Here is a 71,145-nt window from a genome sequence, read left to right on the forward strand (position 1 = left end):
GAAAGGCCAGGAAGAGCCCTCTGAACCCTGGGCATTTGGGAGCTGCGGGAATGTGCACTTGAGGGGAAGCATCAGGGTCCCCCGTGAATAGAAAAGGCGGCCAGGCAGGTAGGGGGGTGGGCCCAGGGTTACTGGAGAATGTCACGTCCGAGGCAGAGACTGGACTGCTCCAGATTATGGCTGTCATGCGGAGAGAGCTGGGGTCACCCAGAGCAGCTGGTTTCTCTAGAGGAGCTGACACATAAGCTGGGTTTTTCCATGAAAGTGTATGTTAAATGTTGGCACCCCAAACTTTAAATTGAAAAGGATCTTAGGGCAAAACCAGGTGATGCAAGTGGTAAAGAATCTGCCTGCCAATGCAGGAGACTCAGGAGACTCGGGTTCGATCCCTGGGTCAGGAAGATCCCCTGGAGGAGGAAATGGCACCACACTTCAGTGTTCATACCTGGAGAGCCCCATGGACAGAGGAGCCTGCTGGGCTATAGTCCGTGGAATCACAAAGAGTCAGACAAAACTGAAGGACTGAGCGCAACCACGGGGCAAAACAAAGCCCTGTGTGGACTGGCTTCTCCTTCCCCACCAGTTTGCAATCCCTGCTGAAAACCGCCAGCAGCTGGTGGGGTGGTGGGAGAGGAGGGGTGGGGGCACTGGGCTCCTGTCTTCCTGCTTTCAGTTCCGAAAGCCATGTTTTTTCCAGGGCCTGTTGCCTTTCAAGGTAATTTGATTTTTCTTTTCTCTAGGTGCCTTTGATCCTCTAAGGTTGCAAGGCATAGCTACTATTTTATTTGCAGGCTCTGATGATGGGAGAAGGATTGTAAAAGCTGCTGCCTGAAGACACAAGCTCCCTCTGGGTTGTTGTCAAGTGAGTTTCCAAGGTCTCCAAGGGAGTGGAGAAAAGTGCATGGGGAGGAAGAGGCTCCCAAATGTTCTTGGGCCTCCTCGAGCTGGGATGACCTACTCCCATTTGCTGACACTGGGCTGCCAAAGCTAGAAACTAACTCTCTCTGGTGGGTGCAGTCACATACCCATCTATCCATCTTCTAGCCATCCTTCATCCATCCATCCACCCATCCATCCTCTGTTCATCCATGCATGTATATGCGGATGTCACAAATATTTACCAAGCTTTGCTCATGTGTCAGGATGGTGCTGGGTGTTGGGGTGAGAATGATGGCTGGATCATGGCCCCTGTCTTCACAGAAATTGCATTCTTGCTCCCGCAGTTATAATGCACACATCCAGCAAGTGGGGAGGACATGGAGGCCTAGAAATGCCATCCACCTCCCTGGATGGTGGGAAGCAAAGAAGACTTTACTGCACAGATGACATATATACTGGGTTTTGAAGTTTTTTCAGTTTTTGAGCAGACAAAAGGAGAGAAAAGTATTAATTTATGGAGGATGGAATAGCAAGAGAGAAAGGCGGTGGCCGCGTTCCGAGCCCAGTGCAGACTCTGGGCAAAGAAATCAGTAGAAAAGCAAGGGGCATCCTTCCCAGACCCTGGACAGACCCTGAGAGTGCCTAGCATGTTTGGTCTTTGGTGTAGAACATGGCCCTGCAGGCTGTGAACTGCGTGGCAATGGAAGGTCAGGGATGTCAGCAATACACATGGCAGGATTTTGAGCTCCTTCAAAGCAGGTTATAAAAAAAAGAAAGCCTTTATATCATGGTTATTGTTGGTAGAGGTACCCCTTTCAAGCTTTTCATTCCTTCCAGCCAAATGCCCAAGGCAATTTCCGATGCTCACAACACTTTGAGGTAAACACACACTACAGATGAGTAAACCAATGCTCAGAGAAGTTTAGTAACTAGTCCCAAACCACACAGGTCTCTAGGTTCCCAAGGTCATGCTGTTTGTTCACCTGCTGGGGCGAACCCTCAGCACATCCCATCCCCTCTCAGGGTCTGTCCAGGAATCAGAGCATAGCACCAGTGGGTTTGGGAAACCCACAACGCTTTCTGAAACCATGCACGGCAAAGCTCTTACCTGGTTTTCATTTTTGCTGATGGGTTCCCTTTGCATGTAATTATTTTGCCAAGGTGATGTTAATGACATGTCCACTCCACTTACGCTCATCATCTGTATTGCCGGGCAGACGCGGGTTCCTTCTGGTTTTCGCTGTTTTTCTTCTCCGAAGGGCTCTCCATCATCAGCAAATCCCTGTTCTGCTCATTATTTATGTGCCTGAGTCCCTGCTCACCTGTGCTTTCTGAGAGGCCCTGGCAGATCCAATTTCAAGCCCAGGAAGCTGTGTCTGTTTCCATGTAAAACAGAAGAAGGGAGAGCGGGGAGCCGTCAGGCTGATTATTCATAAGTTGTCCTGCCTCGTCTCTTACACGCTTCTCTGTGCCTTCCTCAAACCCATGGAAGATGGCACCCCATCTCATCTAGGCTCCCCCGAGATGAAACAATGGAGTTGAAAACTTATGGCTGTTTCTGGAAAAAGGTGGAAACCAGGTCTCCCAGTTGGCAGTTTCCTGGGGATGAGCTGTGGGGGTGGGGGTGGGGCCCTTGGAAATCCCTAGACACAGAGATTCTTTGTGTGCCCGTGAAGCCAGTGACATCTGCCTGTAGGGATGCTCCCCGAAGTGCTCAAGGGTGGAACCAGAGGGGATTTTAATTTTCTTCTTCGTGTTTTTCTAAAAGATCTAAATTGTCTGCTACTCTCTGTGTTGGTTGCTTCATCAGAGAAGAAAAGGACAATGAGTATCTTAGAACAAACAGAACCCACAGCGCAGCCCCCTCTGTGGCCGGACAGGTGGGGGCAGGTGTGGTGGGCAGAGTGAGTGCCCCTGACTTTCGCCGAGGCTCACGGACCCCCCTGCCCTGGCTCCAGAGGCATCTGGGGTGAAGACTGCGGAGTGGAGCGCTGGCTCCTCACCCACACGCTACTGACCTGTTTTAAAGGGAAATGGGGGCTGGTTGAGGATACATTTCCCATGTCTGAAGGTCTGGGTCACAGAAGAGAGCCACGAGCTCCTTCCGTGAAGCGTCTCTGGACAAATCACACGATATAAATGTCCATCCAAGAATTGTGTCCCTAATGCATGAGTGGCCACTGGGGGGAATCAGGGCTGCCTAGGGACAGAGCACGAAACTTCTAAGGAAAATGTCACGCTTTTCCACAAAGAATCCCAGGTGCGATAGAAAGACCCACAATGCAATGTTTAGGGTGTTTTCGACTCCCTCCCCAGGCTCCAGGGAGTGTATCTGTTGTGGCCTCCACTTTTGTCCCTGCCCCCTGCTTGGGGCCCTCATCCCTCATTTCCAAAGGCTTCTCCTGCTTTTCAGCTGCATAGACAGCCCCCCCAAACCTGCCCTGACCCCTCCCAGATGCCACTCTGCCCAGCAGAGCCAGCATCCTTCATTTCATGGTGTTGTCAAATCACCACCTCCTCTGACATTCTGGAGTGTGCCCTCTTCCTGGCCCGCTTTTACCTTGAGTCATGGGTTTTCTGACCTTGATTCATATGGGAACCTCTGTAACTGGGGTGTTAGGATCAGTTGTTTGAGTAGGGCACCATTAGGATGTCGAGGGGGTGTCTGGCCGAGGAAGGGGAGCAGTGACAGGACCACACAAAATAATAAAGCATGGAAGATTATACCTGGGAGGGGCTTAAGGGACTGTCTCCCTCAACCCCCTCTCTTCTTTCTTATATGGAAGTGAAAATCACGTAACAGAAAATTAACCATTTTTTACAGCATCCAGAAATTACTTTATTTGCTTTTGGTCACGCCTCATGACTTCGGGGATCTTAGTTCCACAACCAGGGATGGAACCCAAGCCCCTTGCATTGGGAGAGTGGAGTCTTAACCACTGAACTACCAGGGAAGTCCCGAAAATGAACCATTTCAAGGTACACAATTCAGGGTCATTTAGCTCATTCATGGTGTTGTATATCCATTCTCTTCAAACAGTTCTGAAGCATTTCCATCCCCCTAGAGAGAGACCCTGTACCCATTAGCAGTCGCTCCCTATCCCCTCTGCGGGCCCCGACTCCCAGCCTTTGCACACTTGTGTCTGCTTTCTTTCTCTACTGAGGTGCCTGTTCGAGCGCTTCATATAAATGGAGCTGTACACGGTGTGACCTTTAGTATCTGGCTCCTTTCACTCTGCATAATACAGCCTGTTCGTCTTACAGATGGGAAGGCTGAGCCCAGCCAGGCGGAGGGCCCTGTCCCAGCCCACACGGCATATTGCAGGGAAGAAGCAGACCTTCCCAGGATGAGAAGACATGGAGGCGGGATCGGCAGCCACGAGGTGGAAACGAAGCAGAGTGGGTGGCATGTCATCTAGAGCAGGACGCTTGCTGACAAAGCCCATGCAGCAGCTGGATATGAAATATCTCGTTCAAGGAGCATTGATTGGGCGTCTTCTGGATGCTCAGCCCCTTTCTCAGAGCTTACAGCCTGGCTGGTCCCAAGCACAGTCTTTGGTGGAAGACAGGTATGAGTCCAGAAGCCCGTTTCCTGCTTGTCAGCCCTGGATCCTGGACCCCTCACTGACAAGTGGCTGAGCCCCCAGGGCCTGCATTAGGGGTGGGGGCTGGGGTTAAATGCAGGAATGCAGCAAAGTTGATAAATGTCAGCCATCAGTACTGTTTTCTCTTCACATTGTCATTACACAAGAAGGAAGCTGCTTCCTTTGGGTGTCTCCATCTCAGCGGTGACCACAGCCACCCAGGAGAGCCAGGTACCTGCTCGAAGAGGTGAGGTGCCCCCCCACCCCACCCAGGTTTGGAGAAAGTGGAGGTGGAGGGGCTTCCAGTCTTGGAGGCTGGGGTGGAGGGTGTGGTGGGGAAGGTGTGCTTTTCACCAGGTCCAAGAAGGGACAGAGGAAGGCCAGGCTGGGCTCATTTGTGTCCCTGACACCCTGGTCTCCCTGGGCAGTCCCTGTATGTCACCCCGGAATACCTGCTTTCGTCACCTCTGCTCCTGGCAGAAGAGACCGGAGCACCCATTTTTCTCTGGAGAGATGGTCCTCTGATACTCAAGGACCCCATCTCCATGACAATTACAGGTTAAAAATGTCTCTCTCTGCTCCAGGCCTGCGTGCATGTAAATCATACCAGCAACTGTGCAGCCAGCGCCCGCCGCCTCCCAGAGCTCCTGGTGTGCTGGCTGCTTTATCTCAGCGGTGCAGAGAGAGGGGAGCCCTGTCTTTCTGTTTGGAGGAGCTAGGATCGCCTAATTTTATTTATTTTTAATCAACCATTGCAGCATGTTCTCTCTAGTCAGAGGCAGAGCTGGAGAGCAGTGCAGGCACATTATTGATATTCGGCTTTTATTTACCCAGGGAGTTCTGGGGAGACGTAGCATCTCGTTGGCAGAGACACCGGTGGCCCTGATCCATCACCCAGAGCCCTGAATGAACTCCAGGCAGACAATACAAGGGCAGGGCAGGGCAGGAAGGCCCCTCGGCCGGCAGGGCCAGCTGCCTCCTCCAGCACCATGGTGGGAAAAATACCAGCCAGGCTAACTGCCTTCAGGCTGCTAGGAGATGACGGGAGCCCTTGAAGGCAGGCGGGCCGACCACCCTGATACATCAATCTCTGCACAGCTTCTCCTGGACGCCCAGCTTGTGTCTCTGTCCCCATCAAACATGCATGGACGTCGCTTCCCTCCCCAAGGCCTGGCATTGCGCTGCTGTTCCTGACTGCAGGATGCTTGGCAGGGAGACTGGCTGTCCCTTCTTAGGGTGGGCTACGGGTATCCAGGGCCCACTCCCATCACCAGGCCCAGCTTCCAGCAGGTTCTGGGGGCTCCACCTGTCCCCCTGCCCACCTCTGTCCACTCCTTCTGTCTGGAGAACCTTTGTCTTTCTAATTTTCTAGGGAGGCCTAGGCTGATGATTTCAGGACCCGGTCAGTGAAGATGGTTTGTGATTTTTCACACTGCAGACCCAAGCAGCCTGAAGGCCCTGCAGCCATCATTCCCTGCAGCGGGGAGGAGGAGTCAGAAGAATTTGAATTCACTGTGGTCCTGCTGGAGTGGAGGGAGAAGTGGCTGGTTTGAGCCCAAATGGAGATAAGCCTGTCTTTTCCATCCTTCTGCTTAGGAGAGAGGCCTGAGTGCCCAGCAAATGACAAGATCCAATATTCATTAGTGACTCCTGAAAGCTATAGAGAGAGGACTCATGGCTGGTGGGGGGGCGGGTAGGGGGGTGCCACCTCCACCCCCCCAGCCATTATTTACATAATAACCTGACCCTCAGGTTACCTTTCATTAACAAACACATGCGAAAACAGAGAAGCAGCTGGCGACATCTCATAAATATATATTGTTAACCCCGGTGTAGGCTTACTTTCACTTACTCAGAAAAAGAGGGAGCCCCCTGCTTTGCATAGCCATTAGGGGAGGGGGGCCGGTGGAGGCGGCAGCCACCTCCAGACTGCACTCACCCGAGAGGATGATCTCTGCCTTTGAGGGCCGAGTTCAACCTTCAATTAGCTCACTTGCCTGTGTTCTGGGCTTTCTGCTCCTCACTCTCGCTGGGCTGGGCGTCTGAAGGTCTGGGAGCCAGGGATGGGGCATTTCAGGCCAATTTGTTAAGTGCTTGCTGGCAAGATCACCCTCCCTCCCCGGGCCCTGGACTCAGAGCGAGAACTAAGGATGCTCACACACGGTTCTGAAATGACACACTACAGCTCTCCAGGAATGAGGGCGAAGGGCCATACGGGTCCCATCTGTCTTCTTACCTCTCACATTTTGTCTTCTTCTCTCTGGGGCCCTTGCTCAGTGGGGCAAGGAGAGGTCCTGGGGAATTCTGCCCGTCCTGAGCCGCAGAGGTCCCTGAGTGATGTAGGGCAGGGCACGTGGTCTCTGATTGCCCATCTGCCCGGACTTGGCGATGTCCTACATAGTGGGGTGGGGGGCACATGGATGATGAGGCCTGAGACTGGTCTGGGGCAAGTGAAATTCTGGGAGGACAGGGCTAAGGAACAGCTGGTGAGCACTGGGCCTCTCTTTCCCCTTCCAGCCTCAGAGCTCCTCTCCTTGCAAAGTGTGAATTCACTCACATGCTCCTGGGTAGACTCCTACGGGCTCAGGGCTGAAGTGTGGACACAGGGAGACTTTGAGGTCCTGATGGAAAGGCCCTCTCGGGCTGGAGGGAGCCCCCTAAGGAGGGCTGGTCCTGGACACCCAGATCCCCCACTTGCCAGCACCCACTCATTTCTTGGCTGGCCACACTTGGAGTGGCTGTACTGACCATACTCACAGATTGACATCCAAGGCCCGAGGACCAATTTCTTCATCGATAATAAGGAGGAGGGTTGGGTAGACTGTTCTGCTGGAGCTAGCCGACCTGGGTTCTTTCCCTGTAGGCCAACTGTGTGACCAGTTGGCTAGAATGAATGGCTAACATGAATTAAGCACCACCATAGGCCATGCGTATTAGTTATCTACTGCTGTGTAACAGATTATCTCAAACCTTAGTGGCTCTAAATAAAAAATATTTATCATCTCACACAGTTTCTGGGGGGTCAGGAATCTGAGAGCAGATTAGCTGAGTGGTCCTGGTCCAGGATTTTTCAGGAGGACGTGGTCCAGCTGTCAGCCAAGGCTACATCAGTGAAAGCTTTAATGGGGGCAGAAGGAGCTGCTCCTAAGAGCAGGCTGTTGGTTGGAGACCTTGTTTCCCACTATGTGGACCTCTCTAGAGGGCTGCTTGAGAGTCCTAACAACATGGCAGCCAGCTCCCCCAGTGGGAGTGATTTAAGATGAGGACAAAGAGGAAGCCACAATCCTTTTATGATAAGATTTTGCAAGTGACCCACTGTTACCTCTTCCATACCGTATTCACTGGAAGGGAGACACTAGGGAATTCCCTGGTGGTCCAGTGCTTAGGACTTGGCGTTCTCCCTGCCAGGGACCCAGATTAGATCCCTGGTTGGGGAACTAAGATCCCACAAGCCATGCAGGCAGTCAGAAAAAAAAAAACACAACAACAAAAACCAAAACCAAAGTAAGTCACTAAGTTCAAGCCACAATCAAGAAGAGAGAAATTAAACCCTACTTCTTGATGCGAGGGGTATCAAAGAATCTGAGGACATATTTTTAAACCACCATGGCAGGCATAATGTTAGGTGTTCAGTACGTGTTTTCTCATTTAGTCCTCATAATCATGATTGTTAATCCCATTTTACAGGGGAGAAAACTGTAGCTTAGAGAGGATTCAAGATGAGTCAAACTCACACAGCTGGTTACCTACAGAACAGGAATTTGGAATCAGATATTGTGAACCAGTGCTGCCAATAGAACTTTCTGCAGTGATGGAATTGTTCTATATCTGTGCTGTATGGTAGCCACTAGCCACATGTGATTATTGAACACTTGAAATGCAGCTAAGCTCCATGTCTTCCAGCCAAAGACTACCAGCATACACTTGCAGCTGAATAAGTTGGATTTATTACTCGCTGCAGAGAGAGACCACACACCCTGAGGGATCATGGGGTGACTCATGGACTCATGGGGTGACTCAGCATGGGACGTCAGGAAAAATCTATTATAGAATCCGTCTTTGCATGGGTGATTTGGGAGGTCTAAGGAATCATGATGATGACTGCAACCTTGAAATTAAAAGATACTTGCTCCCTGGAAGAAAAGCTATGAGCAACCTAGACAGCATATTAAAAAGCAGAGACATACTTTGCCAACAAAGGTCCACTTAGTCAAAGCTATGGTTTTTCCAGTAGTCAAGGTATGGATGTGAGAATTGCACTATTTTTTTAAATATAAATTTATTTATTTTAATTGGAGGCTAATTACTTTACAATATTGTGAGAGTTGCACTATAAAGAAAGCTGAGCGCCGAAGAATTGATGCTTTTGATCTGGTGTTGGAGGAGACTCTTGAGAGTCCCTTGGACAGCAGGGAGATCCAACTGGCCAATCCTAAAGGAAATCAGTTCTGAATATTCATTGGAAGGACTGATGCTGAAGCTGAAACTCTAATACTTTGGCTACTTGATGCAAAGAACTGACCTTGGAAAAGACCCTGATGCTGGGAAAGACAGGAGAAGGAGACGACAGAGGATGAGATGGTTGGATGACATCACTGACTTGATGGACATGAGTTTGAGTAAACTCTGGGGGTTGGTGATAGACAGGGAGGCCTGGTGTGCTGCAGTCCACGGGGTTGCAAAAAGTTGGACACGACTGAGCGGCTGAACTGAAGTGACCTGAAGGAATCATCTGATTCTCATGACTCACTGGAAGTCCTCTCATTTCACAAACCAAGGCTCCAAATGGTGACTTGATTTGCCTCTGACCTGAATGAGCGCTCTTCTCTGGCATGCATGGACCCTGGTCTAGGGGGAGAAAGGACCTTGCCCTTGAGTTGCTTACAGCCACTCAATTCAGGGAATACTCTTTGGGCCAAGGCAACTCCTGTCCAGTGCCACTCAGAAGCAGGTGGAGGTGTGGCCTGCCCTGGCGCTGGGTGAGTCTCAGACTCTGGCGCTGTTCCAAGCCCTCCCAGGAAAGGAGAGGGTGCAGCTGCAAGATGCCCGCGGCATCCGTTGGCTCCGTGGGCTACTCTGGGGTTGGAAGCTGCGTGTCCGAATCTGAATCCTAATGATGTTTCTGTGCCGGGGGCTGACATGAACAGTGCCTGCCACCACCTGTGCCCACACGGCACTCCCCGTGCCATCAAGGGGACTCGGTATTTGACACTAATCCCCCCAAAGCCTTTTGAGCTATTCACTCAGTATTTCCAAACCAATTATGGGGCTCAGAGTTTGCAAAGAGGGTTGACATTTGGGCTTTCCGGCAGGGATACCCTCAGTACCCATCTGGGAATGTGGTAATTTAGCAAAGAGAGAAAGCTTGTAGGGAGGCTGGAGGCAATTGGAAATATCCCTTGAGCAGAGTCAGAGTCTCTGTTTCAAAACAGGTAGTGTGCTCCCCACCATCGAACTTCAGGGTCCCTTTGATTTGAAGCGGGACAGGTGGAGGAGGTTGGAACCTTCACCAGTGTGGGGAGGCTGTTCCCTCCTGGGAGCCAGCCCAAAGCCTCCCTTTAACTGGGATGGACTGGGGGCAGGTCTCCCATTTGGGCCACTGTGTCCCAGGAGCCACAAGTGATTCACAGCTCTGGGGTGATCTGCAGGTCAGCATGACTGGAGGGGATAGAGACCTGTTCCTTTTGGGGGCCTGATGCCCAGATGACTTTCCGTTCTGGTCTGCTTACTGGGCGTGCCCCGATCTCCTCTGCTGGGACCTCTCTCAGCTTCCCAAGATGGGCAAGACCAAACTGGGACTAACAGGTCCTGAATTCTTTATCTATGTTCCCAGGTGGAAACTCTCGGACCTGGTGTCCCAACACAGCCCCTACTTCACTGCTCTAAAACCCTCCTCCTGGGGAAGGAAGACAGTCCAAAATCTGTGGTCAAAGAGGGGAGACCCCTCTCTCTGTGGCCTCACCTCTCTTCTCTGTCTCTCCCCCTGGGGGCCTCTGCATGGCACTGGGGGTGAGGTTGTAATGTAGCCTTACTCTGGAGACCCTGTTCACATCAGTTCGGGTGAACAGAGAAGCCTGTTTACCAGTTAGGAGCGTTTAAGTCCCAGCTCTGTTACCTAGAGAAGCAGATGCACCCACAGGCCTTTCCTGGCTCCAGCTCCAGCTCATCTCCTGTCGTTTCTACCCTGTTGCTTCCATGCAGATGTGCCTGGCAGGTGGGTTATGCCCCAGGGTGGGGAGAAGCGACGTACAGGAGTGAGGCTGCATGCTGGTCAATGCCCAACAACTGGCTCTCTGGAAACACACAAGCCTCGGGGGTGGGGATGTCTGCCAATTTCTGTGATGTAATTACTCCCACCTCAGCCCGTTGCAAACTGTCATCATGATGTCATTAAACGTGGAATTGGAGAGGGACATGCGGAATTGGCGCTTCCAAGTCTGTGTGAGTGGCTCCAGCACATTGATGGGTAGAAGGATATATGGTCCTGAAACCCTGTTCTAGAACTACCCACCCACCCACACCTTCTCCAGGAGCCCCCGGCCTGGCGCACAGAAGGTCTTTTTTCCACCTCCTGGTGTCTTCTGGGCAAAGCCGCGCTGGGTCCATCAGTCAGGGGGGCCTGAGCAGGGGCTGGGGGCAAAGGTGAGCCCAGGATGGGAACAGAGTCGATGTGGCCAGGCCATCCTGAGGCATCGCCAACCCCCTGCACAGATCCTCTGTTGGAAGGAAGCGTGAGATTTCTAGAAGTGTCCCTAAAATAAAAGGGTAGGGGAGCTGGGAATTGTCCTACCCGAGGATCAATAAGGCTTAATGAGAAAGCAGATTTCAAAGCAGGAAAGGACGCGCAGCAAATCCTGGCCGAGGCAATTAGCCAGAAAGCCACTCTGATGGGGGATCTGGTTTCTCTTCTTATTCCCGAGTCCCCTGGCTTTAGGGAATCTCAAAGCATAGGAGGCAAAGGAAAATGAAAATAAACCCCGTCTCTTTCAATAAAGCACAAAGGCCTTGCCTCTGTTGGCAGGAGCCGGGCCTTCGTTTCCCAGACGGCAGATGCTGGCATGAGGTCCGGGGAGGCCGAGGGGGCCAGGAGGGAGGGGGGCCTGGCCTCACATCCCAGGCATCGAAGCGGGAACAAGGACCCTTGATAAACACCCTCACCACTCTGAGCGATCCGACCTGGAGGATGCCATCATGTATTTTTAATCTGCCTCCTCCTCGCTGAATAATGAGAGGCAAATCGTAAGGTTTGACTGGCATTTACAAGGAGGCTGTGAAGGAGGCTCGACCGGGAGAAGATGAGCCGGAGGGCTCATCACGGTTAAACTCCTGGCTCCTGCCTCCCTCCCTTTCCCAGGGAGGCTCTCTGCACCTCCAGCCAGCAGGCCTACCTTTCCAGACAGTCTGGCCCAGTCCTTACTCCAAGGGACTCCACGAAAAGGCACATTTGTCTCCAAGAGACAAAAGCTCCAGGTTCTGACTGGAACCAGCGTGCAGTAGAGGATGGGGTGGGGTAAAGCGAACTGGACACAGGGTGGGGGTGGACACCGGGCCTCTGTCAAGATCCACGATGTAAATACCCTCACTGCCAACGTGATACCGCTGAGCACGGGCAGGGAAGTGCAGAGTCAGCTCTCGAGAGGTCTAGTCATGCAGGTGGAGGGGCTGGAATGATTAAATTCTCTATGGAGGGAAGGTAAGGACAGAGAAAGTGGGGAAGGGGTTTTGCGGGCTGGGGGCAGAGAGATGCCTAGAAGCTAAGGGGAGGGAGGGGATCTTTAGAAGGAGCATCAGGGTTGACTGCATAGTAAGTGTGAGGCCCTGGGCAGGTGACGTACGTAACCTTTGGGAGCTGTCTGGTACCTGGAGACAAGAGCCATCATCTGTTTCCCACAAAGCTGTTGGGAGGCTCTTTGTTTACCTGGGGGCCTTGGACCACACTGGATAGTCTGTGCTGACAGTGTGGTTTACGGAGGTGTTCTCGGGCCAACGCTCTATCAGTTTGACCTCTTGTGGGGATGCAGACAAAGGTCAACCATGTGCACAGTCAGTGAGGTCTATATGGTCAGTTCCCAGTGAATCCTCTGGACCCCAGGGCTCAGGTGAGCATCCCCACTTGGTGAGCGCTGTCGAACATGGTTCTGAAAGGATTGGAGGCCGTCCACAGGACTCCACTAGGAGAGGAATCTGGACACTCAGGCCTGGTCTCACCTGGATGCTTCCCTGGGCACCTCTTTCCATTGCTGACATTTATCTGCGTACTCTCCCTGGGATGGACTGTGCTCATGGGAATCCAATGGCTTTGCTGAGTTCTGTGAGATTTTCTAGTGAATTCCTGGACCTGAAGATAGTCTTGGGGACTCAGGAATGCACACCTGCCCACATAGAAGATGTAAGCTGAGGCCAGGCCATTCCAGCCCCTTCCTCATTGGTAAGCAAAGTGTTCCTTTTTTCTTTTTTCCAGAAGATGCATCAGATCCTTGGAGCACGAACACGGTATCAATCTGCATCCATGTGGTTCTGGGGATCCAGGATAGTCACCAGCGGACACAACCACTGTTCCATCCCCACTACACCTTCTGGGATGGAGGGAGGCCCCACTGCCTGGTGGTCATCCTCTCTTCCACGGTGAGGAGTGTGACACCCCAGGTCAGCTGTGCAGGAAAGTGGACCCCATGTAAAGCTTGAGCCTGAGTCTGAAGCAAAGAAGACTTAGAGGCATTGGCCCAGGGGGTCAGATGAGAGCAAGTGGCAGGTCTGCCGTGTGGGTGGCAGCAAAACAGGGCAGCAGGGAACGGGAGGGTGGGGAGGGGGTGCTTGGAGTGACCCTGAGAGACAGGACTTCACAGGGTCACGTAGGCCTCCTGCATCTGAATGGCTCACAGTTACGGTCTTAAATGGATCAGAATGCTATGAAACACATTTAACACACTCAGCAGAGACCAATTCAGTCTTGGTTGATTTTCACGGTGTTTTAAAATCATGCTAGCCCCCCGGTGGACGTCTATATGAGCCCCCAAAGAGCCAGGCTCCAGTCCCGCTGTGTGGGTGCCTCGTTATCTCCAGTTCGGGAGAACAGACACTTTCCCATGTGAGCAAGGAGCTCCCTCTGGAACATTGGATTTTCCAGGTGCTTTGCCTGCAATTTGGGGGCTTCTCAACCTGGAGGACGGCCAAGCTTTGGCCTCGTGCGGTTAGAGCATCAGCATCAGCTTCAGAAGGGGGGTGCACACGGCTGTGCAGTCACGGTCGCCCATGACAACGGATCTCTTTCTTGACCTGAAGTTCTTTATTAACGAGGAAGCCCAGAGTACCATAGAATGTTATATTTCTGAGATTTAAAAGCACACTTGGCGGTAAAATTTGGCATGCCTGTTCATAGATTTTGGAGCCCGAGGGGAGCTTAGAAGTGATTTTGGCTGGTATCTTCATGCTACAGCCAAGGAAACAGAGGACTAAGAGGTGACGTGGTCCCCTCGAGGCTCTGTGGCCGTTTAGAAGCCAGGACTGGTCTTACTGTTCAGCCTTCCGTACATTGGCAGAAACAGAAGACTTTGTTAAAGCAATCAAACGTGAGAGCTGCCATGTGCAAAGTTCTTGGTGTGGGCAGGGCACAGGGCTGACATTTTACACTTATTACTCCATTTAAACTTTGCAACACTTCATCAGGAGTATTTTGTTTCCATCCCAGCTGGATGGACTCTAACTCAAGTATGACATGACTTACGCCAACTTATTGTCAGACTCCACAAATGAAGGACTGAGTCCTTCACAGGCTTCTCCCATGTCAGAGGCCAGCCAGGGGTCCCCAGGCCACCCTCATTTCTGACCAGATGGCTTTATCTTATGACTGCCTCAGGTTTGGCAATTCTCTAACATGACGCATAGAACTCAGGATAGTGCTATATTTTTTGTTACAGTTTTATTGTAAAGGCTACTACTCACAGGGCAAGACCTGGGAGAGTACTGGATACACAACTTTCCAGCCCTCTCTCTGTGGAATCAGGAGGCATCATACTCCTGGTGTGGCCTTGTGCTCACCAACCAGGAAGCACCAGGAGCTTCAAAACTCACTTTACAAAGCTACAGTGATCAAAACAGCATGCTGACATAAAGACAGACATTGAGACCAATAGAATAGAGCAGAGACCCTAGAAATAGACACACACACACACACACACAAACAATCTTGACAAGGTTGTCAAGGCCAGTGACAGTTCTAACACCACATACAAAAATTAACTCAAAATGGATCAGAGATCCCAAAAGTTAAGTTAAACCTATAAAACCCTTACAAGAAAACATAGGGTAAAAACTCTGTGGCATTGAATTTGGCAATGATTTCTTATGATGCCAGGGGCATGGACAGCAAAGGAGAAATAGACAAGTTGGACTTCGGAACTTCATGAAAATTGAAAGCGCTGGGGTATCAAAAGATGCTATTGACAGAGTAAAAAAGTACAGAATGGAAGAAAATTTTTGCAAACCATGTATCTGATAAGGGATTAATATCCAGAATAAATAAAAGCTTGGAGTCCAGAGTTTTTATTGGGTTTCATTACACACATGTGGCTGATGGCATCACTGACTGCAAGGATGAACTCAGTCCCCAGCATCCCCTCCCTCGGAAAGGGGAGGGGCCCAAAGTTCCAACCCTCTAATTCTGTGCTTGATCGTTCTGGTGACCAGTTCCCCATCTTGAAGCCATCGAGAACTTGCCGTGGGTCATCTCACTAGCAATAGAGACTCTTCTTTCACTCAGAAAATTCTAAGAGTTTTTGAAGTTCTGTGCCGGGAACTGGGGACAAAGACCAAGATAAAGTCTTCATTATACCACAGAGGGCTTATCATGGTCACTTACCAAGGGTCGGCTGAGGTGGAGAGAGTGACTTGCTCCAAGTCCAGCAACTGGTCAGTGGCAGCCATGGAACCAGAGCTCACAGTTTTGGCTTACTTTTTTTTAATATGTGTTTTATTTATTTATTTGTCTGCTTCGAGTCTTAGCTGCCACACGGCTCTTCCACCTTTAGTGGTGGCATGTGGGATCTATTAATAGTTCCCTGACCAGGGATCAAACCTGGACCCCCTTCACTGGGAGTGCTGAGTCTTGGCCACTGGATCACCAGGGAAGTCCCTCTGGGCTTACCCTTCAAGTGACCAGTTCCCACCACATAAGGACTCACAGGGCTTTTCCAACGGCTCAGCAGGTAAAGAATCCAACTGCAATGCAGGAGAGGGTTTGGTCTCTAGGTCAGGAAGATCCCCTGAAGGAGAGCATGGCAAACCCCTCTGGTATTCTTGCCAGAAAAACCCCATGGCAGGCTATGGTCCGTGGGGTCCCAAAGAGTCAGACAAGACTGAAGCGACTGAGCACAGGGCAGCAAGGACTCACAGAGGGAGAGAACTGAGCTTTCCCCAGGGCCAGTGCAGATCAAATGTGGAGAGAAGAAATCACGTTCAGTCAAAGAGGAGATGTGTTGTAAAGCCTCGAGAAGAGCTTCTGGCTCCAAGGACTCAAAACCACGTTCTGGGGTCCAGAGAGAGAACACCGTTTTTCAGGACTGGATTCTTACAACATAGTCATTCATGTGTCTAGGGATTGGGTGCAGTGATGTTGGGTTGATTCCTTCTCCAGGGTCCTTTTGACTCTGGAAAGAGAGCAAACTTGGGAGAGTAAACCAGATCCTGGGATAACATCTCTCAATACTATATTTTGACTGTGTTGTGTGTACTGGGGTCTATTCCCCTAGGCAGGCTGAGGGCCGTGCTGTTCAATGGAAATGGAAATTGAGCCACTTTTAAGTTATTTTCCACTTTCTAGTAGATACGGTGAAAAGAAAGAAGTAAAATGAAATGTATTGGTATATTTTAATTTAACCCAGTGTATTCTATATATTATCATGTCAATATTTAATTGCCATAAAAACAGATAATGAAATATTTTCAATCCTCGATTCATACTGGGTCTTCCAAATCCAGTGTGTATTCTGCACACATAGCACATAACATGGCACATAACTAGTCGTATGTCACATGTTCCTTGTGAGTATCATACTGGATAGCTCCTGCCTATAGCCTCCATTCTGTTCTTGGGACCAGTTGTGATAAAAGGTTAGAAACTCTGCTTAGGTCTCCACCATACTGTATAGATCCCTATTTCCATCTGCAAATAGGGGAAAGCCATTTCAGCTCTGTGTATGAACCATATCTTTTATTGACTCGATTTCTGATGCTTTGACACCTGGGTCTTTGCTGTTATTGGAGAGACATCCTTCCAGGGTTAGCCAGTTCCTAGAGATTGCAAACAACTCATCTGAATGTGGTTTTTATATACAAACAAACTAATCCAGAGTCCACTCTGCCACCCACCTACAGGACGCTCACCCTCTGGGCTCCTAACAACCTGCCCTAATCACCCCAGGGCCAGGGACCAGACAACCAGGGGAAGCCGCTAAAATTACTCAAGCTATCCAACCATAAGCTTGCCCACCCTGCCTTGCCCATACCTTCCCACAGAAACCACCACCCAGACTCTTACCCACGTTTCTCCTCGCTGCCTCTGGTGCTTCCCCATGTGGCCCTGCAAGGCCTGGTGTGCTTCCCCACTCCCCTTGGGAACCACGAGTCACAAACAATGGCCATTTTCTCCTGATCTGTTGTCCTCACTTAGTCTCAGCTCTTCTGTTACTATCCTGCATGTTAGAGTGCTCTGGCTTCAGCTTTGTAGATGGGGGTGGCGGTCGGGGAGCCCTGCAGGTGCTTTTGCATGAGCCATTAACTTAACTAATGACAAACTTTGCTCATCAACAGAGACTGTCCTTGAGCCACCTGTGCAGACCTCGGGGGAGTCCAGAGAGGAATTATTCCCTGGATCTGGGTCACCCGTGCCGTCCAGAGTCCGGGGAGAGCAGAGGATGATGCTGGCCTCAACAAAGAGCAGCCTGTATTCAGGGAAGGGAGGCCACCTGGGTCAGAGGCCGCTGACATCACAGGCTAAATGGATGTTCAGAGAGAGACCCCATGACAACTGAGTTCCAAGAGGCTTCCCAGAAGTTGTCTGACCTCGCAGAAAAATCAATGCACCTCTTGTTTTTGTCTCTTGAAATATTTCATCAGTGATGATTCTTCCCCAGGTGACAACATACTTTATGACAAAGCGCGCGGCAGGCTGCTGGGCCCCGGGGTGGCTTCAGACACAGCCTGACATCCTTCCCTGTCATTATTGATGAGCCTCACCTGCACAGGGTTGGGAGGCGGCGGCTTCCTCCCGGGCCCGCTAGGGAGCCTGGGAGGGAACCAGATGCCACAAACCCATCCGTTTCTGGAGAAGGTCCCGGTGGTTCTGAGAAGGCTGCCATCCTAGGATGTCAAAGCTGATGTCAGGGCACCTCGGCCCACCCACACGAGGCCTGCAGAGAGCCCCTCGCCCCCTGCAGGGGAGGAGGGCGGAGGTCACACTGCTAGTTAAGGAGAGGGCTGAGACCAAAACGTTGAGACTTCTAGTTTCCGGTTGGGTAATTTTTTCTGCTCTTCCAGCAGCATTTTACAAATGCTTTCTTTTTCTCTTCCTTTCTCTCTTCCTCCCTCCCTTCTCTGTCCGCTCGCTCACATCCCCCCTCCCTCCCATCCTCCTGCCCCACATCCCTGCCCTCCCTAGCTTTTCACAACCAGCAGAGAGCCTTCTACTTGCCAGGTACTCCTGGGGTTTATTTACTCAGCCCCATCTGCAGACAGCCACGCGGGGGCATTTCAGGGGAGAGCAGCTATAGAAGTGGTGTCGGGAGGGCCAGAAGGCAGGAGCTCTGGAGGCGCGCTGGTTTCCCGCGCTCCTGCCTCCGATGGTCTGTGTCCACACTCCCCCTGTCCCTGCCTGGGGTGCACCTGCCCGTCACAGCAGGACCTCCGGGGTCCTTTCGGGGCCTGGGCCAGGAAGGGTCACCTGAAGGTTGGATCAGGCCGGGATCAGCTGGCCTCTCGACAGCATCTCTGAGGAGAAACGAGCACAGACCTGCTTAACCTGCAGGGGCCGGGGACCTGAGGGGGCTTTGGTCCACCGTCCTCCCGCCCAGACCAGCTCCTCACCTCCCTGAGCAGGGTGGGGGGGGGGGGGGAAGCCACACGGCCCCCTCCTGGGGCACCTTAGGCCTCAGGACCCTTTGTCCTGGCTCTGAGAGGAGAGTGAACCCCAGCTTCCTCTTCTGTATCTTCCAGCTGTCTGCCATGCTCCACCTCTCTCCTGTTTGCCTGTCTGTACCCTGGAGGCCAGGTCCCTTCCAGCCCGGGCCCCCCCAACCCCCCAGGTTTCAGAGCTAGGGCTCTCAGAGTGGCCCTAGGCCTCCAGCTGCAGGAGCACCTTGGGGGATTGTTAAGATTCCCAGGCCTTGTTCCTGATCTTGGGGCTGGAATAGCTGGGTGTGGGATCCGGAAATCTGTGTGTCTACTGACCCCCTTGAATGAGCCCTGCAGGCGCCCAAGACAAGATGCCTCAGTGGAGGACCCAGGATGGAGGCAACGGAGGTTTAGGCAGGCAGTGCAGGTAGCAATGAAGTGAGGAGGTGAAAGTGTTAGTGTCCAACTCTTTGTGACCCCCATAGACTGCAGCCCACCAGGCTCCTCTGTCCATGGAATTCTCCAGGCAAGAATCCTGGAGTGGGTTGCCATTTCCTGCTCCAGGGGATCTTCCAGACCTGGGGATCGATCCCCTCATTAATTGGAGAGGAGCCTGAGCGTCTCCTGCAGGATGCATCCACGCTCATCAGAGACTGGAGGGCCCCAGCTGGCGCCCATCCCCTTCCCATCCTTTCCCCATGCAGCCCCTCCCCCAGGCTGACCCCTTCCCTGAATGGAGACATCGCTCAGCACAGCCCAGAGGAGGCACAACCCTCCTCTTAACTGAGATGCAAATCTCTGAGCCCAGGGACTGAGCTTGGCTGGGCTTCTGGGGGAGCCGCGAGGGTGGGATGGGGAGGCTGCCCCAACGAGGGGGAGGTACCCAGCCTGTGCTGGCTGGTTCCTCTCCACTCCATCAGGGTTGGCACATGCCAGGATACTGGCTCCTAATCTTGGCAAAGGGAAATGAAGTTGCTGCCCCTGAGCTAATTAAGGAGGGAGGGAGGCCGGCGGGTGGGAGTTGGCAAGCAGAGTGGTTGCAGTTGCCAAGTGTCCAACACATTGCCCACGTGCCAGTTCAGGGCGGGGGGGACCGGTGGGAGGTGGGGGAGCAGGAACTCTCCTTGAGCAAAGCCAGCTGTTTGGAGGGCAATTCACTCACCCTCCCCCTGCCTGCACTTGTCAGCTCAGCACATGGGGCTTCTGTCCCCACAGTCGGCACATCCCAGGTACTTCCTGGAGGAAGCGGACCCAGGGCCCCTGCTAGAAGCTCCTGACACGTGAGAACAGCCCCCAGAGCTGTCCTGTCCAGTGCAGAAACCTCTGGCCACATGTAGCTATTTTAAATCAGCTGCAATGAGAGAAAATGTACAAATGCAGTTCCTCTGTTGCTTTAATCACATTTCAAGTGTTTGATAGCCACAGGTGGCCAGTGGCTACCATACTGGACAGTGCAGATATGGGACCTTGCCTACATCAGTGAACATTCTGTTGGCTGAACTACAAGCTGTTGCACCTTGAACCTGCAGCAATCATCCTAACAATTGTTTTCACTGCAGCCTAAATCCATGTACATTATTCTTATGGAAACTTAGGAAAAGAAATGAACACACACCCTGTGCTGAGACTGCCAATCAATGTAGGCTTCATTATTGAGCCCCCACGCTGTATGAAGCAGGTGTGGTGCAGAGACCCAGGGTTGCCAAGCAGAAGGAGACGGTCCCTCAGTCTCGAGGAGCAGGGAGCAGAGGTGTACACGGTGACCATGTCACCATTGCTTCTATGGGGCAAGGGCTGTGCTGGAGGGACGTGCAGAAATCTGGAGGGCGGTCTGATTCGCTTAGCCAAGCCTGAGGTCCAGAGTCAGACTTCTAAGGTGTTTCGAGGCTTTGCTCTACTTCCTGGCAGGTTACTGAGAAGATCATCGTGAATGCTGTGTGTCACGGCTTGTGTTGCAGAAAGACCCGCCTTGAGCTTCCCATTTAAAGTTTCCTTCTCCCAGCATAATCTCTCCAGCACGTTGTCATTCTCGACCACACCAGCCACATAGAAATGACCCCCACATCTGCGTGTCCAGCCCACACTCTGGCTTCCGCACACTGGACCCTTACGCAGGCAATGCTGCTGGGTTCACCCCCACTTGCTTATGCCACCAGCACCTCACACTCCACATGTATCCCGCCTTCCCACCGCGGCTCAGCCTGCAATGGAGCATCCATCTTTCCACCATTGGACCCTGCATCCGTGGTCGCCATCTCGGGATCCTGTGAGCCCTCTGAGGGCAGGATGCTGTGCCCCCTCTGTGTGTTTCCTGGGTTATTCTGGTTCTTAGCACAAAGCAGAGGTTCCAGAAATGTCTCTTAAATGAGTGGCTCTCCCCAGATCGTAAATGACAGACAGCAGTTGGACAACAAGTGACCCAGTTGTATAGGAATGAAAAAAAATGAACCTGAGAACATTCCTGCGGTCAGTTCTCTATACCAGCAGTTGGGCTACTTCACTTAAAGGGACAAATAATAGTTTAGAATTTGTGAACATAGACTCTGCTGCAACTCGTCAATTCTACGTTCATAGCATGAAAGCAGGCGTGGACTATAGATTCTGTGCTCCAACAACCATTTACAGAAACAGGCAGAGGGCTGGATGTGGTCTGCAGGCCATATTGTGCCCTCCCCTGTGCTAAACAAAGCGCTGCTGGGCTTGAGGACATAGTTACGGTTGCTGTTTTGTCACTAAGTCATGTTCGACTCTTTTGCAACCCCGTGGACTGTAGCCCACCAGGCTCCACTGTCCATGGGATTCTCCAGGCAAGAATACTGGAGTGGGTTGTCAATTTTCTTCTCCAGGGGACCTTCCCGACCCAGGGATCGAATCTGTGTCTCCTGAATGGGCAGGTGGAGTCTAGGAGGAAGGCATTTATCAAGTGGGGTCTGTCCTTTTATGACTTATGGTCCCAACAGAAACTCTGTGTGTGTGCCTGTCTTTGTGTGTATGTACGCACACATATGCTCAAAAAGTTGCTTAGCCTCCCTGGGCCTCATTTCAGCATCTGTTAAGGGAATGATCGTTGTATGGGTTTATTCCCGCTCCTCAAGCAATGCTTGTTTTTGTCTTCTGTTCTTTTCCAGCACGTTCTCCACTCCCTGCCTGCCGCTCTCATCATGCCCCCAGGTGGCATCAGTGCCACCCGCAGAGACGGAGGACAGCAGGGCTGGGGGTGGGGCAGGAGCCCTGTCCAGGGTCGATCTCCTTGACTCACAGAGCTGTGGGACTGGGAAGTGAGAAATTACCCTGAGGTATGTAAAATATTCAAAACAAGGAATGGATTTCCAGCTTCCTGTGGCAAGATGCACAGGCCTGGGGGAGGCTAGCCCCACCTCTACCCGACCCCTGCCCGCCTGCCCCCAACTCCCGAGCCTCTGCTTTCTCATCTTTAAATGAGGACAATCCCCCAGTCCTGCCTCCAGCCTCTCTGGGACTTGAGGTCTGCTGCCATGAATGCGTTTTGTAAACAGCTCAGGGCTGGACACATGTAAGGAATTAGAGGGTTATTTTTCTGAATTCTGGACCTAGAAGCTAGGCCCTAAGACATGAAGTAATGCTTTGTGGGTTTTTTTTTTTTTTTTAAGCACAAAGGAGGCTGGAAAGGGTGGAAGGAAGTGGCAGAACCAGAGGCAAAACGGGCAGTGAAGAAAAGACGAGACTTGACCTGAGATTTTTATCATGAGATGGAGCCGCTTGCACAGAGTTCTGGCTGCCCTCGGTGGGTGCTCCCACCCCATCCCTGGCCTACTCTGCTTTGCTCTGTTCTTTCCATTGTTCTAGAGCCAGAGACACTGCTCTTTACAGGATGCTGCCTCCCTTCCCCCTCGGAAGGTAGGGACCAGGGACGAGGCACACCAGGGGGCCTGAGCGATGGAAAGCCTGGGGAGGGGTTGCCAGCCTGTGCCAAGCGTGCAGTGGAATCACCGTGTTCATTTTTTAAAAGTCAAATCCTTCGTCGTTGCGCTCCCCCAGCACCCCTAGAGCCCCTCTATTATCCTTAGGCCATTTGGTAGTTGCTATGGAGACAACAAGCAAAATGGCATGCAAATCAACACAAGCAATAACAGCGGGAAAGGGCAGGGAGAAGCTGGCGTGGGGAGGGCCCGGGAAACGCTTCCACCTGCACCCATCGGGGCTGGAGGAAGAAAAGGCTTGTGGAGGGTCCAGGCACCGGTCAAGGAGGCGCCAGTCTAGACTCCAGTGGGAGAAGGACTCTGAGGCTCCAAAGACGTCTCGCAGGTGGCCGATTGACCGGGGAAAATGCAATGAGGGACTTGTTCCCCCCCCACCCAGGCTCAAGCCCTAACAGGGCAGACAGAGGGAGAACTGGCTTTGGGGGAAGGCGCCCGCACCAGGCGAGGTCCTCTTGGCAGGGAGACTCCTGGCTTATTGCCACTTTGGGGTGAGCCAGGAAGATCTGCCCTCTGAGCCCAGGTCCAAACCCGAGCTTGGCCAGGCTCCTCCACTCCCTGCCTTCGGAAACTGTCCATGCTCTGCCTTGGGCCCCGGCATCTGACTGTGCAGAGAGGCAATCGCACAGCTCAGTTTTCAAGAGAAGAAACTGCAGCCCCCAAGAATAGAAATATGTGAGTCCGAGTCTTCTTGATTGAAATAAGCACTGACTCTGTGGAATGGAGATTTGGGAAGTTTCCCCTTTTCCTCGAGGTTTCCCAATCCAGGCTGATCAAAGTCATAGTAAATGTGCTCCAATTGGCTGCCCAAATGCGGGGCCCCAGGACGCCCAGCTCAGAGGCCACAGAGCGAAAGGGCAGGGCCCTGTGGATTCCACATCTAGCCTGAGTATGGGAACAAGCACTTGTGGTGTTCTCAGGGACGCTTGTGAAGCAGAGATTACCACTTGGTGTGGGACCACCGTCTGAATTTCAACCAAGCAGCCAAGGCTCCTAAATAGAACACAGGGCCTGCAGAAGTCCCTGGAACCTGAGCTGGGAAGGGCCTGCCCCACGGCTCCGCTCTCTCCCCCACACCCTCCTCCCGCCCCCACCCGCATCCTGCTCCTGCGTCTCCTGGTCTCTGCTCTCAAGCCTTTCATTTGATATCTTGCCAAACGGATGTGGGGCTGCTGTCGCTGGCTTCAAGCTCAAGCTGCCAAGAGGCCCCTGCTTTTCCTCCGGGGCGTCATCTCCCTCTCAGCGCCTCCAGGTGCCCACCTCCCCCCGCAGAAGACAAAGAGACCAGTTCTGTGTCCCCTGCCTGGACAGAGAGCCAGGGGCTAGACGTGTCCAGACAATCTCCCAGGACCATGATCCCTGAACAGGGGACTCCAGATGGACGGGAATCGGGTGACATCCTTCTTGGCATGCAGTAGCCTCTGCTACCAGCACCCCGATTCTGTGAGCACCCCTTGCCTACCAGAGCCTTCCCATGGGTCTCTCTTGCTTCCGTTGGCCCGGGGAGCCTCCTGTGTCTGCAGCCAAGGACTCTTCTGTGGGAGGCCCCAGCAGCATCTGTGCATCCTCATTGCCACATGTGGGCCGGAGACCTGCTGATGTCTTCAGAGGTGCAGAGGAGATCTGAGGGGAGAGAGGAGAAAAGCCAAACCTCAGGGCCAGGGCAGCTCAGCTCTGATGGGGTCCAGGGCCTCTCTTAGCCCCACTTCCTCATTTCATGGCAAAATTCGGACCTGCCAAGGGCGCATGGCTGCTGTCCAACCAGAGTCACGAATGCGCTCAGGAGACCAGTTTTCCCCGTGCTTTGAGGTTCCAGAGATGGAGTTCCCTCTCTGCTCTCCCAAGCAGAAGGGGCTCCCTGAGTCCCCTTGCTGTCACAGCATGTCACTGGGGGGGGGGGGGGGGGCTTCACTTTGTCCCAGGCACTGTTTCAGCTCTGGTTTCTCCTCCCTGTCCCCTGGGTTTCTGCTCCCAGGCTGCCTGCAGAGTCTGTGCTGGTATGCAGGTGCAAAGGGACGTTGAACGGGTCCCTCCCTCCACCTGCACACACCTGCAGGCTGCCCGGGGGACCGAGGAGCAGCCAGGGAGCTGAGCCAGGCTGCAGGAAGGCAGTGGGATGGTTACTGGGGTCACAGGGTAAGAAGTCCCCAGTGAGGACGGGGACGGCAGACAGTCAGAGAGGTCTCCTCCCCCTCAGCTGGAAAAGGCCGCCGGGAGCACCCCCGCTCCAGTGACTTTCCAAGCAGTGATGGCTGAGTCCCTTCTCTCCCCCACCTTATAAAGTTCAGCTTCCTGAGTGTTCCCACTTCCACCTGCTGCCTTCTTCTTTGATCCTGCTCAGTGATACTCCTTTCTGCTTCTCTGTCTCCTATTCCCTTTCTGCAAAAGTGCACGTCTGCATCCCACCTTGCTGAAACCCTTGACCAATGCTGGACCTCACCCAGACCTCCTCCCTCTTTTCTTTCCCTGACTGAATAAAACAGAGAGGATGAGGGAGGGGACATATGTATACCTATGTCTGATCCATGTAGATGTATGGCAGAAACCAACAGAATATTGTAATTATCCTTCAATTAAAAATAAATTAATTAAAAAACAAAACAAAACAGAGAGGACACCTGCACTGGGTGTTCAGATTACAGCCATCAGTGAAAGGAAAGCCAGTCTCACCCCCTGGAATCCACAGCTTTGATTGTCTGGCCTCAGGGTGACAAATGTGTCGGAGAGGTCACGAGTGGGCAAGGCCAGGTGAGAGGTAACGATGACCTTGACCTTGACCTTGACCTTAAGGAGCACTCCAGGAAGCCTTGGAAACTCCAGTGGTTTGGTCAGGCCAACTGGTGGGGGCTGTAATCAAGGACAGAAAGGGCTGCGGAGGGGTGGGATGTGTGTTGGATGCTGTGACCGGCACCCCCAGGCTGGAGGGTTTGTCTGGGTTGCTTGGGACAAGCTCCTGAGTTTGATGGGGTCCCTTCCTCTGGGACTTTCAGACCCTGTGTCCCTGTTTGCCTTAATGATGTTCAATGAAAGAGGTTGGGGAGTGAGGAATGGCCACTGAAACATTTGGTTCATCAGAAGAGGAATTCTAAGTGGGTGGGATGAGGTGGCTGGGCAGTGTGGTGGTTAAAGCACCGCCTGGGAACCAAAGCTCTGGGGGTCAGATTCCTGAACCTCAGATTCGCCAGTCTGACGAGCAGGGATTGGGGCTCACTCTGTTGCCAGTTTCTTGGCAACCTGGGTACTCCCTTCCAGGGGGGTCCAGGGCTCCCCAACATTGAGGGACATTCAGCATCCCTGTAGGGCTTCCCAGGTAGCTCAGTGGTAAAGAACCCGCCTGCCAATGCAGGAGACCTAAGAGATGTAGGTTTGATCCCTGGGTTGGGAAGATCCCCTGGACGAGGAAATGGCATCCCACTCCAGTATCCTTGCCTGGAGAATCCCATGGACGGAGGAGCCTGATGGGCTGCAGTCCATGGGGTGGCAAAGAGTCGGACACGACTGAAGCAACTTAGCACTCAGGTTACTGGGCCAACTGATGCGCAGTATCCCAGCAGTGATGCCCAGACCGGCGGCTCCGGGGCAGACACGGAGCTGGAGAGCTGAGCCGGCAACCCGCCAGCAACTGTGGAGGCTCCTTGTTGATAAAGATGGGGCCGGGGTTCTCGGAGGCATATGCGAGCTTCTCCAAAGGGAGAGAGGCCCACTTGGCTCAGCCTACACAATTCTCGGGAGACGGGAGCACAAAGCTGCCCATGGTATTGCTTTCTGGCCAAGTGACCCAAATCTTGGACCACGTGCGCCAACAACAGCCAAAGTAGCGGCATCTGACAAGTCAAAACAGTTCTATTTCCAAACTAACTCACCCAGGCTGGCCACTGATGTGCCTTCCTTGGGGTCGGGTGGTGGGGGTGGGGGTGGGGCCGGCGGCCGTTTTTGACACTTGTGAAACGTGAACAGTGTGTAGAGCCCCAGGAAACGCTGCCCGACGACAGTGGCAGGACCCAAGATGACAAGCCGCGGATTGGCCATATTCTATTTCTTGAATTGGAAATGGAGACTAGGATTCCAGAATCATGAGCCTGGTCCTCACTGGTAGGCACTGCATTTTTGACCAACAGAGAAGGACACGGAGACCAAGCAGTGGTCATTTGCCCAAATCGTGGAGCTGTAACCTGGCTGGGGTGGCAGGAGCTTGGGTCTGGTTAGGACGAAGAGGATAAAAGCCCCGGGTCTTGCCATCTTCATTGCTTCCTTGTTCATAGTACTTTTCCTCCAGGACTGGATCATGAGAAGAGGGAATGGGTATCTCTAGCGTTATTTTCTATAATGGGGGACACTGGGTCTCAGGGGGTTGCATTTCAACTCACACGCTTATTCATCACCCACACAAACTGGACCCCACACACGGTTGGGGGTGTTGGAGGTGTTAGCGGCAACCTCGCCTGCCACGGGGACTGCCATGGCCAAGAGTATGTGTTATTATTAGTCTACCTTGCCTGGGGCTACACGATTCATTAAGGGAGATTTTGGCTTCAAGTGCAGAGTGATCCATAGTCTTTCCTTGACGTCATTCTTTCCCTAATGAATCAGGTCGTGAATTTACAGTTTTATGTAAAGTTCATGGTTTTTTGCACAGATTATCCGCTCAAATCCTTACGACGCCTCTGCGAGGCACACACAGAGGATGTCTGCACCCCCCTTTATAGATGAGGAAGCGAGAAGGGAAGGAAACTTGCAGGAAGTCCCACGTGAATAAGTGAGGCTGCAGGATGGGCCTCAAACCCAGGGCTGGCTCTTCTCCTGCTTCTGAACCAATGTTTCCAATTATTGTTGTCCTAACCCTCACTGCCTCCCCTGCATGGAGTCCATATTTTGAAAACTGTTGCCAACAAAATTGAATAAATTAAGGAAGTGGAAATGTGTTCCCCGATTTTTATTAATCAAAGACATATGTACCTGCCAATTACAGCCCTCTCTCCCTGTCCAGCCCCCAGGCAGAAGCCAAGACTTGAGAGTTTTGACTTTGTGGGGGATGTTTGCCTCTGGTCATTCTGCACCCAAGGAGTCTGTGCACCTACTAAGTGCCAGGCACTGTCAGAGGTGCTTGAGATAACGTCAGGAAACAAAGCAAAGATCCCTCATTTGTGTTATAGTGGATGGAGGGGAGACAGCATGAAGAAATATGATAAATAGGCATATTGTCGGTGCTTTTAGAAAATGATAAAGGGTCTAGAGGCCTATCGAGCATAGTAAGGGGGGCCTGGGAGTGGGGAGGGAGCACGTATAAAATAAGGGTTCAAGACAGATCTGCAAAGACACCTGGACCTGGAGGCGGGGCAGAGATGGGAGAGAGCTCTGATCGGCCAGCAGCTAGCCGGAGATGTGGCTTGCTGAGGCAGTGTGGACAGAGCGTGGGTTAGCAGAAAGACCCGGTTCTGAATCCCAGCTTTGCCACTCATTGGTTGGACATTTCCCCTAGCCTCAGTCACCGTTGCCCAATCTGTAAAGTGGGATTGTAATATCCTCCATGTGCCCTTGTGCCCAGGACAGGACTGGGAACGTTGCAGGGGCTCCACAAAGGCTGGATGTTCACCAGAGCCTGTGGCATCGGACAGCGACTGAGTCCAAAGAAGAAAACCGGCAGCTCATTGAACTTGTGCAGACCGATCAAAGGGACTTTCTGGTTTGTTTGTTTGTTTGTTTTCAGTGTCTTATTATTATCCAGAGGCTGTTGTGGGCTGAATTATCTCTCCCCCAGATTCGTATGTCCAAGTCCTAACCCCCAGGGCCTCAGCTCATATTTGGAAAGGCTGTCTTTATAAAGAGGATGCAGTTGAAATGAGGTCACATGGATGGACCTTAATCCCACATGAGTGGTGACCTTATAAGAAGAGGAGATTAGGAAACACACACACAGAGGGACGACCATGTGAGGACACAGGGAGAAGACACGGTCTGCAAGCCCAGGACAGAGGCCTCAGAAGAAACCTGTCTTCTGGCCTCCAGGACTGAGGGCGGTAGTTCCTGGATTTAAGCGGACTGTGGTGCTTTGTTACTGCAGCCTCAGGCCATTGATGCCCACACATAGAATATGTATTCCTGTTTCCACCTGTGCAACCCCCCGGAGTTTCAGGGCGAAACCCCACATGCAAGCGGGACCTTCTTCCTGGCTCCCTGCACTTAATGCACCCCGGGCTAGGCCCGCCTGCTCTCATTTCAGTTCAGCTCTGTGAGTGGGAGGCATTCGGGCCGGCTGCTCCAGAGCTGCACCGTCAGCCTGGCACAGCCAAGCAAACCACCCTAAAACCAGAAAGAAAGGGACTTGGAAACCACCCCTGCCATTTAGAGTCATCCATCAGGCACTTCCCCTTCTGTAAACCCCCCCTGAGATCTAACATCGGACCTGAACCATACACTCACACAGAGCCAGCCACCTCCTCCCCCAGCTCCCCGGCAGGGCAGGTATGGGCCCAGCCCCTTCCTCGAATTCACCCACCCATTCCCACCAGCCCCGACAGAGCTCAGGTTCGACCCAGATACAGAGGTCTGACCCGTGCCGGCCGCCTCCCGGCCTGTGCATCGCAGCCAGGTCTGTCCCGACCTGCAAAGGCCCAGAGCCCAGGCCTGCAAGCAGGGAAGGGGTCCTCAAAGGCAGACCTCGCCACCCCCTATGGAGCTAACGCCGTCCTTGGCACTCAGCCGATGGACCCAGCTCACTGGGCAAGCGCAGATGAAAGCGCCTGCTGCTGGCTAATTACATTTATTTACGGAGCCCGGGAAAGGTGGGAGGCAGCATCTGAGGAAAGGTTGAATTAATAAGGCAGGAGGCAGAAGCAGCCCGTGGATATGTGTTTTTCATTAGAGGCACAGTTGACTGGTCGTGCTTCTCTTGGCTGCAGGAAGGAGAAGAGGGGAGAGTGGAGGGGGCAGGCTGGGGATTGGAGGAGGGGAGGGAGGGGGACCTGGAGATGGAAACCTGGGGGCCAAAGACGGAGGGAGGAGAGAGAGGTGAGAGAAGGCAGGAGAGGCCAGGGCGGCTGGGAGCCTGGGGAGAGCATGAGGAAGGGGGTTGGAGAAGCCTTTGTGTCCCTTTCAGGAGTCACTGGAAAACTCTGATCTGCCCCTGGAGACCTCTGTCCCAGGGCAGCTCCTTCAGAAAGAAGCCTAGGCCAAAGACTGAGGCTATGGCCTCACCATCTTGCTCTCGCCTCCCGGTATCCTGAGAGCCCTGTGGCCCTGGGGAGGGTCGCTTGCATCCCAGCCTGGGCAAGGCCCCAGAGAGGTCAAGGCTGAGCCAGGAGTCCCCCCAGCCTGGGCAGAACTAGCAGCCTTGGATTTGGGGGGCACTGATGTAGCTCCACGACACAAAGACGACTCTCCCTGCCTCTTCCACGAACCTCTGCCTAGCTGGTCCCAGATCACAGCTGCTCTGGGTATGTGTCCTTCTGTCCCTCCACAGATCTTTGGGGACAAGCCACACCAATCCAAGGGGAAGGGGGTTCCTGGACTTGTATATCCCAGAAGGAGGAACAGTGGAGATTTCAACATTCAAGGACAAAAGTAACTCCACACCCCACCCCCAGCCTCTTGCTACACATGCACACGGGATCATCTATACAGATGCACACACACACACACACACACACACCCATGCACACACAGATATGTACACACAAGCACACACATGCACGTGCGCATGTGTACACACGGGCATGCACACACACCCCAGGAAAACTGGAAAGCACAGAGCCAGCGGCCCTTTGTCAGTCTGCTGCGCAATGTGTGTTTCCCCACCCTCAGCCGCCAGGGTTCATCGGCTCCGGCCAGAGGTGTCCGTGGTTTGGACGAGGCCGAGTCCCCGCATCTGAGTTCTTCTGTCCAAGTCCATCTGCTGGGAGGGAACCTCCAGGCCCACAGACAGCGTTGGTTCACCCAGTAAATGCCCACTGGCAGCCAGCTGCTCGCCCAGTCCTGTGACCGGCCCAGCCTTCTCCCCAGGACCGGCCAGCAGAGACCCTGGGCTCTCCACAGAGCCCTCCCTGGGGACCCCGCCTGGGAGGCCACATCCTAACTCAGGCCTCCAGCACCTGCAGTCCTGGTGTTGGGGCCATTTCGCCATTAGAATTTCCAGGGGCTCTGGCTCAAAATACAGGCTCCCAACCCCTGGCCCAAGGCTGATGCAGCAGACCTGAGGTGGCTGTGGGCTCCTGGAGTCCTAGAAGGCAGGGGTCGACAGAATGGGATGAGAAATGACATCCCCGGGCTGCCCTGCTGACCTCAGAGATGCTGAGAGGTGGAGGGACCAGAGATCTGTGTGGGGCTCCACAGATTGGGCTGGAGGCCTCAAGACACAGCCTCTTGCTATGGCCACTGGCCTGCAGAGAAGTCCACCTGAGTGCCCCCAAACTGATCGCTGCAGCCTGTGGGAGAGGAAATCGTGCCCTCTGCTTCTCCAGGTCCGACTCTCTCAGCTTCTCTCTCTGGGTGTTTCTATGCAAGGGCCACCTTGATTCTGCCAGAGCAAAAGCAAACTGCAAAAAGTGAAAAAGGAAAACCCATGGAAGCACACTGCCTCTCACGGATGCACAGACTGCTGTCTGTAGCCTCCAGGAGGGCGGGCTGCCTCCCCAGGCTGCCCCTCGCTCCTGGGCTGGAGGAAATTGCTCAACACACCAGCAGCCTCCCTTGTCACCCGCAGATCCCCAGACACCCCAACCCCGAGCAACAGAAGTCACACTGGACACCCAGCTTCTCTCTTGGGCCCTTGGTTCAGTATCCAGCAGCCTGGTGCTGGCTTCTGTGTGCAAGGGGCATGAGCGCAGGTACCCGGGGGGCTGTGGAGCTGAGAACCACTGCTGGGAGCATCCTTTCCCATGCACTGGCTTACTCATCACAGCTGCAGTGACCCGCCAGTGGGCTCCTGGTGTATGCCAGCCATTGTCCCCTGGGTTTATGGAAAGCATCTCATGGAAGACTCACAAATGACTCAGTATGTTAGGAACTCTGATGAAACCCAATTTACAGACAAGGAAGGCCACACAGAGATGGTAAGCAGCTTGCCTAAAGTCACACAGCTTGTGGCTTCAGTCTAAGCACTTTGCTTGGAGACCCTGTGTTCTTTGATATTTTTGTCCGGCTCCCCTGTCTAATATCTCCCCCCACCGAGGGCCACAACCGACTGGCAGGATTTCACCTTGAATATGGATTTTCTGATGCAATGAAGCTATTCCTGGGAAAGCATATTAGCCATGATCACTTTAGAAGGTAGGGGTTTAGGAATGAGGAACTCTGATCCAAATGGTAGTTTGCAACTTAGGACACAGCAGGTGTGGCCTAGACAGGTGTGCGGGTGATAAGTGATGGGAAAGTTGAGAGCCTTTCCCCCAAATATACTCACCAATTCATGGTTTTGCCATACTGTTCTCTAGGTTTATTGTTTTTACTTTAGAATGACTTCTACTGGTTCTGACTGCAAGGAAGATCAACTATAAAGAAAAAAGTAAAGTCATAACCAAATAATCTTCCTAACCAGAGAAAACCATCATGATCATCTTAGCAAATTGCTTCTCTCAGAGTTCTGGAGGCCAGAAGACTGAACCAAGGTGTCAGTGGGGCTGCATTGCCCATGAAGGAAGGCTCATGGGCAGTATGCTTCCTCCTCTTTTCCAGATTCTTTTTTTTTCTTTAACCCATCTGGCTGCTTCGGGTCTTAGTTTTGGCATGTGGGATCTTCATTATGTTATGTGGAATCTTTTGTTAGTAGCCCTGTAGCAGGTGGAATCTTAGTTCCCCGACAAGGGCTCGAACCTGCGTCCCCTGCATTGTAAGGCAGATTCTTAACCACCAGGCTGCCAGGGAAGTTCCTCTCTTCAAGATTCTGGTGAGGCAGGTATTCTTGGCTTATGGCCGCATCACTGCAGTCTCTGGCTCTGACCTCACAGGGACTTATTCCCTGTGTCTCAGAGCCTCAGACTTGCCTTTCTCTTATAAGGACACTTCTCGTTGGGTTTAGGGATGAATCAGGAAGAGGGGACTAAGGGTAACTCCAAAGCTTTTGGTGGCAGCAGATTAGCAGGTGAAGAAGAGGTTAAGTTTAACTTTGACCTAGATTTGAGACACCATCCACGTGGACATGTTGAGTAGGCAGGGGGATGTAAGAGTCTGGGGTTTGGGGGAGACGTATAGGATGGAATAAAAATCTCATTAAGCGTGAGAACTGCCCCCTGCCCTGTACCCAGGCTTAGGGGAAAGTGGGTTTCAGGAAACTTCACACTGTTCTCAATTCGTAGGGAAAACCAGGTGACAATTGCCAGCCCGCTTGGCCTGAAACTTCTCAGGGTCTTTTCCAGACAGGTGTGGCCAGGTGCCCTCCAGGAGGAGGATGTGGGCCACCCGAGGCGGAGGAGAGATGGGGTGATCTCTGGAGCTCCCACAGCACACACTGGCTTGTACACACTCAGATCCTGGCACACGCACCATCATGTCTGCTGTGAACACCCTACGTGGGGTCCCTCCCTTCCCTTGCCCTTGTCTGCCTGGCAGGGATGGGGACAGCTCCATCTCCTCCTCAGACTTCCCCAGCAGACCTGGGCTCGGCTTATCCTGCATGCCCGCCACACTCTGCTGCCTAGCTGCATTTCCACCGTGGCTACCAGCTGCCCAGAGCGGCGGTCCAGCATCACTATTCATCCCCAGTCCAGCAACTAGCCCAGTGCCTGCCTGGCCCCCGCAGTCGCTCAGGAAGGATCTGTGGAAATAAGCACGTCGTCTTTCTAGAAGCCACTAGCCAGGAGTGAACCAGAGATAGGTGAAAACGCATGGAGACCCCAGGGGCCCCGACTGACAGAGTAAGGGCTGATATTTATCAGGAAACGTGACAGATGTGCAGTGTGAACCAGGAGATGCCGGTCCTGTCAGCTGCAATTAGCCGCTGCTCCCCTCTCCCGGGGAGGCTGCCAAGGATGGGCTCACGTTCACCACGGGATGGCCATCCACTCCTGCACCTTCCCCGGGAGGAATTGCAGCCTGGAGACCCTGGACGTCGGCAGGGATGATGATCCTCAGGAAAGGGGTTGCCTGTGGTTCATCTCATGGAGCACCAATTATGGCTATTTCCCAAACCCAGGGAGCCCTTAGTTCCTGGGGCAGCGGAGGCCCTCAGAACTCCTGGAAGTCTCCTGAGGCCAAGTGTGGCGATGGACAGTTACTTGGGGCTGACGTGGGGACATTGCGCCCTCATCGGGGCTGCTCTGACACAGCTCCACTCATTTTTCCTGGGAGGCAGCTGCGGCCTCTGCATTCTGCATGGTTCGCAGAAGCCAAGTTATTAAGATCAGATGTGGCTGACCTGGAGAGGCCATTCTGGGGTTCATCCCAAACACACACACACACACACACGTACACACACCCAAACACACATGCCTATGTACCCACACATGTACATGTGCGTGCACACAAACATGCGCGCGCACACAGACATACATGCACACACAAACATACATGCACACGCACAGACACATGCACGCGTGCACACACACATACAGATGCATACCTGGGGAGGGCAGAGAGAGGCAGACCGACCCTGGAGGGGACAGTGGCAGCAGGCTGCCCCCCCTCGGTTACAGACTGCGCCGCCTCATCCCAGACTCGGCGGTGCTGCAGATGCGGCCGCTTCAATTACGTGACTGGCGGGCGGCGTGGGCTCTCCAGCTCACCAGCCCCCGGGGGAGCCGAGGCCCCGCGGTTTGCAGCGGGGTGTGGAGAATAGAGAGGGCTCAGCAGTGTTAATGACAGCAGCCCTCACTCCCCGAGCAGCGCGAGCGAACTCGATCGCTCTTTAATTATCTGGAATTAGAGTCCTGTCCTCGCTCTCTTTATGTGCTGGTGGAGGAAATCGGGGCATCCATTAATTACCTGATCCATATGTAAAGTGTCACACATAATTTTTCCAGAGCCGAAGGGTTCTTGCTCCCAGACCAGCATCATCTCTTAATAATGACGTGAAGTGAAGGAAAAGAGGACCCCGGACTCTGCAAGAGGACCCCCAAGCCTGGATCCTGCCAAGGCCGGGTGATGGCTGAGCTGAGGGCTTCACCAGGATCCCCGGGCACCAGACCCCGGTGGGCTGGGACTCTTCTGCAGCAGAAAAGAATGAAAGGTCCAGAGATGGAATCAAGAGTTTGATAAAGGACCATTCTCAGTCTATCAGCCTGTTAAGTAGTGAAATGAATGAAAATGAAAAGCAGGACATGAAATAAGTTTAAGCTACGGCCCGAGGGATGTGGGTTAGAGAGAAGGCTCCAGTGGGAGGGGGCGGTACAGACATGCCCAGCTCTCCCTGGGAGCAGGGTATTTCACACGGGCTGGGGAGATGTCCCCTTTTGGAGGGAATATCTATCCTGGGGAACAGAAAATCACCAGGATGACAGCTAAGAGACCAGATAATAGAAAGGTCACATTCCCATGAATAGCATTAGAAACATGTCCTGGGGGCATCAGGGTAGGGGATGGGGGGAGAGACAGAAATGGACGGACACACACACACACACACACACACACACACACACACACAGGCTTGTTGCAGGCAGAACCCTCAGTTTTTAACCACTGACCAGGTCCAGTGGCCTAGCCACGCTTTCCAGGTAGCCTCCTGAAGTGCTTAATGGCTTTGAACCTGGGCTCTAGAAAGGTTAAAGTGATGCAGGAAAAGGCAAAGACTTGTCTTTCCTCTGAGCAGAGCGCCCCACGCCCCGCACCCAGGTTTCTTTCTGGGAGGACAGAAGCGGCTGCTTTTATGCGGCTTCTGGAGATGACAACTACCTGGGAGACGGAGTCAGAGAAGGTGGGGTGAGAGGCCCCTGCAGCCGGCAGAGCCCTTTCCCACATATCATCTCACTTCACCGCTTTCTCACAATTACCCCATGAGCAAGTCCTATCCTTACCCCCATTTTGCAGAAGAGGAGACTGAGGCCCAGGGCCACACCTTAAGTAGGTGACTGGTCCAGCCGCCCTGACTCCAGCCTTGCCCTTCCTCCAAGGCCACACTGGAAGTAAAAGTGTTAGTTACTCAGTCATGTCTGACTCTTTGCAATCCTATGGACTGTAGCCCACCAGGCTCCCCTGTCCATGGGATTCTCCAGGCAAGAAAACTGGAGTGGATAACCATTCCCTTCTTCAGGCGATCTTCCCAATCCAGGCATGGAACCTAGGTCTCCTGTATTGCAGGCAGATTCTTTACTGTCTGAGCCACCTGCCACTCACCGAAGGAGTCCTGAGCATCCCTCGCGTGTGCAGGAGGCATAACACAGGGTCGTTTCCATCACCTCATGCCCTGCGTGTCCTGGTTTCCTGCAAATGGTGCCTCATGAGGAGGAGCTCCCCCAGTGCCCCATGGCTGGAGTTCCAGCCCACTTAAAGGGAGATTTCCTGGACTGTTTGCGTCCACATTTGCCCCTCCTGCCTCCTGAGCACGGCCCTCCTCAGGCCCCAGGGAGTAGAGGAGAAAAAGAAACAAATGCTGCTTCTCTTCCAGTGCTTCCCAGCCCCTCCTGTTGTTGCATGGAGAGGAGCTGAAGAGCAAGGATGAGGCGCTAGGAACCCCCCCACGCTGGAGTGGAGCAGGGCTCCTGCCAGGTATAGGGCCCTCTGCCACTGGCCCCGAGACCGGCGCTGGACCTGATGCTGGGCTGGGCTCGTCAAAGTCTCCTGAGCACTTGTTAGAACACAGGCTCACCCCCAGTCGTCTCAGGGGGTCCAGGGTGGGCCCAGCAGCTGCCCCAGTGCCCCTGGGGCCGAGCCAGGTCTGGGAACAGAGACGATGCCCCTCAGTGCCCTGCCTCCCCAGGACGCCCTCCCTCCACGGCCAGGACACCCCCCTCCCAGCCCCAGAAGCCTCTTCCTGCTCGGCCTCAACCCCTCCAGTGTGCTTTAGAAACTGTTTTCCTCTCCTCCAGTTTCCCAGGCCTTGGGAGTGACTCAGCCTGTGGCCTGAGCAGCTAGTGTAAAACTGGGAAAATCTTTCTGGGGGAAACATGGTCTAGGTGGCTGGCCATCCCAGGCCAGGAAATGAGGGCCCCTGTCTGGACCACCTGGTAGATTCCAATCTTAGCTGGACCTGAAATTTAGACAGTTTGGGAGTGGGAGGGACTTCAAGAAAAAGAATGCCAAGATACAAAAGAGGAGAAGGGGACCAGCCCTGGGACAGCGAAAGGTCTGGACTTCAGGGTCCTGGCAGGGATGCTCTGCTCAGGCCCAGGGACACCTGGCACAGGCCGGGCACAGAGATAGGTCCAGGGTCCAATCCCCATCCGACCTGGCAGCAAGGTGGTCCAGCCAGCTGCCTCCGCCTGTGCCCGCAGTCCCACAGTGTGCTATAGCTGGCACTTTCAGGGGTCTGACACCTACGTGAGGGGGCCCAGTCTGCTTCTCGGGCACCTGATGAAAGGACCCCATGGCTCTCTGCCTCCCACCAGCTCTGCTTCCCAGACCCTGTCATCACTGAGCCCAAAGCTGCACATATACCCCTCCCCTGTGCCAAGCTTCCCAGACGCCTGGACCCCCAGGCTGGGGAAGCTGGCAGCCTTGCAGCATCCTAGATCACTTTCCTCAAACCCCAGCCCTTCCCTGAAACCACCTGCTCTTTGGGGTTGAACCTGAACCCATAGGGAGGGAGGTCGCTTCTCACCACCTCTCCTTTCCTCTCAGAAATCTCTCCACCCTCTTCCTCCTCCCCTCCCCTGCCTTTTCCCCTCCATTACATCCTCCTTACCATCTCCAGGAAGAAAAAACAATTCTCTGGTGCCACCTAATCCCCCCTCCCAACAGTTTAAGACCATTCTATTAAATAATGTAATCACAAGCATCTCTTTGTTCCGTCTTCAACAGCCGCCTGTTCGCTCCAAAGCTCTCAAGCCCAAGGTCACAGGCCCCTCCACTCGGCTTAGATAAATCTCTCCCATCGCTGAATTCTGACAAATCCCTGCGTCCTCCAGCCCTTTGTTGTATATTCTTTGTTTGAAATATGGCACGCTGCGGTGCCAGCCTCTCCACCTTTGCATATTAAATCGTGGCCACGCAGCTTCCCGCTTCCCGGGGAAGGGAAGGCGAGGCTGGGCCTCCCCCCTGCCTGGCTGCGGTGGGAGAGTCCACGCCCCCCTCCCCAGCCTCCCCCCTCCCCCACCCCTCCCCCCATCGCTCAGCCAACCCTGGCGCTCCCATGGTGGTGGAGGGTGGGTATCATCCTTTGTTCTCGGCTGCCTGCTGGTCCTGATCACCTTCCTTGAAGAGCATTTGTCACTTGGTCTTAATAACTTGATGAAATCAAAAGGCAACATTGCAGTTGTCCCCCCACCCCAGCCGGGGGCAGGTGGGTAAATGGGGATGGAGGAAGGCTCCACAAGGGGGCACTGAGCCAGCTGCATGGGGCGGGGAGGGGGCTCACCTCCCTCTGCCCTCTGGACCCTGTCACGCAACCCCCCCCCCCCCACACCTGCTGGGCCTATTCCTGCTGTTGGAACACACAGGATGCCCCATCCACCCTGGTTGACCACAGCCCTGCCCCCATCTTCTGCAGCAGTGGGTTGAAGTGTTGTTCAGTCACTCAATCATGTCCAGCTCTTTGCGACCCCATGGACTGCAGCATGCCAGGCTTCCCTGTCCTTCACCATCTCCTGGAGCTTGCTCAACCTCATGTCCCTTGAGTTGGGGATTGCCGTCCAACCATCACATCCTCCATTGCCTGCTTCTCCTCCTGCCCTCAGACTTTCCCAGAAGCACAAATTCAGGTCCATCCAGAACTGGAGGCTGTGACCTTCTTTAGAATAAGGGTCTTTGCAGAAGTAATTTAGGTAAAGGTGGGGATGGAATCATCCTGAATTCGGGGTAAGCCCTAAATCCAGAGAGAAATAGACAAGGAGAAAACCCAAAGACATGAAGAGGGCTACAATTGTGGTCACTCTGGGTGATGATGCGGCCACAAGCCAAGGGACACCAGAGATTGCAGTGACCATCAGAAGCTAGGGACACCTCGCCCTTGGAGCCTCCAGAAAGAACCAGCCCTGGAGGCATCTTGGTTTTGGATGTCTGCCCGCCAGGACCCCAGGACCATGAAAGAGTATGTCTGTGTTGCTTTAAACCTCCCAGCACGTGGTGCTCTGTTTTGGCGGCCCTAGACACCAACCCAGCCTCCTCCCTTCCTGTAGGAAGCCTGACATGGGCAGACAAGACCAGGAAGTGTGAACGCTGGGGTTCTGGGCATGAAAGGGCTCAGGTCTAGGCCCTGCGGGCCTCCCACGCACCTGATTCCTGGGCAGAGAAAGGACAGATGCTTCTAGGGCACTGTCATCTTCTCTGCCCTCCACTTCCCTCCCCGGTGGGAGCGTGGCCAGGGTGGGCAAGGGCCAGGGCTGGGGCTGCCGCCTCTCCCAGGGTGCCTGCCGGTGGGCTCTCTGTCCCACGGCCTCTCCACGCAGGCCTGGGACGTGCCCCGAGGTGGTAGAGAAGGACTTTGGGCCTTGGACCAAATGAAGCCAGAGTAGGTATCACTGGTCATGTCTGTTGCTGCCTTAAATGCCCACGTCACTGACCAGAAGACAGTCTAGTCAAGGCTTGACCCGGGAGCCCTGGGATGCCCCACCCCACCCTACCCCACCCCAAAACCAGGCAAGGCCCCTGAGAAATTAACAGGTGCTGGGCTGCCCTCGGATGGGCTGAGGGCCCAGGGGCCCTGCGATGGTGAGGCCTGCTGCTGGAGGTAGAAGGGTGTTGGGGGTGCGGGGGTTGTCACTAGGAGCTGCTGGCTCTGAGCCATGAGGAGGGAGTCAGTGTGTGTCCCCTGGGAAGCAGATGCCAGGATGGAATCAAACCTGCAGGAGCTCTGTTGGGGGTCATGCCTTGGAAGGGTAACCAGAGGGAGCAGGAGGAGGGCTGGACCCTGAGAAGGAAGAAGCTGGAGGAAGGTGGGGAGGCCAGAGCAAAGACAGGCTGCCACGCTGCCGTGGCAGGAAGGGGGGTGCTCAGGTGCCCCCCATGTGGCTGCCACCAGGAGTCAGGAGAGAAGAGACCGCGTGGGTGGGCAGCCCTGCCTCCTGCCCCCAGGCTCCCTCTCAGCCCGGGCTCGCGTCTCCTCCTCATTTCCCCTAATTTTGCAATGGGAGCTCTGCGGGGAAGCCAGCAGCTCTGATTCTTTCAGTTTTTCCCTGAGAGGCAAGAGCAGAGGGTAGGAGGTTGTTTCCTCTTGCTTCCTATGTCTTTCTTCCCAGCCCGGCGAGCCCCTCCCCACCCCTCTGAAGGCACCAGGTTCTACCCATAAGACTGCAGAAAGACAGACACCCAGATCCTCCTATAATGCAGCTGAGGGTAGCAACTCCTTCCACTCTGCCCTGAGGGTCGTTTCACTCCATGACGCCGGGGGCTGGGTCTCCAGAGTGAGGAGCGGGGTCTCCCCTCCCCGTTCCCCACCTCCTCCCTGCCTGCCCCCTCCTCCTTCCTTCCTTGGTTCTCCGGACCCCTCATGCTTTCTTCCAGACTGTTATCCTGTCCACCTTACCCACCCTCTCTCACCACTTCTCTGGATGGACAGACATGCACTCGGGCTCTTCCCCATCTTCCTTCCTGACCCTTGCAATTCTGCATCTCTCCCTGAGTGTACGATGCACACGGCAGCCCCGAATGTTCCTGCGATGCTCCGCACCCCACGGCCAAGGGCCCGGCCTTGGCTTTCAGCCTCATCCACCGCCTTGGCCACTGGGCACGGCTGGCCACCCTTTCCCACACCCCACCCCCGTGTGTGGCCGTGCACGCCCCCCTCTCCTACTTCCCCGGCCCCAACCGTGTAGGCCCCCTCAGAGGAGAGTGAGCCGGGCCCACTGTCATTCCCCTGCAGCCGGGCCCCTTCTTCCACCTGGTTATTCAACCAACATTCGCTGAGCTGAGGGTCCTCGCCAGCTGCTGTGGCAGCTGCTAGGGACACCAAGGTGGAAATGGCCCTGCCCGTCAGGAGCTTAGAAGCCTGGCAGAGGTCCATGGGGCAACCATCGCCAGCAGCCTCACCATCCCCAGCAAACCAGGGTGCCCGTCGCTGGCTGCCTGGAGCCGCTGGTACCAGGGGACTGAAATCCTGAAAGGAAAGGAAAGTGAAGTCGTTCAGTCATGTCTGACTCTTTGCGACCCCATGGACTGTAAACCGCTAGGCTCCTCTGTCCATGGCATTTTCCAGGCAAGAATACTGGAGTGGGTTGCCATTTCCTTCTCCGGGGGATCTTTCTGAAATTATGATGTCTTCCTTCAAGCTCCCCGATGCTGGATCTTGCTCATCTCTTCTGGTGTCACACCTGTCCATCTCCCCCTGCCCTGGCTGCCCTCCCTGCTCCCTCCAGCCCACTCTCCTTGCCCAGGTGAGAGGATGAGGGGCAGTGGGCACAAATACAGATACCTGTGTGCATATAGAACGCATAGCATTAGTAATAAGCATTAGTGATATTAATCCCTGGGCTTCCCCATTGGCTCAGTGAGTAAAGAAGCTGCCTGCTAGTGCAGGAGACACAATGGACAGGAGTTCAGTCCCTGGGTCAGAAAGATCCCCTGGAGAAGGAAATGGCAACCCACTCCAGTACTCTTGTCTGGAAAATTCTATAGACAGAAGAGGCTGGTGGGTTACAGTCCAAGGGGTCGCAAACAGTCAGACATGACTGAACATGCACACATACATATTAATCCCCAAGTATGTCTGTTGGAGTGATGAGTTGCACGATCACTTGACTGTAAGCACACAGCAGGGAGATGGGTGCCGAGAGCCCTGGGATTCGGCCTGGAGCCAGCCCGCCGTGTGCCCTTGGACAGGTCCCACCCCTCTCTGGGTCTGCCTGAGAGAATGAAGAGGGGGAGACTGGGTCCTTTGATGGCTCCTTCCAGTGAATTCTCTGCCTTTTCCTGATTTTCCGTAGCAATGGTTCCTGCCTCCTTCTGACGGGGGATCTAGTAACAGGAAGAAAGAGGGAGGGAGGGCTGGTCCCTGGAGAGGAAAGGGACTCCTCCCCATTGCTAAGAAGCTGCAGTGGCAATGTCAGCCTTCAAGGAGATGGGGTGCCGGGAGGGGCACGGGCCCCAGGAAGGCGGTGGGAGCCCATGCACTCTTGGGGTCTCTGACTCCTTCCGGTAAAGAGGACCCCTTCCCATCCACACCCCTCCCTCCCATGGCTGCCCTTCATTCCTTGGCTGGGAGTGCGGGGGTTTCCTGGCTGCTTTCTCCTGTCTGTAGCACAGCCTCGCCTTCGAGGGTGAATTCCATCCCTGTCTCTTAAGCACGCAGACAAGATTTATGCTGAACCAAGGAGGGGCCGCCGCAGAGGCTTAGGGGTCTCCAAGCAATAACTCCTAATTCGGAGCTTCATCCGCGAGAGCAGAGACAAGGGCACCTCCCGTTAGGACTTGGCAGCGAGCAGAGGAACCAGTCTACAGGCTCCTTCCTCGTCCACTTGGCATACTCCTAATTATGACTTGGGCTGCTACAAACAGAAATGGACTAAACCCGTTAAATCTATTTTTTTCCCCTTGGTGGGAGGGACTGGGGATTTCGCAAAGATAGAGATTTTAAATTAAGCTTTAAAACCATGCCTGAGCAAGATTTAATACTGACAATTAGCCTGGACAAACAGCTAATCGCACTGGTGGGGTAATTTATATAAGCTCCACGCAACCATGAGGCAGGCAGCACGTTACACTGCAAATTAAGGCAATAAAAGAGGCTGACGCCTGGTGGGGCGGGGCCACCTTGGGCTCCCTGCGCCCTAGACCTTGCTGGATGGAGCTGGGCTGGCAGATACAGCGTCTCTGGTCTTGGAAAGGGAAATCTCGCTGCTTCCCTCTGGAGGATGTGACACAGTAAACAGAATCCAGCTTTTCTGGAGGGTTTAAGGACTCCTCTGTCTTTGGGGAGCTGTGTGTGCTAGGCTATTGCTCATTTACTCTGTGCCTCAGTTTCTTCATCTGTAAAATGGGGAGACACTTGCCCAGCAGGGTTCCTCGGGGAGATGCAGGGTAGAAGCATCTCTCTCGGTTCTCCACCCAGGGATGGTCCCAAGGGATGCTCATTTCTTGTCACTATGTCCCTTCTAAACTAAGAGTGCCCCTTCTGGTCCTCAGCATTCCCATGTGCCTGGCTCTCGGTGCCCACAAATGGGATTAACTGGCCGACTTTCCATTTTTATAACCGACCATATTTCTCCCAGACTGCAGCAGACTTCCCTACCCAGAATAGACACGTTCATCTATGGCAACAGAGCACTGATTTAAAAAATACCACATCAGCAAGACTTATAAAGAAAAGATCTCTGGTTTCCTCTCAGGGGTTGGAGTCTGAGCCACAATGGTTTTTGCCTCCTGCCTCTCGAGACTGAACCGCAGCAGCCACTCCGCTCTTCCTAAGAACTCCACATGCACTTCTGTCCACGTCACACAGTTCCGTGGGGATCTCTTTCCATAAGCATGTGGCCGCTTTCCTCATGAGTCCAGCCCAGTGGAATCTTATTCAGCCACAAGAAAGGAGTGAAATACTGACCCAGGCTGCAACGTGTGTGTGCTAAGTCACTTCAGTCGTGTCCGCTTCTTTGCGACCCCACGGACTGTCGCCCACCAGTCTCCTCTGTGCATGGGATTCTCCAGTCAAGAACACTGCAGTGGGTTGCCATTTCCTTCTCCAGGGGATCTTTCTGACCCAGAAATCAAAGCTGCATCTCTTACGTCTCCTGCATTGGCAGGCTACAACATGGATGAGGCTTAAAGACATTATGCTGAGTGAAAAAAAGCACAAACATCATATGATTCCATTTATATAAAAAGTCCCAGAAAAGGAAAATCCATAGAAACAGAAAACATAACAGATCTGTGGTTTCTGGGGACTAGGGAGAGGGGAAGTGGGGAGTGACTGCTAACGGGATTGCTTTTGGTGTGCTGACGGCATTCTGAAACTAGATAGAAATGACAGTTACACATCATTGTCAATGTACTAAATGACACTAACTATTCGCTTTAAAAGGGTTAATTTTATATCATGGGAATTTTATCGCCATTGAAAAAAATTACTCTGAATTGTCAGAACTCTATAAGGGAAGTGAAGCAGGGTCTGATAGGGTTAGGAGCCCCTCCAGCCCACACCAGGGGTCCTCTGATCCACCCGAATTTGGGTCGGTGGGTGGTGGGGACCCCTCCTGCCTCTAAACAAGAGGAGCCCCAGGAGTCTGCAGGCCTGGCCTGGATGCGCTAACTGGGCAGACAAACTGACCATAGGACAGACTCCCCGTCCCCCTGGGCCAGCTCTAACAGAGTTAGAGAAGCCGCCTCTGGGGGTTCCGGAGACCCTTGACCTGAAGATCCATCATCAAAGGATCACCTAAGAGGTGACCAAGGGCAGGAAAAGCCTGGGAGGGCCTAGGGCTGGGAGAGGGAACTGGACGTGGGTTCAGCCCACACAAGAGGCGCTGTGTGCCCACCGGGAACAGGCCCATGCACTTGACCTCCAGCTGGGCCCACCCTGGACGCTGCGCACGTGACCTCCCATTTTGCTCCCACCTGTGTTCTGCCCACATGACCTCCCTCCATGCTTCCCCACGGGAACCAGGGGCTGCAGGCAGTTTTAAAACAGGCAATAGAAACTATTGGTGTGTCTCCCACATAGAAAGGGTCATATTTCATGAAAGATATTTTTGGTTCATAGACATTTTTATGGAGACTGGATTGCTTTACAAAATGTACTTCCTACTATGAGTCAAAGTTTAAGAAATTTGAAAAACCCTTTTCTAAGTGGACCCCTCCCCTGACTGTGGCCTCTTTCATACCCTCCTTGCCTTCTAAATGTCTCAGAACTCGGGGTTTTCTCTTTTTTCCTTTTTTTAAATTCCAGAAGGCCTGAGACAGCAGTAAGGATGTAGGGAAAGGGAAAGGATGGTTTGGGGTGACGCCCGTGAGGGCAGGCAGGCTCCTTCTGCACCCCAGTCTTTCTCTCCTATGCCTGGAAGGGCTCTCAGATCTGAAGGACTCTCAGATCTGGTTGTGTGTCAACAAGAGGACACAGAATAAGGTCAGAACAGGGAGGCTCCAGGGAATGCTGGGCAGCTCTGTGCCTCCTGGGTAGAGTCAAAACCACCTGTCCAGGGGGCATCCCTGGAGGTTCAGTGGTTAAGACTTCGCCTTCCAACGCAGGGGCTGCGGGTCCAATCCAACATGCCTCTCAAGCCAAAAACAAAAACCAAAACCACCAAAAACATAAAACGGTAGCAATATTGTAACAAATTCAATAAAGACTTTAAAAATGGTCCCCATAGGGGGAAAAGAAATCTTAAAAAAAAACAAACCTGTCCTTTAAGGCAGATTTGGGATGCTATCCTTCCTGCATTCCCAGCTGGAAGACCCGCTCCCTCCTGACCGGCCCCTCTACCCGCTGGCACGCTGTACACCCTGAGGTGTCAAGGTCCCCTGGGGCACGTCTCCCACTATTGGAAGAGTCTGGTCTTGTCGAACGGTGAGTCATCCTTGCCTCCAACACTGTGTCCTCCACATACCAGGAGGCCAATAAGTATCTCGAGATGGGCTGCAAGGTGCCAAGAGGACATTCCCACGGTCCCAGGACCAAGTGAGCTCAGGCAGGTGTGTAAGGGGTGCCATGGCCCCAGCTACGGATGCGTGACAGTCCCAATGGGAGATGACCTTTCAATTTTCCGCTCCATCAGCACAACTGTCCAAGTAAAGGATGGCTGCGGTGTGGAACAGAGGGGACGGGGAGGGTCATCGGCCTGGTGACAAATGTTTGCAGGTTCTTTGTGGACAGTGTGTGTCGAGAGTCACACATGTGCCAACAGTGAGGGACCCAGCTTTCAAGCCTGCAGGATCTTTACCAGGCTACAGGGCATCCCTGGTCCCCAACACACACACACACACACACAATACACACAAGCTCAATTGGTTCTTCCCATGGGGCTATCTAAGGAGCAGGCCCTTGCGGGCTCTGTGGCCAAATGAACAAATATCATAAAGGCAAACATCCCGACCATGTGTGATGTCAGGCTCTGCCCTGAGCAGCTTACACGTATTGCCCCACTTGACCCTTCCAGTGACCGTCATCATCTCTGTCATCAAACTTTGATGACCATCATCATCTCCTGGGACAGAAGGCTGTCCCAGGCCATCCAGGTGGTAAAGGGCAGAGACTCTATTTCAGTTGCTCTAACCCAGAACCTTAGCCCAGAGCCCACCTTCTTGCTGCCTGCAGGAGGACAGACGAATGAGGGCTTGCACAGTGAGTGGGTGGGCCTTCCTCTCCTCCAGGGCCTTGTTCATGGCCACCTGGGCTTGCATAAGAAGGTACTCATAAACAGACTCTCACTCCAAGCAGAGACAAACTTCCATGAAAGGCAGTTTGTTGGTCCAAAATAATTGCCTCCTATCAGGTTGTGTTAAAACTGAGGAGTAACAAGGGCTCCGCTACCTCAAGATTTATGGTACCCGACACGCTCGCCTCTCCGCCACAACACATTTGCATAAAATGTTTATATTACTGCAGCTTCATCGGACCTGAAAATGCAATATGATTCCAATAACATTTCTCTGGAGATAGACAATGGGCTGAAACAAAAACCCGATGTGTTGCCTCAGCTCTGTGTCTTTATTAACAAACATGCCAGGACGCATTGCTAAAATTGCACGATTGGAACGGCATGAAAACCCCCATCTCACACGGGGCGGCTCGCCAGCTTCCTCCGATCCATCTTACTATTTCCTGAGTGTCAAAGCGTTGCTTTAAATATGCAATCAAGCCCTGGGATGAGATGAGGGCGGTGCTGCAATTCCACTGACTTTGGCATCTCTTTGCATTTTCAGGGAAGACTTTGTGGTCTGAGATACTAGGTTTTCTTGATTCACATTCTTTGCTCTTTCCACCAAGGAGAAGGTTCAGTGTTGGGGCTGAGAATCACAGGACCCTGGACTGGAGGCAGGGGCTGGCCAGCAGGGCCTTTTACATTGCTTCTTGCCACAGAGTGGGGCGTGTAGCTGGAGGCTTGGGTAGGATGCAGAGGGAGATGGCACTACATTTGGTGATGTGAACACTTACATCACCCGTGGATGGTTCTTTAACATCTGGTGGCAGGAAAATCAAGGCCAAGGCCAAACATGTGAGGAGAGGCCCAGCCTCACTCATAGACTGAAACAATAAAATAAGGTTTTTCACCCTTTCGATTCTCTAAACAGCACAAACTTTGATGGCACCCAGCCTTGGTGAGGAAGTAGGGGGCAGTAGTGTTCCCTCACACGCTACTGGGTGCAGTGGAAATGTGAACAGTGACTTTAGAACTTGCTGCTCAGAGTGGGGTCCAAAGGATAGCATCACCTGGAGTTTGTCAAAATGTTGATTCCCAGGCCTCCCCTCCGTGATCTGCTGAACTGGAAACTGGGGGAAGGGCCCAGGAATCTGTGGTTTAAATCCTTCAAGCTGATGCTCATGTAGTCTAAAGAGAAACACAGACTTACAGGGCAGTTTATCTCAGAAATTCCACTACTTTTTTCCTGTTACATTTTCTTAATGGTTACTGTTGGAGAAGAGAAAGACAATTGATTTTGGTGATGAGCTGCTGTCTGGTTGTGCTATTGAATCCTTGCATTAGTTCTTATGATTCGTGAGGATATTCTAAGTAGAAGATGCTCTGTCGCATGCTTTCTAGAGGTCTAGTGGACCTCTTCTTTCTATCTCTTACCTCTCTTTCTGTCTGCTATGACCTCCAGGGAGATAACAAATTCAGCTCTGCTTTTGGGAATTATTCTACAGATAAATATATTTGGACAAGGCCTGTGAAAATGCCTGTGCAGGCATGCTCCTTACAGCAGCATCCACAACAGTAAAAGCCTGTAAAATGCCAAAAGACCCATCAATATGAAGCTGGGTAAATCAGCCAGGGCCCATTCAGGTGATGGAATACTATGCAGCCAAGAAAAAGGTTGGGGTAGATGCAAATGTGCTGCTTTTAAGAGATATCAGACATACATTATTTGAAAAGGAAGAATGCAGAACAGTGTGTATAGTAAAGATACACAAACATATATGATTGCTTGTACACACAGCTTCTGGCGTGGTACACGAGCAGTTCTCAATAGTTCCTCCCAGTGCCCTGGGGGTGAGAGGGAGAGGGGCTCTTAGGCTAATACTTCTTACCGCTATTTTAAGTTTTAGGTACTACAAGTGTTGCTATTGCAGTAATAAAATTAGTATTTCCAGGGCTTTTCTGGTGGCACAGTGGTAAAGAATTTGCCTGCCAGTGCAGGAGATACGGGTTCGATCTCTGATCTGGGAAGATCCCACATACACAGAGCAACCAAGGCCCCGAGCCACAACTATTGAGCCTATGCTCTGGAGCCTCCCAGCTGCAACTACTGAGGCCGCATGCCACAACCGCTGAAGACCTCGGACCCTAGAGCCCATGCAACTAGAGAAGCCACTGCAAGGAGAAGCCCGTGCACCACAACCAGAGAATAGCCTCTGCTTACTAAGACTGGAGAGAAGCCCGAGCAGCCGTGAGAGCCCATCAGAGTCAAAAATAAATAAATAAAATTTTAAAAATAAGTTGGTACTGCTAAGGAATTTTTTAAAAGAGAGGAGTTCAGGCAGGTCCTGTCTCCCTGGTCAGATCAGGGTCTCCCAGGTTCACACCAGAACCCCGTGCACTGATGTTTAAGGGGCAGAGGCTGGAGCCGAGCCCAGGGCCTCATCTGGCTGATGTCCTGTTGGCCCTGAATCCTGCTTCCAGGTGGGCCCCACGTCAACTCAGAGAGAAGTAAACACTGGGATTCATTTAGCAAGATTCTTGCTCACAATTAGCTTGAGTAATTTCACCACAAATGCAATTGCTGCTATCCAGGACACCCTGGGCACTTTGCCCATCACACTTCAGGGAGGTGCCGGGCCAGTTTACCTTGAGCTGTTGAGAGGGAGGCCACGTGCCAGGGGATCCAGGTGTGAATGGCCCCACTGCACTCCAGCTTAGGACTCTTGGACTTGGGACAGGTGTCCCGACCTCTTTGAGGCAGTGTCTCCACCTATAAAATGGGCAGAGCAATGGCAACATTGAGGGGAGTGTGCTAGGGGTAAAGAAGAAAGTGTGAAGTGAGACTCAACAGTGTATTCTTGAAGGGGCTTCATGCCACCCCATCTCTGGTCTTCACTGAGCTCTCTGCATGTTCATCTGGGGCAAGTTGCAGGCAGGCATACTTTGGTCTCCAGTGTGTATCCAGGGAGGACTTCCGGCTCCCTTTTGCACATGAGGAACCTGGACTCAGAGATTGAAGAACTTGGCACAGTTGACCAGGGGAGGGAGGATGGACCAAAGTGTGAGGGTTCTCACACTGCGTCCTGGACTTGGCACGACTTGTGGACTTTGGTATCTTCTCCTTCCACCTGAATCCAACCACCTCCCCACTTTAGAACACCATCGTGAAAATGCCAGATACAAAAACTGAATGCACTCTCCACCCTGTATCTTCCCACTTTTATAAGGAAGAGGAAAAAATGGGAAGGATGTAAACCAGTAAGCTAAATGGTGGCTTAGAACATTTATTTTCTCCCTTATCTTGATTTTCTAGAATTTGTACAATAATATGCATCTCCTCTGTAAGGTGGGAAAACTGCATGTATATTTCTGGCACTGATTTTTTTAAAAAATACATGGTATATATCAATACACAGGAAATGGAAAAACATAAACATAGCTACAAAATGATTCCTATGTAATGTTACACTTTAAAGAGTGGGATACAAATCTGTGCATCTAAGCATGAAGACAAGAGGCAAAGTGCTGGGGATGGAGTGATTTCTGGATGGCGGTTTTGGAAGAACGTTATGTTCTTCTGTACTTTCTGAAATCTTAACTAAGATATATACTACTTTAAAAATAATCAAATGTCACCTTTTCAGAGAGGACTTGTCGCAATAGTGTACAGGAAACATTCCCTTGCCCGCAGGGAAGGAAATCACATCCACCCCCTCACACGCCTTTATTTTTATCCGTCTCCCGTATCACTCACTACCTGGGAATGTGCTGTGCAGGCAGGCAGGTCTGTCTCTCTCCCTCTCTGGAGTGTCAGCTCTTTGAGGACAGAGACCTTTTCCTAGAACAGTGTCCAGCACATGATAGGTGTTTAAGTTCCTGGATGAGTAAATAGATGGATGGAAAGGTGGATGAATGGAGGAAGGAAGTGCTGACATTGTGGAAACTAGGTGGGCAGGACCAGAAATGTGAGTTTCATCATCCGGATATGCATTGAGCCCCAACTGCATGCCAGACCCTCAGCTGGGAGCAGAGTATAGAAGATGTGTTTACTGTCCCCAAGGAGCTTACTGTCCCCAAGGAACGTGGCCCCTGAGGAATACAGAAGGTGGGACATGTGGGGAGGCAAGAGAACTCACATTTATTAAATAATTTATCATATGTCAAGCTTTACAAACATTATCTCATCTTCTAACCTTCTAATCTCATCTCCTAATCTTCTTGATGACCCTGTAAGACAGTGTAAGACCCATTTCTCTGCTCAGCAGGTGATTTTTTCTAAGATAGGAGAGCTGACGTGCGTGGAGGGCTTCCTGTGCTCTCAGAGCTTGACAGGTGTGATTTAATATGACCTCCCAGCACCCCATGCATGAGGCATCCTGCCTGCTGAGCGGGAGACCAACCTGATGCAGGGGGAAAGGAGGCGTGGGGGCGGGGTGATGAAGTAATTTGGCTGCGGTCCATGACTTGCAAGGATGCAGAAGGAACCCTGGCAGCGGCATCTGTAAATGTCATGTGTCACTTCACAGGGTTGCTGTGAGGCTGGAGTGAGAAGATGGGTCTGAAATGCATGTCGGCATTCACAACAATGGGCGGAGTGAAGATCTGTGGTTTGTGGATGAGGGGACTGAGGCTCAGAGCTCTTCCATGGCTCGCCCCAGGTCAGGAAACATAAGTGGGGGGTCGGGGGGAGAGAGACCTGGAAGGATAGACCCAGGCCAGGTGGGAGAAGTACCCAATGACCTTGACCTTCATCCTGGAGGCCCTGGTTCTCAAGCCTGGCTGCACAGAAGCAGGCGCCCATTGCGACTAGAACCAGGTGAGAGAGAAGCCAGAACCAGCAGGGGCCTGGTCACTGGCGGTCCTGCGAGGCTGCCCCAAGGATCGGGCTGTCTGCCTGAGGTTGCAGCCAGAGTGTGTCTGGTCCCAACACCTGTGCCTTTGGGAGGCAGAGGGGGAGCCTGGAAGGGACAGAGCCTGGATGAAGGGGGAGACTTCACCAGGTGGCTGGACGGTCCTGAGAGACAGCGAAGTTTTCTCTCAAACCTTTGCAGTGATGGGAATCAGGAGAAAGGCCGTGGTTCCAGGGACACTTGCCAAATAAAAAAATAGATCACGCCTGGGCGGTCCGGGTGGAGCACCCATGTGATTGCTGTGAGGCTCTGGAAAGCCACCACCTGCCTGTTGCACTGTTGAGAGAGATGAAGACCCACCTACAAAGAGCCAGCAGGGTCCCCACGGAGCATCCTGGAGGTCTTGGTGAACACCTCGCCATCGCTGGAGGCAAGGAGAAGAGAGACAGACTCAAGGGCAAAGACTGGGGCCGGGGGTGAAGGGGAGTTTTGTTAAAGCTGGGATTTGGGAAGAAGACCCCAGCTCGGGGGAGTGGGGAGCCCCTGGACCCTTATGAAGGCTGTCGGGGATATAAGCAGGGCTGGAGTTTTGGGGACTGGAATCTTTTGTCCGTTGTAATGTTCGCCATAAAGTGGAGACTCCAGTCCTGTCCCTCCAAGAAACAGAACTTGACCTCTCAGTGTTGGGGGCCCCCCTTCTTAGCGGGAGGACACAGTGAAGCTGAGCAGGAACAAAGGGAGATGAGGGGACTCACCTCCCAGGCTGCGGGAATCCAGGCTGGAGACAAGAGCATCTCTGTTTAAACCCTTACTGGAATGTCTCACTCTGCCTATTTCCATTTCATATTTCAGCTAAAAAATAATGACAAAGCCTGCAGAGCAGGCTCCCTCTCCTCGGTAATTACCAAATTAACACATTCTAACAGACGAGCCCCCAGCAGCAGGCTGTGATTAATGCGTGAGGACAATTAGCAGCAGAGCCTGCCCCTCGCGCTCACCTCCTTAAACAGCGAGACCACGTGCGGGGTCTCTGGGGCGAGCCTACGCCGCCCGCCCGCCCTCCCGCTCCCTTTAATGGGCTCTGGGGCTGGGCTTCATGTGCCAGGCTGTGCCCGTCCCACCCTTGGGGGGTGGGGGCCGACCCCACGGGTCAGGGAGGCAGCTTCCCCACCCAGGCAGGAAGCCGGGAAAGAGAGCCCCAAATTAATTTATTCAGCCAATTCATTAGGCAGGCGTGGATCGTGTGCTGAGTACGTGCCCGGCCCAGGGCTCAGGCGGAGGCAAGATAAATGTAGGAAGGGGGTGCCGCCTTCCAGGAGCTTGCTGTTGGGAAGAGGGAGGAAAAACAATTAAGTGGTCAGCGTGGGGCAGAGTGCAAGCTCCCGAGGAAGCCTAGGGAGGAGCATGCGCTGGTTTTCGTGGATGGTGGTGGGGACCCTAATGGTGGGAGATGTATCCCCACTGCCATCAGCATCAGTGATGGGAAACCGAGCCGAAAGCTAGAGAATGACCTGTCTTGAAACAGGGGGAGCGGATGTTCACTCTGACGTAAGAGCAGGAAAGGGCTTTCCAGGTGGCGCTAGTGATAAAGAATCCGCCTGCAATGCAGGAGCCTCAGGAGACGCAGCTTCCATCCCTGGGTGGGGAAGATCCCCTGGAGGAGGAAATGGCAACCCACTCCAGTATTCTTGCCTGGAAAATCCTATGGACAGAGGAGCCTGGTGAGCTTCAGTCCATAGAGTCGCAGAGTCGCAATGACTAAAGCAACTTAGCAGGCACCCAAGAGCAGTAAAAGTAGGAGTCTGGCCTGGGTCTGGCATGGTCTCCTTCATGATGGAGCATAAACTGATGATGGAGTGAGCGAGAGAGTCATGCTTGGCAGGAGCCGGCTCCAATGGAGGGACACATCTGGGATACTTATCCCAGGTTAGAGAGCAGGAAGGAAGTTGATGCTGAATCTGGGCAAGAAAGTGCCTATGCTGGCCTCAGGGCCAGGAAGAAGTAAGGGAAGAGCTCAAGGGAAAACTCAAAGGCAGAATCATGAGGCTGGGTGCCTTTTTGAAGTGAGGCTCAGAGAAAGGCTGGTGTTGGGGTGTGAGCTGACTCTCTAGGAGAAGATCCACCAGGGAGAAAGACTGGCCAGGAGGGCAGGGGTTTGGGTTCAGAGCTGCTCCATGGCGGGCACTGATCACGGGAAAGGTAACGCGCTCCGGAAACTGAGGGTGAGGAAGGACAGGTGTGGGCCCCCGGGGAGGTCCGGAGATTTAGGATCCTACTCTCAGACCAAGGCATCCTCAGGAGGAACCTACCCTCTTGACTCTCGTGGAAACACACCTTGATGGAGGAGGAGTCCAAATTTCAAGTGCTCAGATGCTTGGTTTCCTGACTGAGCTTTAACGGCAGACCTGAAATAACAGGACATCAGCTTCATTCTTTGGCTTAACACAGTTGACATTCAGGAAGCTTTCCTTGGCCTCCACCTGTCCTTGACCATGGGACTTGGAATCAAGAAGGGAGGGAGAAGACTCACAGAGCATCTTTAGAGGTGGTTCTGGAGCATGCAGTGATTCTGATATTTGGGGGGAATGTTCACAGTGTTTCCCACAGTGGCTGCTCCATCCTACATTTCACCAATCGTGCTCAAGGGTTCTAGTTTCTCCACATCCTCCCTGACACTGTCATCTTTTGTTTTGTTTTGTTTTGTTTTGTTTTTTGTGGATAGCCATCCTAACCAGTGTGAGGTGGTACCTCGTTGTGGTTTTAATTTGCATTTCCCCGACGCTTAGTGATGCTGAGCACCTTTTCTTATCTGTATGTCTTCTTTGGAGTAATATCTAGGTGAATGCATAAAGAAATGTAGCAGATACTTACAATGGGAGAGCCTCCCAGGTGGTGCTAGTGATAAAGAATTCAGCTACAGTGCAGGAGACATAAGAGACGTGGGTTCCATCCCTGGGTCAGGAAGATCCCCTGGAGGAGGGCATGGCAACCCACTCCAGTATTCTTGCCCGGAGAATCCCATGGACAGAGGGGCTTGGCAGGCTACAGTCAATGGGGTCGCAGAAAGTCGGACACAGCTTAAGCAGCTTAGCACCCACAACATACATACAGTGGGATATCATTCAGCCTTAAAAAAGAATGAAATCCTGCCAAATAGGACAACAGGATGACTCTTAAGGACCTGATGCTACGTGAGATAAACCAGTCACAGATGGACAAGTGCTACGAGTTTCTATTTAGATGAAAGATCTAAAACAGTCAGATTTATGGGAGCAGAAAGGAGAATGGTGATTGTCAGAGGCCAAGGCGGAGGTAAGAGGAGGCAGTTGCTGTCCAAGGGGTACAGAGTTTCAGCTGTGAGAGATGAGAATATTCTAGAGGTCTGCTTCCAACCTGGTGCTTGTCATTAGCAACACAGTTCTGTACACTGGGAAGTCTGTCAAGGGAGAAGATCTCTGTTAAATGTTCCTATCATAATAAGGTGGGGTAAGAGAAGGTGCTTTTGAACTGTGGTGTTGGAGAAGATTCTTGAGTCACCTGGACTGCAAGGCGATCCAACCAGTCCATCCTAAAGGAAATCAGTCCTGAATAGTCATTGGAAGGACTAATGCTGAAGCTGAAACTCCAATACTTTGGCCACCTGGTGGGAAGAACTGACTCATTGGAAGAGATCCTGATGCTGGGAAAGATTGAAGGTGGGAGGAGAAGGGGACGACAGAGGATAAGATGGTTGGATGGCATCACTGACTTGATGGACATGAGTTTGAGTAAGCTCTGGGAGTTGGTGAAGAACAGGGAAGGCTGGCATGCTGCAGTCCATGGGGTCGCACAGAGTCAGACATGACTGAGCGACCAAACAACAATGATGCCTGACTGCTGAGAGGCTGAATTATAGATGCAGAGACACTTTATCTGATATCACCAACATTTCCAATCTATTTGAAGGAAAATTGGTAACGCCTGCACAAATCTAGCCCTGTTTTTTTAGCACATTCAGAACACCAGCTTAGCAACACTAGAAGGAATAAAATAATAAGTTGCAAAGTGTCTCCTTGTTTTTGTCTTCAGGTGAGAAGGGAAAGGTGAGTGCTCTGCTTAAATCCCTTACTCCAGGGTTACCTGGAAGGAAGTGGAGATAACTGTCATATATGGAACATTTACAGAATCTCATTTAATTCTTACAACATACATATAAAGTAAGAACCACTGGCCCCATTTTGCAGATAAGAAAGCCAAGGTTAGAGAGGTGACTTGTCCAAGAGTATCTGCAGGTGTGGCATCCTAGGTGGGTGTCTCTGTAGAGCAGAGGCGGTGGGCTACCCTGCAGGGTACAGTGGGGTAAGATTTGAGGCTCCCAGAGAAATGAAGTCCAGCTTGGATTCAGTACCCAAGAGCTATGTGCCTTGTCTTCATGTAATTCTCCACCCTTGGTTTCCTCTGGGAGAATTAGCTGATAATAACACCTATTGCAAACGTTTGTTAAGAGGATGAATGGAGATCATTTGTAGCATGTGTTGAGCCATCGATACATCTTAGTCTCATTGTCAATAATGCCATCATCATCACCATTGCCATCATCATCACCGTCATCATCGTCATCATCGCCTCTGTTAACCAACCCAGGAAAATGCAGCCAGCCTCAGCCCCTCACCCCGCACCTCCTCACCCCCATGTATGAATGTCAAGTCTTCTTAAACTGGCTATTTCTTTTAAAGATGTCTTAACCAAAGCCTGATGGCTCCAGAGCCCTCACCATGACAAACGTCAATAACGATGATGACTCCCTGAGGCTGAATTTTAAAAGAGCATTAAAGATTAAAGGATGCACAGGTCAATTACTGGGGCAAGTAAATGACTTTAGAAGTAATTGCGTATAATTTCGTCTTGTTTATTTGGCATTAGTTGTAAGTGTCCATAATCCTGGGTCCCGGAGGTCCTTCACTTCCGCTTTGCTTCTGGCAGATGAAGGGACTCAGCTCCAAAGGCAGAGGCTGGGGTGCGGGGAAGAGCCCCGTGTCTCAGGGACTCAGCCTCTCTAGACTCAGCATGCTTGACTTGCTTCAGGCCCGTGGACGATTTCACCATCCACTGTCCCTGACCCGTTCCCAGGGGGCACTTGTCCATCTCAAACTGTGGGGGGCCCCAGCTGCCCACCAGCCTCGCCCCCCTGGGGGCTGACAACGGAAGGCAGAAGCTGGGACAGGTGTCCTCTGGGGTCTGTAGCGTTGCCCGGAGATGAGTTCATGTGACCGAGGTGAAGGTTATAAAGGGCAAGAGCAGGTCACTGGTGAAAGAGAAGGAGGGCTGATGAGGGCATGGAGTGTGTGTGGACTGTGGCAGAGAAGAAGTAGAATTTTTAAAGATGTAGGAAGGAGAAAGGGGAGTAATATGGCTAAGGCTTTCCCTTTGGTTAAAAGAGACAGAAACCTACTCAAACCAGCTCAATAAAACCATCTACTATTGGAAGATGGGTTAGCTACAGATGGGGTGGCTTGAAACAACAGAAATGTATTATCTCACAGTCTGGAGGTCGGGAGTCGGAGTTCAAGGTGTCAGCAGGGCTGGTTCCTTCTGGAGGCTTTGAGGGAGCATCTGAGTCCCTCTGGTGACTGCCAGTGATCCTTGGCTTATAGAGGCAGCACTCCAGTCTCTGCCTGTCTTCACACGGCTGCCTTTCTGGGTCTCACACTGTCTTCCCTCTCTCTGTGCATGATGCTGTGTCCAAATTGCCTTCTGCTTACAAAGATCGGTCATTGGATTAGGGCCACCCTAATCCAATACGCAAATAGTCGGACATGACTGAGCGACTGAACTGAACTGAACTAAATCCAATATGACCTCATCTTAATCTGATTATATCTGCAAAGATCGTTTTTCCAAACAAGATCATATTCACAGGTTCTGGGTGGACAAGATCAACATCACTCAACCTAGTGCAGAAGGTTACAACAAAGATACCGACAACCTGGCATTGACCCCAGAGCAGAGATGGACTTCCCTGAGACTGGAGTTGGAGACTGGAAAGATGGGGTCCATGGGTGGCAGCCCTGTTGGACCACTCCATACCCATTGTCCCCTTCTCCTTGCTAACAGAACCTGCTTCTGTACAGTGCTAGATATGCATGTGCTTCAGGAGGTGGAACCTCCAGCCCAAGAGGGAGCTTGCTTATGTGCATGATAAGGAGCTTCACTTGGGTCCTACTCTTTGCAACCCCATGGACTGCAGCACGCCAGGCTTCCCTGTCCTTCACTATCTCCCAGAGTTGGCTCAAATTCATGTCCATTGAGTCAGTGATGCCATCTAACCATCTCATCCTCTGCCCCTTCCTTTTCCTTTTGCCCTCAATCTTTCCCAGCATCAGAGTCTTTTCCAATGAGTCAGCTCTTCGCATCATGTGGCCAAAGTATTGGAGCTTCATCTTCAGCATCACAATTCAAAAGCATCAGTTCTTTGATGCTCAGCTTTCTTTATGATCCAGCTCTCACATCTGTACATGACTACTGGAAAAACCATAGCTCTAACTATACAGATCTTTGTCAGCAAAGTGATGTCTCTGCCTTTAAATATGCTATCAAGGTTTGTCATAGCTTTCCTTCCAAGGAGCAAGCATCTTTTAATTTCACGGCTGTAGCCACTGTCTGCAGTTATTTTTTTTTTTTTTTTTTTCATAGTGAAAACTTTTATATTTGGAATTAGCCAGCTGGACTCAGTTTAGATGATCCCAATTTTGTTGGCAACATCCAAAGCATCATAGTCAGGAGCCAGTCGAACATATGCCTTCTTCTCTCCATCAGGCCTTATCAGAGTATTGACCTTAGCCACGTCAATGTCATAGAGCTTCTTCACAGCCTGTTTAATTTGGTGCTTGTTGGCCTTGACATCCACAATGAATACCAGTGTGTTGTTGTCTTCTATTTTCTTCATGGCTGACTCAGTGGTGAGGGGGAATTTGATGATGGCATAGTGGTCAAGTTTGTTTCTCCTAGGGGCGCTCTTCCGAGGATATTTGGGCTGCCTCCTGAGCCGCAGTGTTTTGGGCCGCCGGAAGGTGGGTGACGTCCGGATCTTCTTTTTCTTGTGGCTGTGGACACCTTTCAACACTGCTTTCTTGGCCTTCAAAGCCTTTGCTTTGGCTTCAGCTTTAGGAGGGGCAGGGGCTTCCTTCTTCGCCTTCGGCGCCATCTTCATGAAAAGGCTGTCTGCAGTTATTTTGAAGTCCAAGAAAGTAAAATCTGTCACTGTTTCAACTTTTCCCCTATTTGCCATGAATTGACCATATGCCATAATCTTATTTTTTTCAATGCTGAGTCCTCTCTAATAAAACTAAAAGTCAAGCCATGACAAGATTAAGCTGATCTACTAATAAACTATCAGGACAAAACATAACACTTTAAAGACAGAATATCAATAATAATATAGAAGATTGATAATGTAATCTCAACAGTATCTTGCATACAGTCAAAAATTACTAGTGATATGAAGCAGGAGAAAAACGAAGTCAATAGAAACAGACCCAGTGGTATCAAAGATATTAGAATTGGCAAACGATTTTAAAAACAGAGAGAAAGAGAGAATTTCAACAGAAACTATGTATTTATTTAGTTTTTTAATTTATAAACTTTATTTTTTAATTTAATGAAGGTTCTAGACCTTACAAATTTTCAAAAAAAAAAAAAAAAATATGGGCTTCACAACAAAAGAGACACCGCAGAAGAAAAGATCAGTAAACTTGAGGGCAGGTCAATAGAAATTCTCCAAACTGAGTATGAGGGTGGGGGTGGAAGAAGTGAGCAAAATTAGTAGAATCTTGGTGATTTGTGCAACAATATCAAGTAATCTAAGATATGTATAATAGTCTCAGAAAGAAAAGAGAAGTAGAATGGGACAGAAAAATATTCTAAGAAATAATAACTCTAAATTTCAAAAGGTTTAAAAAATACCACATTTAATTTATGAATTACCACATGAATTTATAAAGGTATTAGGATATAAAATCAATATGTAAAAATCAACCAAATATTTATATTAGCAAGAAACAGTAGAAAATGAAAATTTTAAAACAATCTCATTTACAAGAGGATCAAAACTATAAAATACTTAGGGATTAATGAAAACTGCAAAGAAAAAATAAAGAACACTTAAATAAATGAGTATTTATACCATAACCTTGAATTGGGAGAGTTACTATTTTAAGATACAAATTCCTTTTAAATAAATAGATCAATAAAATACCAATTAAGATGCTAGCAGCATCTTTTTTGTAGGAATTGACAAACTAATTCTAAAATTTATATGGGAAGCCAAAGGACCTAGAATAACCCAATCTTGGAAAAAAAACAAATTCAGAGGACTCACATTATCTGATTACAAGATTTTTCACAATTTACAAAGAAGGAGAGTGCTTGTATTCAGTTTGTAACTCCATAGAAGTTCCTGTGAGTTGGTCTGGGGAGACTCAGTATTATTTACACTCCCATTGGTTGCACACAGCACTGGCCACTGGACCAGAACACAATTCAGGCAGAGAAGATAGAAAGGACAAAGGACAATGGACCCATTAGGGTGCTTTCTGAGGGCATGACTGTTGTCTTGATATTGATTTTTTCTGCATTGCCTAAAATCCAATACAGTAACTCAATAAATGTCTACTGTATCAGTAAGGAAAGTTGGAGATTAGTCAATGCATGAGAAAAATGAAGAATGAGTTAACGAATGGATGGATGGATAGGTGGATGAATAAATCGATGGACCAATGAATGACTGGATCAGTCCAGTGAATGTTCTAATGGCTGAACAAGCATCCCTCTGTGGAACCAGCAGGAATGTGATGAGAGCAGGAAGAAGAAGCTTCTGCTGTCTTTGATTCTTTTTATCTCTCAGATCACAGGTACCATTTACTTCCCTCTTGGGGGCTTCATCCACTGTGGCTGCCAATAAAACAGGACACTTTGTCTCTTAATTAGAAAGTGAACATTTAAAAGCAGAGCTTCCCAGTGACTGAACACATAAAACAATCACCTTTGCTCTGCACAGCTGTCCCCACACTGAGTTAAAACAGTTCTTGGGTTGCCCACGATTTCGTTTCTGATCACACATAAGGATGTATGTCACTGGCTGACATTTACCTCTTGTCTTTTATGGCATTTCATCCACCCCTCTGCCGAGAAATAGGAGCCCGGAGCCAGCTTGCCCTTGTCCGGAGCCCCCCATGCATCCCAGGCTCTCTGGCTGGGCTGCTCTAGCCCTCACTCTCGGTGTCCTTTGCTGTGCTGGCATGCCCTTTCCTTCCACCTCTCAGAACTTGCCACTCGAGTTGGTTTGCACGTCCATATCCAACAAGGAAGAACATCTGAGGCATACCAGGGCTCTGCATTTGTGAAGTAAGCTCTTTAGGAAAAGGGGCTGAACACACATGGCAGAAGCTCAAGGTTTGCTTGTCAAACAGAAAGAAAAAATGATAAACTTTTCTTAAACTTTCCTGCTATAGGCAAGAAGCTTTACAAGTGGAATTTCGAGAATTTCTCTATCACTGGGCAGGGAAGCATGCTCCTCCTAGCTTCTGGGCATTTGTACTCACAGCACACACAGACCAGGCTACTCGGCATACTTGTGAGTGAGGCTGCTGACTGCACTTCTACCTAGATGCCCTGAGTCCGGAGAGACAGCTTCATCCCACCATGCTTGGTGGTTGCCGTTATTTAGTCGTTCAGTCATGTCCGACTCTTCGTGACCCCATGTACTGTTGCCCACCAGAGCCTGTCCATGGAATTCTCCAGGCAAGAACATTGGAGCACGTTGACATTTCCTTCTGCAGTGGATCTTCCCAATCCAGGGATCGAACCCTCTTCTCTTGCATTGGCAGGCAGATTCTTTACCTCTGAGCCACCTGGGAAGCCCAACCATACTTGGTCAGTATTTAGGAGCCACAGCTTCCATGGATACACATCAGCTGTGTCCACTCCCTCCAAATCTATCCATCCATCAAGAGGGAGGTGGCGGGGCTGGGTCTAGGTTCTACTGCTTCCTGATGTAATGGCTCCGGATGAGGAACTTAACTTCTCTGCCTCCAGTGTCTTCATTTGAAAATGAGGCTGAGGAAACATCCCTGTGTTATGCCCGATGCCCGAATCCCCGAGCGGGAAGAGAGAAGGCTTCCAAGTCAATGCAACTGGCAAAAAGGGAAGTTTATTACTGACTCGAGTCAGAGCTTCTGCCGCAACCAACGCCGTGGTGCGGGGTCAGAGAGCCCCGAGCCCAAGCTGTTACACAAATTTATAGGGTGAGCACACGCCGTTGGTAGTTGGTTTAAGCGGATTGGTTACAAGTTTGCAAAGCAATTTCATTGGTCAAAACTTGCGCGCACGCGGGACTTTCCCGGGGGTTTCCGCCCCGTTCCTAATTTCCTAATTGGCCAACAGCGGTCAGTGTCAGTGTTAAGCGAAAGCTGATTGGTTGTATCCAGGTGGCCTGATAATCTTACCACCCAGAAGCCGGAAGGCCTACTCCTAATCTAAGCTGCCTGCCGTGGCGTTACTTCTGCCCGCCTCACACCTGAAGGGTAAAAATAAATGAAAAACTAAATGTAGAAATTCACTTTGAAGATATAAGATAATTACACAATTGATGGTGATTCACATTTTTGACATCTACTTCCCAAGATTCCAGATGGGCTGGATATTCTTTCTGTCACCTCACCAAAAGCCACCGTGCTCTGTGCCCCTAGAGGCTGGCTCTTAGGAGCTGCATCAATCACTCTCTTTCGCCCTCTGCATCCTAGTTGGCTTCAGCCGGTGGGCAGCATCAGCAGATGCAAAGGGCAGGAGGAGAAAGAGGTCAAGGTATTGATTCCTCCCACTCCATCCCTGCTGAGCTCTTTTTGGCCATAGCTGTGTCCTCTACTGATTAAAGGATACAGCTTCTGTCCCACCACCCACCCTACAGCTACAAGTCTTGATGAGTTCTGAAAATAGCCCTCTCCCTTTTTAGCTCCAGAAGTGGTAGTAATTTGCAATTTTTTTCATGCTGTATTCCTATCAGGATAAAATTTTTTGAGCCAACCAGCAACATGTGTGCAATCATTTATAAATGAACATATGCACAGCTTTAAGAGGTCCTGTTGATTCTCAACACCCTACATGTATTAGTTCACCTTCTTCATATTAATAAGAACCTAGAAGATAGGCACTAGTCTTATCCTACCCTCTCCCTGCCCCCAACCTTTTTTTTTTTTAAACAGATGTGAACATCAAGGGACAGAGATATTCAGGACCTCCCTGGTGATCCAGTGGCTAAGACTCTGAGCTCCCAATGCAGGGGGCCTGGGTTCAATCCCTGGTCAGGGAACTAAGATCCCATGAGCCATTTGGCACAGCCAAAAAAAAAAAAAAAAAGAGAGAGAGAACTTAAATAGCTGGTTAGACCAACCTCAGCACTGCTGACACTTGGGGCCAGATCAGCCTCTTTTGTGGGGCCATCTTGTGCACTGTAGGATGTTTGTCAGCATCCTTGCTCTTCACTCACTAGATGCTGGTAGCACTCCTTCCCCCCATCCCAGTCATGACCATCGAAAACGTCTCCAGGTGCTGCTCAATATCTCCTTGGAGCAAACTCACTCCTCACTCCCCCGCCATTAAGAAGTAATGGCCTATAGTAACCAGCAGAATACATATTGCAAAATATACACACAGAAAGTAAAAAAAAAAAAACAAAAACTTAAAATATAACATCAGGACTTGCCTTCCGGCCAGTGGTTAAGACTCTGTGTTCCCAATACAGGGAGCACCAGTTCAATCCCTGGTCGGGTAACTAAGATCCTACATGCTGCCCAGCATGGTCAAAATAAATAAATAAAATGAAAAAGAGATGTTTAAAAAATAAAATGGTTAACTTTATTTTAAAAAATCCATAATACTAAAAAATAAACATAAATTGTAGTTTTAACATTCCCTCCTCACACCCCAGTGGATGCCCTCATGTGGCCCCTAGGCATGTGAGAACTTAGCTCCCCGAACAGGGATCGGACATGGGATGTGCACTCTCTTAAGACCACCGTCCCGGGCGTGCAGAGGGGTGTAAGGCCATCCTCTGCCCTCAGAAGCATAAAATCCAGGCTGATAAGACACATACATAGGAAAGACTCTCAATTGAAGATAGCAGGTTAGAAAAAAACATGGCCACAATTGATTGATTGGACTGGTATTAATATTTCATAAACAGTAGCAAGTGGCTTCTCTGTGGCTATCTAGGGTTTTAGGACAAGGCCCTGTTGCCCAGACCCAGGATGCAAAGGACCAGACGGGAAGAAAGGGCAAGTGTCAGGAATGCTTTCACAAATCTCTCTCTCTCTTTTTTAAAAGATATATTTGATGCGGACCATTTTAAAAGTCTTTCTTAAATTTGTTACTATATTGCTTCTGTTTTTACAGTTTTTGTTTTTTGGTCGAGAGGGATCTTAGCCCCCTCGACCAGGGATTAAACCTGCACCCCTGCATCAAAAGGCAATGTCTTAACCACTGGACTGCCAGGGAAGTCCCTTCATGTATCTCTTACTTCTTCCTCTGCCTCTCCTTCTTCAGGAGTCCTGCTGGGAGTCCGTTCATTTATTCACTCAACAAATATTTGCCCAGTGCTTCCTCCAGGCCAGGAGTGGTTCCTGGAATGGGAACATCAGTGAGAAAAACAGACCTTGCTGCCCTTGGGGCTGCCATGCCAGCATCTTTTTGAGTTCAGCCCCATCTGCCAGCTCCCTGCCTCCAAGCTGCCGCCCACGTCTTACCCCCAGAACTTCTTTGCTATGATGTTCTCCGAGTTCGAATTCCAGACCAACACGACACTGCCAGAGCTGGCTGGACTGGGTTTCCATCTCTCAGGCCAAGAGTCAGGACCGGCCTTGGCAGCTGCCCGCCTTCTCCCACTCCTCCCGTGGGGAGCATGGTGGAACCAGAAAATCCGTACTCAGGCCTCCCTCTTCCAGTGAGATTTTGGCATCAGGAGCCACACGGATCAAGACACAGCCAGCTCTTCCCTCTAACGTTGTTTTATGGCATTCTTCTAACACGGCAATAAAAATGAAGTTTTTAAAGGCACATTCGCTGGAACGTTGGCTGGGCAGCAAGCCACAGTCCCGCCTGGTGCTGATGCCAGGGCCTCATTCCTGCTGGGCCAGCCCATCTTTATCCGGCCCTCGCCTCTTCGGCACAAGCCTAGCTCTTCCAACTGACTCTGAGAAGCTGACTGATGCCGTCGCTGCATTTCTCATATGCGTGCGTTTCTAAGAGCTCAGCTGCCTGCTGCTGTGGGCTTCTATCTAATAAAGCTCTATAATGTACTGACCGTCCTCCAGCGGGGGCCTCGCTTCATTTTCCTGGGCCATTTACTCCTTTATAGAATTTAATCTGCTGCTGAAATTCACTGCATTATTAATGGAAGCCAGGGCACAGAGCTGCAGTAATTACACCATTCACTCTGCAAACACCCACATGTACACACGCGTGGACCCTCTTAGTGGATCCAAGGCTGAGTATACCCACCCCACACCCCCCACTCCCAGCACCCAGCACAGGGATTTCGCTCCTGACTTAAAATCCTCAGTGACTTATCATGCCCTTTAGAAAAAAAACCCAAATGCCTCCCCAGGGTTTAGGGGTCCTCCTGGACTGACACTGGTACTTTAGAGTTGAATCTGCTCTGACCACCCAACTTCAAGGACTCTACCTGGCCCCTCATTTTTTCTAATTTAATTTTTCTCATGCCCTTATTGCTGTTTGAAATGGTCTTGTTTGTTCGTTTGTCTCTGTCTGCCTTCTCTTGCTGGAATTTTAACACAACGAGAGCAGGGATCCACCTGTCCTAGTCCCTGTTGAATCTCCTTGCTGACAACAGGACCTGGTATGTAACATGGGGTCAGGAAACATGTCTCGAAGGAACGAAGGAAGGAAGGAAGGAAAGATCTTTTCAGCTGGTAAGTACTCAGGTCCAAGGAATCAGCGGTAGTTGACTGGCTTCTGAGTGATGGGAACAATCTTCCCTTCTCTACTTTGGGATTTGGGGAGGCGGTGAGGGAGACGGAAGCCAGTCCAGATTCCCTGGAGTCAGGTGTGGAATCAAAAACTCTCCCCCCATGCCCAACTATAAATTTTGGAGCAGGCTTGTGACTCACTTAAACTAACATGCAGAAGCAACACTTCATGGCTTCTGAGGCTGGGTCAGAAAAGGCCCCCATCTTCCTTCTTGGTCACTGGATCACTCGTCCTGGCGGCCCTGAGCAGCCGGGGAAACAGGCTGCCATGATGTGAGGAAGCACAGGCAACATGAGGAGGCCACAGCTGACGGCCAGCATCCACCCCGAGATGTATGTGTGGACTCCCCCCTAAAGGAATCTCAGCCCCCAGCAAACCTTCCCAGGTGATTGATTACCAGGCATGGTGGAGCAGAGAAAAGCCATTCCTGCTGGGTCCTGTCTGAATCCTGACCCAAAGGGTTTGAGAGCATAGTGCGGTTATTTTATTTAATTTTATTCTGGCTGCGCTGGGTCTTTGTTGCGGTGCACAGGCTTTCTTTAGTTGCAGCAAGTGGCGCTGCTCTCAAGTTGCGGTGAGTGGGCTTCCCTTGTTGCAGAGCAGGGTCTCTAGGGCTCGGGCTTCAGTAGTTGTGGCTCGTGGGCTCAGTTGCCCCAAGGCACGTGGAATTCTCCTGGACCAGGGATCGGACTGGTGTCCCTTGTATTGGCAGGCAGATTCTCCACAACTCCACAACTGCAGGGAAGTCCTGCAGTTACTGCTTTACGCCACTGAGTTTTGGGGTAGTTTCTTGCGCAGAGATGGTAACTGGAAATCCCCCAACGCCCCCTGATACGGCTTGAATTGGTGTGATATGTGTGCTCTGTCGTGTCCGACTCTTTGCGACCTCATGGTAGTAGCCCGCCGGGCTCCTCTGTCCGTAGGATTTTCCAGGCAAAAATACTGGAGTGGGTTGCCATTTCCTTCTCCCCTGGGCTGAATTAGGGCCCCCTAAAGTTGTAGGTTGAAGTCCCATTCCCGGAACCTCAGACTGTGACCTTATTTGGAAAGAGGGTTATAACAGAGGTAATCAAGTTGAAATGAGGTCATTCAAGTGGGCCCGAATCTGACTAGTGTTCTTATAAAAAGAGAGGATATTTGGATATGGAAATGCCATTCAGAGAGAAGGTCATGTGAAGGTCAAGGCCAAGATTGGGTGATGGATTTACAGATCAAAGATGCCCCAAATTGCCAGCAAACCACCAGAAACTGGAAAGGGGCGTGGCACGGATTCTCCCTTACGGCTCCAGCAGGAACCAATCCTACAGGCACCTCGATCTCAGATTTCAGGACTCCAGAGCTGGGAGAAGGTACATTTCTATTATTTAAGCCACTCAGTTAGTGGTACTTTATTATGGCAGCCTTGGGGAAGTGATACAGCCTCCTAGGCGCTAATGCCCAGTGACAAGTGACCAATACAAACAGCATTAAGCTGATGACACCCTGAAGCTGGCGTGCACAAGACGAGCCACAAAATGCAAGCTTATTCTGCCCCAACACCCGTGAGCATCTAAAACACAGAATGAGGCCTCTACACCTCTCACCCAGCTCCCACACAGTGAACGTCCCACCTCCCTCCCCTAGGCATGGCAATGCCTGATTGAGACCCAAGAGCATTGTCAGTTGAGGCTCTTTCCCCTGATTTATTCCCTGTTCCCTCCATCACTACCCAGGCTCCTCTGGGACCGCTTCTACATACGGAAGTTGGGTTTTGATTCTCCACTCAACATCACCCTTGTTCCTGTTCTGTCATTCATTATACATTCAACATGCTTATGTCTCCTCGTGGAGTGGTCTGCAACAGTGATCTCTTGCATGATTATCTCCATCTTACATCTTTCTGAGATTGCCCTTTAAAAAAATCTTTTGAAGTTTTCATTTTTATTCTATTTTATGGGTCTTTCTGGGCGGCTTCCTTGGCTCTGTGAAAGAACAGCATTTAATTTTAAGAGCTGAGAGCTGGCCACCATGAGAGCCCTAGGAGGACAGTTTACGACCAGGGAAAGAGCAAGCATCAGAGAGGTGGAATAAGAAGGATGATGCTAGGATGCATTTAGCTCCTGCCGGCCAGCCAAAGAGGCCCTTATCTGTTTATAGCAGGCCCAGCCCTGGGTCTGGAGAAGGTACCTTTGAAGTCTAGCAGGTCTAGAGTTCCAATCCTTATAGCCCTGCCCTTCCACATGGAGTGATGGTGTGGCCCAGGAGATCTGGTCTTGATTTCGCTGCCAGGGCATTGCAGAACCCCTGGCACACAGAAAGCCACTCAATAAATGGTCGTGAAGAGAGGAAAGTTCCCCAGTGCTGCTGTAACAAAGGGCCATAGGCTGGGGAGCTTGAAACAATAGAAATGGATTCTCTCACATTTCTGGAGGCCAGAAGTCAAGGTGAGGGTAGCGTTGATCCCTGCTGGCATCTTTGAGGAAGGATCCCTCCCAGGCTTCTCTCCAGCCTCTGGTGGCTGCCAGCCACCCTTCCTATTACCGGCTGGCAGAAGACACATGGCTCCAAGGTCAGCTCGGAAGTCACTTGGCCTTCTCTGAGGCTCTCCTCTGTGTCTGTCTCCAACTTCCCTTTCCTTTCTCTCATGAGGACACTAATCACTGGACTTAGGGCCTTCCACCCTCCAGTTCAGGAAAACCTCATCTCAGGTATTTAATTCAATTATCTCTGCAACTTCTTTAACAAACCTTTCCTAAACAGGGTCCCATTCTGAGGTTCCAGGTGGCAGTGCATCTGGGGGACAAGCGCCAGCCTAGTGCAGAGGGAGACTGGTGATCACTCCAGGGGAGCTGCCTTTATGCAGTGGGACTGACCGTCCTGAACTGAACCCCGAGGCTCAGCCAGGAGGAGCAGGTGAAGGTGGAGGCTGGAGAGGAAGAGGAGGGAGGGTAGAGCGGCGGGCATTTGTGGGGAACTCTGATCTGCCCAGGGACTCAAAGCTGAGTGAATGAAGAGGAGGGCCTGCTGCCAGCCAGGACCTGGCTTCAGGCCCAGGAATCCCTGCCCTCCTCTGCCTTATCTCCTGGGCCCCTTCTAGGCCTGCCTCTCGCTCCATCCTCATCTCTCCAGGCTCCAGATTTCAACATTCCCCAGTCCTGATCCCAGCAACTTCCCTCGCACTGAAATGGGTTCCCAGGGGTGACCCTCTCAGGGACCTTTTATTCTGGGAAGAATTTAGACAGAGGACAGGGGTCACCAGGAAGGGACCCACCTGTGGGCAGAGATGTTTCTCTTGGCATCAGAGTGACTCGCCCGGGTCCTTCATCATCCTCTAAAACAGGGGTTCCCAACCTCCGGGATCTAATGCATGGTGACCTGAGATGGGGCTGATGTAATAATATTAAAAATAAAAATAAAGTGCACAATAAATGTAGCGCACTTGAATTATCCTGAAGGCTTCCCTGATGGCTCAGAAGGTACAGAATCTGCCTGCAGTGCAGGAGACCCAGATTTGATACCTGGGTTGGAAAGGTCCCTTGAGAAGAAAATTGCAACGCGCTCCAGTATTCTGGCCTGGAGAATCCCAAGGACAGAGGAGTCTGGTGAGCTGCACTCCATGGGGTCACAAAAAGTTGGACACAACTGAGCAACTAACACTTTCACTTTTGAATTACCCTGAAACCATCCCCCCTACCCCTGGTCCAGTCTTTGGAAAAACTGTCTTCCATAAAACTAGTCTGTGATGCCAAAAAGGCTGGGGACCACTGCAACCATCTGGGAGCTGAAGTTGAACTACCTGTAGTTTCAAATTCAGAACTTCCAAAGGGACAGCAGATAAAGGCATTCGCTTTGAGTGTCAGTGTGGCATCATCAAAGGAACAGATCAATTCAGCAAACAGTTGACAGGAGCAGGATGAACTGTATCCTGAAAGTGGCGTGACCGTCCACTCGGTCCAGTCCAACAGAAGCAGTGGCCCCAGAGGCCTCCCCACATGGGAACCCCTTGCAGAATGAAACGCACGGGGCGTCTGGAGGATGGCTGGATTGCCGGAGGAACCGAAGGCTGCCACTTCCTGGCTTCCTCCCCTTGACAGCGACTTTTCCCACCCCTGGGAAAGTTCTACCCAGGGTATTTGTGAAGGATGACTGACTACGAGGAATCTTTGTTGTGCTATCAGCTGTAATTATTTTAATTCAAACATACTCCCTTATAGGACTGACATCATAAATGCTGTTTTCCAGAACAAATAGCTGTCAGAGCTGTCAAGCAGAGCTGCTTACTGTTTTACATCATTACAATATTTAATTTCAACTCTGCAATTTTTTTTCCCTCACGCAACACTTTCAAGATTATTTCTTTCACTTTTATCTGGAAAAACTGAAGCCCAGAAGGATGAGAAGGAAGAAGCCATTCTCTCACATCAGCATAATTACTGATTTGGATGATAAGAGGAAGGAAGGAAAGGAGGGAGGGAGGAAAGAGAGGAAGGAAGGAAGGAAGCGATGGGGTGGTGTAGGGGGGAAGTCAGGAGGGAATGACTGGTTCACAGCATGCTAGGGACATTTTTTGGCTGGCCAAGTAGAAGCCCCTAATTATTGTTCCTTTTGCTCTGTGAGTACTTCCAGGAGAAAGGGCAATTGAACAAAGTGATCTTGGTGACATGGTCAATTGCTCATTTGGACACTTTTTTTTTTTAATTAATTTTTATTGGAGTATACTTGCTTTATAGGGCACCCCTGGTGGTTCAGTGGTAAAGAATATGCCTACCAATGCAGGAGACACAGGAGACATGGGTTCGATCCCTGGGTAGGGAAGATCTCCTGGAGGAGGAAATGGCAACCCACTCCAGTATTCTTGCCTGGGAAATCCCGCGGACAGAGCAGCCTGGCAGGCTACAGTCCATGGGACTGCAAAGACTCGGACACGACTGAGCGTGCACACACACTGGCTTACAGCGTTGTGTTAGTTTCTACTGCACAGCCAAGTGCATCAGCCGTATGTGTACGTATATCCCCTCTTTACTTTGATTCCCTTCCCATTTAGGTCACTGGAACCATACTTCTAATGGTGGTGTTGAAAGGTCATAAACAAACAGGTAAACTTTCAAAGGTTAGGTCGGTTATGATTCAAGACCAATAACTTCAGTTACACAGTGTACTGAGCTGCTTTGATTTGTATTTTTTTATTTGGGGGTAGTTTGTTATTTTGAAATAGATTCCAGTGAAGAGAAGTTATAAGAACAGCACCAGGAACTTCCAATACCCTTTGTCAGATTCACTGCACATTTACATTTTGTTTTAGCACAAACTCACTCTTTCTCTGACACATTATTTTTTTCTTGCATCTTTTGAGAAAAAGATGGAGACAGTATGCCCCTGAACTTCTAGATGCTTCAGGGGGCTTTTAAGAATGAGAATATTCTGTAATATAGTCACAGGACAACTATCAAAATCAGGAAATTTATCGTTGATAAAATGTTATCTAATCCATAGTCCATATTTGCTATGGACTGAATGTTAATTTCCCCCCAAAATTCGTATGTTGAAGCCTTAACCACCTCCTCCCAAAGTGACGTTAGTAGGGGGCAGGGCTTCTAGGAAGTCAATGTGTTTAGGATGCAGTCCTGAGGGTGGGCCCCCGTGATAGGATGAGTGCCCTGATGAAAAAAGAGACCAGAGGGCCTTCTCCTCACTCTTTCTCTCTCTCCTTCCTCCCTCACTCCATGTGAGCGTATATGTGTGGCTTGTCTGCAAGCCAGGAGGAGAACTCTCCTTAAACCAGCTACACCAGCCCCCTAGTCTCAGGCTTCCAGCCTCCAGAACTGTGAGAAAACAAATCTCTGTTGTTTAAGCTGCCCAGTCTGTGGCATTTTGTCATGGCAGCTGGAGCAGACTAAATACCCTATTCAAATTTCATCCATTATCCAAAAATGTCCTTTACTGCAGGGATCCCCAATCTCCAGGTTCTAATGCCTGATGATCTGAGGCAGAGTTGATGTAATAAAAATAGAAATAAAATGCACAAAAATGTAATGCCCTTGAATCATACCCAAACTACCCCGGCCTCCATGAAAAAACCATCTTTCATGAAAACGGTCCCTGGTGCCAAAAAGTTTGGGGACAGCTACTTTATTACCATCTGCCACCTTGTCCAGGCCCTAACCTGGGTTCAGGCCCTGACCTGGGTCCAGGCCCTGACCTGGGTTCACAAGTGGCATTTGGCTGTCATGTCTCTCTGCTTTCCATAACTGAAAACAATATTTCAGTCTTTCTTTTACTGTAACGTTGTTGAAGAATACAGGACAATGATTTTATAGATGGCGCCTCAATTTGGGTTCTTCTGACGTTTCTTCACCAGTCGGATGCAGGTTGTGCGTTTTTGATGGGACAGCCACGGAAGCGGTGTGTGTCCTTGATGTGTCATTGCAGGTCGCACACTGCTGCCTGTTGTCCCCATAGGTGACGT

General features: G+C 51.4%; 1 protein-coding gene and 1 long non-coding RNA gene across 2 annotated transcripts; one reads left to right on the plus strand and one right to left on the minus strand.

The window, feature by feature from the left end:
* The first annotated feature begins 4,165 nt into the window (after positions 1 to 4,165).
* On the plus strand, positions 4,166 to 10,902 carry LOC110138671 (uncharacterized). The gene is made up of 3 exons (XR_002314254.2): positions 4,166 to 4,448; positions 4,634 to 4,710; positions 5,836 to 10,902. It is a non-coding gene; the product is annotated as an uncharacterized lncRNA (long non-coding RNA).
* Positions 10,903 to 57,352: 46,450 nt separating this feature from the next.
* On the minus strand, positions 57,353 to 57,878 carry LOC139038974 (large ribosomal subunit protein uL23). The gene has a single exon (XM_070478454.1). It carries the CDS (start codon positions 57,868 to 57,870, stop codon positions 57,394 to 57,396), a length of 477 nt encoding a protein of 158 aa, XP_070334555.1. The 5' UTR covers positions 57,871 to 57,878; the 3' UTR covers positions 57,353 to 57,393.
* Between the last annotated feature and the right edge of the window lie 13,267 nt (positions 57,879 to 71,145).

This window comes from Odocoileus virginianus, chromosome 17 (genome assembly GCF_023699985.2).
Source record: "Odocoileus virginianus isolate 20LAN1187 ecotype Illinois chromosome 17, Ovbor_1.2, whole genome shotgun sequence".
NCBI lineage: Eukaryota > Metazoa > Chordata > Mammalia > Artiodactyla > Cervidae > Odocoileus > Odocoileus virginianus.

Excerpts from the sequence above, each read along its gene's own strand:
- LOC139038974 (XM_070478454.1), bottom strand. The coding sequence starts at position 57,870 with ATGAAGATGGCGCCGAAGGCGAAGAAGGAAGCCCCTGCCCCTCCTAAA.